The sequence below is a fragment of the Lolium perenne genome, chromosome 6 (genome assembly GCF_019359855.2).
Source record: "Lolium perenne isolate Kyuss_39 chromosome 6, Kyuss_2.0, whole genome shotgun sequence".
Lineage (NCBI taxonomy): Eukaryota > Viridiplantae > Streptophyta > Magnoliopsida > Poales > Poaceae > Lolium > Lolium perenne.
Genome location: NC_067249.2, coordinates 108,761,805 through 108,833,893, shown reverse-complemented (window position 1 = coordinate 108,833,893; position 72,089 = coordinate 108,761,805). Strand labels below are relative to the sequence as shown.

Sequence of the window (72,089 nt, the reverse complement as noted above, 5' to 3'; positions counted from 1 at the left end):
CTATGGGTCCATAGCAGTAGCTAGATGGTTGTCTTCTCCTCATTGTGCTTAATTGTCGGGTCTTGTGAGCTGCCGAGCATGATCAAGATCATCTATCGGTAATTCTATATGTTGTGTTTGTTGGGATCCGATGAATAGAGAATACAATGTTATGTTGATTATCAATTTATATCTATGTGTTGTTTATGATCTTGCATGCTCTCCGTTACTAGTAGATGCTCTGGCCAAGTAGATGCTTGTAACTCCAAGAGGGAGTATTTATGCTCGATAGTGGGTTCATGTCTCCGTGAATCTGGGGGAGTGACAAAAACCTCTAAGATTATGGATGTGCTGTTGCCACTAGGGATAAAACATTGGTGCTATGTTCGAGGATGTAGTTACTGATTACATTACGCGCAATACTTAATGCAATTGTCTGTTGTTAGCAACTTAATACTGGAGGGGGTTCGAATGATAACCTGAAGGTGGACTTTTTAGGCATAGATGCATGCTGGATAGCGGTCTATGTACTTTGTCGTAATGCCCAATTAAATCTCACTATACTCATCATAATATGTATGTGCATGGTCATGCCCTCTCTATTTGTCAATTGCCCAACTGTAATTTGTTCACCCAACATGCTGTTTATCTTATGGGAGAGACACCTCTAGTGAACTGTGGACCCCGGTCCAATTCTCTATACTGAAATACAATCTACTGCAATACTTGTTCTACTGTTTTCTGCAAACAATCATCATCCACACTATACATCTAATCCTTTGTTACATCAAGCCGGTGAGATTGACAACCTCGCTGTTACGTTGGGGCAAAGTACTTGGTTTGTGTTGTGCAGGTTCCACGTTGGCGCCGGAATCCCTGGTGTTGCGCCGCACTACATCTCGTCGCCATCAACCTTCAACGTGCTTCTTGGCTCCTACTGGTTCGATAAACCTTGGTTTCATACTGAGGGAAAACTTGCCGCTGTACGCATCACACCTTCCTCTTGGGGTTCCCAACGGACGTGTGCTGTACACGCCATCAAGCAATTTTTCTGGCGCCGTTGCCGGGGAGATCAAGACACGCTGCAAGGGGAGTCTCCACATCCCAATCTCTTTACTTTGTTTTTGTCTTGCTTTATTTTATTTACTACTTTGTTTGCTGCACTATATCAAAATACAAAAAAAATTAGTTGCTAGTTTTACTTTATTTACTGTCTTGCACTCTATATAAAAAACACAAAAAAATTAGTTACTTGTATTTACTTTACTTATTTCATCATGTTTCCTTTTACCGTAAAAAACATGCCGGTAGGACGCGGGTCTATAATTGGAAGAAATAATATAGAAGAATTTTTCAACCATGTTAGTACCATTGAAGATTTTGAAGATAGACACTTGGTAGATCTTGCTCCTACTTATGAAATTGCTGCTGCTTTAGTTCGTATGTTGGAAACTAAATTTGTTAATCTCAATCCTATAATCCAACACATGTTTCCTACTCTCGGTGATATGGAAGAAGGGGAAAAGAAAGATTTTGTTTTAGAGACCCTTCTTAGAGAATTTGGTGGTCTAGCAAGAGAGGCTAGAAAGGTCTTTGCTAAATACAATATGCTTGGTTCTTGCACCAATTTTGTTAGTCTCCTTGAAAAGATGGACATGGAGAGAATAAGGTACACTAATAATATTAATGATGGTGGGGAGATCAAAGCACCAATACCATGCAAGCTCCTAGCGATGAATGATGCACTAGAAAATAACTATGCTTGGCTTGTTCCTGAAAATTTGTTTGATGAGAGTAGCAAGCCCAAGACTAATGAAAAGGGAGACGCTAAAACTTATGTATCCAATATACTATGCTTGGTTAAGAAAACTCCACACCCCGCTGAGGATGCACCACCCTTTGACAATACTTGATACACACTTTCTGCGCCTAGCTAAAAGGCGTTAAAGAAAAGCGCTTATGGGAGACAACCCATGTTTTTACTACAGTACTTTGTTTTTATTTTGTGTCTTGGAAGTTGTTACTACTGTAGCAACCTCTCCTTATCTTAGTTTAGTGTTTTGTTGTGCCAAGTAAAGTCGTTGATAGTAAAGTTCATACTAGATTTGGATTACTGCGCAGAAACAGATTTCTTTGCTGTCACGAATCTGGGCAAAATTCTCTATAGGTAACTCAGAAAATTATGCCAATTTACGTGAGCGATCCTCAGATATGTACGCAACTTTCATTCAATTTGAGCATTTTCATTTGAGCAAGTCTGGTGCCTCAATAAAATTCGTCAATACGAACTGTTCTGTTTTTGACAGATTCTGCCTTTTATTTCGCATTGCCTGTTTTGATATGTTCGATGGATATTTTGATTCCATTGACTTTCAGTAGCTTTGTGCAATGTCCAGAAGTGTTAAGAATGATTATGTCACCTCTGAACATGTATATTTTGATTATGCACTAACCCTCTAATGAGTTGTTCTAAGTTTGTTGTGGAGGAAGTTTTCAAGGATCAAGAGAGGGAGATGATACAACATGATCAAGGAGAGTGAAAGCTCTAAGCTTGGGGATGCCCCGGTGGTTCACCCCTGCATATATCAAGAAGACTCAAGCGTCTAAGCTTGGGGATGCCCAAGGCATCCCCTTCTTCATCGACAACATTATCAGGTTCCTCCCCTGAAACTATATTTTTATTCCATCACATCTTATGTGCTTTGCTTGGAGCGTCGGTTTGTTTTTGTTTTTGTTTTGTTTGAATAAAATGGATCCTATCATTCTTTGTGTGGGAGAGAGACACGCTCCGCTGTTGCATATGGACAAGTATGTCCTTAGGCTTTACTCGTAGTATTCATGGCGAAGTTTCTTCTTCGTTAAATTGTTATATGGTTGGAATTGGAAAATGATACATGTAGTAATTGCTAAAATGTCTTGGATAATGTGATACTTGGCAATTGTTGTGCTCATGTTTAAGCTCTTGCATCATATACTTTGCACCCATTAATGAAGAAATACATAGAGCATGCTAAAATTTGGTTTGCATATTTGGTTTCTCTAAGGTCTAGATAATTTCTAGTATTGAGTTTGAACAACAAGGAAGACGGTGTAGAGTCTTATAATGTTTACAATGTGTCTTTTATGTAAGTTTTGCTGCACCGCTTCATCCTTGTGTTTGTTTCAAATAGCCTTGCTAGCCTAAACCTTGTATCGAGAGGGAATACTTCTCATGCATCCAAAATACTTGAGCCAACCACTATGCCATTTGTGTCCATCATACCTACCTACTACATGGTATTTCTTTGCCATTCCAAAGTAAATTGCTTGAGTGCTACCTTTAAATTTCCATTCTTCACCTTTACAATATATAGCTCATGGGACAAATAGCTTAAAAACTATTGTGGTACTGAATATGTACTTATGCACTTTATCTCTTATTAAGTTGCTCGTTGTGCGATAACCATGTTCCTGGGGACGCCATCAACTACCTTTTGTTGAATATCATGTGAGTTGCTATGCATGTTCGTCTTGTCTGAAGTAAGGGCGATCTACCACCTTATGGTTAGAGCGTGCATATTGTTAGACAAGAACATTGGGCCGCTAACTAAAGCCATGATCCATGGTGGAAGTTTCAGTTTTGGACATATATCCTCAATCTCATATGAGAAAATTAATTGTTGCTACATGCTTATGCATAAAAGAGGAGTCCATTATCTGTTGTCTATGTTGTCCCGGTATGGATGTCTAAGTTGAGAATAATAAATAGCGAGAAATCCAATGCGAGCTTTCTCCTTAGACCTTTGTACAGGCGGCATAGAGGTACCCCTTTGTGACACTTGGTTAAAACATGTGCATTGCGATAATCCTGGTAGTCCAAGCTAATTAGGACAAGGTGCGGGCACTATTAGTATACTATGCATGAGGCTTGCAACTTGTAAGATATAATTTACATGATACATATGCTTTATTACTACCGTTGACAAAATTGTTTCTTGTTTTCAAAATCAAAGCTCTAGCACAAATATAGCAATCGATGCTTTCCTCTTTGAAGGACCATTCTTTTACTTTTATTGTTGAGTCAGTTCACCTATTTCTCTCCACCTCAAGAAGCAAACACTTGTGTGAACTGTGCATTGATTCTTACATACTTGCTTATTGCACTTGTTATATTGCTTTGCATTGACAACTATCCATAAGATATACATGTCACAAGTTGAAAGCAACCGCTGAAACTTAATCTTCCATTGTGTTGCTTCAATGTCTCTACTGTGAATTTATTGCTTTATGAGTTAACTCTTATGCAAGACTTATTGATGCTTGTCTTGAAGTACTATTCATGAAAAGTCTTTGCTATATGATTCATTTGTTTACTCATGTCATGTACATTGTTTTGATCGCTGCATTCACTACATATGCTTACAAATAGTATGATCAAGGTTATGATGGCATGTCACTCCAGAAATTATCTTTGTTTATCGTTTACCTGCTCGGGACGAGCAGGAACTAAGCTTGGGGATGCTGATACGTCTCCGACGTATCGATAATTTCTTATGTTCCATGCCACATTATTGATGATATCTACATGTTTTATGCACACTTTATGTCATATTCGTGCATTTTCTGGAACTAACCTATTAACAAGATGCCGAAGTGCCGATTCTTTGTTTTCTGCTGTTTTGGTTTCAGAAATCCTAGTAAGGAAATATTCTCGGAATTGGACGAAATCAACGCCCAGGGTCCTATTTTGCCACGAAGCTTCCAGAAGACCGAAGAGTCAACGGAGTGGGGCCACGAGGAGGCCAGGAGGGCAGGCGGCGCGGCCCCACCCTTGGCCGCGCCGCCCTGTCTCCTGGGCCCCTCGCGTCGCCCCCTGACCTACCCTTCCGCCTACTTAAAGCCTTCGTTGCGAAACCCCCAGTACCAAGAGCCACGATACGGAAAACCTTCCAGAGACGCCGCCGCCGCCAATCCCATCTCGGGGATTCAGAGATCGCCCGGCACCTGCCGGAGAGGGGAATCATCTCCCGGAGGACTCTACGCCGCCATGGTCGCCTCCGGAGTGATGTGTGAGTAGTCTACCCCTGGACTATGGGTCCATAGCAGTAGCTAGATGGTTGTCTTCTCCTCATTGTGCTTAATTGTCGGGTCTTGTGAGCTGCCGAACATGATCAAGATCATCTATCTGTAATTCTATATGTTGTGTTTGTTGGGATCCGATGAATAGAGAATACCATGTTATGTTGATTATCAATTTATATCTATGTGTTGTTTATGATCTTGCATGCTCTCCGTTACTAGTAGATGCTCTGGCCAAGTAGATGCTTGTAACTCCAAGAGGGAGTATTTATGCTCGATAGTGGGTTCATGTCTCCGTGAATGCAGGGAGTGACAGAAACCTCTAAGATTATGGATGTGCTGTTGCCACTAGGGATAAAACATTGGTGCTATGTTCGAGGATGTAGTTACTGATTACATTACGCGCAATACTTAATGCAATTGTCTGTTGTTAGCAACTTAATACTGGAGGGGGTTCGGATGATAACCTGAAGGTGGACTTTTTAGGCATAGATGCATGCTGGATAGCGGTCTATGTACTTTGTCGTAATGCCCAATTAAATCTCACTATACTCATCATAATATGTATGTGCATGGTCATGCCCTCTCTATTTGTCAATTGCCCAACTGTAATTTGTTCACCCAACATGCTGTTTATCTTATGGGAGAGACACCTCTAGTGAACTGTGGACCCCGGTCCAATTCTCTATACTAAAATACAATCTACTGCAATACTTGTTCTACTGTTTTCTGCAAACAATCATCATCCACACTATACATCTAATCCTTTGTTACAGCAAGCCGGTGAGATTGACAACCTCGCTGTTACGTTGGGGCAAAGTACTTGGTTTGTGTTGTGCAGGTTCCACGTTGGCGCCGGAATCCCTGGTGTTGCGCCGCACTACATCTCGCCGCCATCAACCTTCAACGTGCTTCTTGGCTCCTACTGGTTCGATAAACCTTGGTTTCATACTGAGGGAAAACTTGCCGCTGTACGCATCACACCTTCCTCTTGGGGTTCCCAACGGACGTGTGCTGTACACGCCATCACAGACCTACCCTTTTGTAAGTATGTCCTCTCCTATATCTATGGGTAGACCGACCCAGGCCTTTGTTCCCACCTATACCATTAAGGTAGACCGTGCTGAACAACTCATGTGCCCTGTCCTATACACCATAGATAGACCGATCTGGACAACCCTTACAATCCTTCATGGACCAATAATAAGTCTACCCTCTCATGTATCTAATGGTAGACCGTGACGGACCACATGTCCCCACCTTTTTTTAAAGATAGACCGATACGGGCAACCCTTATCACCAGTTCGTTGGCATGCGAGAGGGAAAAGATACAGCTGGATTCCCTAGAGCCATTGTAGATCTTATGGTTAACATGATATGTACGGCGCTAAAATCACTGGACGGCATTGGTACTTAGTCCTAGATGAGTAGTACCCTTGCAATGGAACCTCCACCAATCAATACATACCATGGTTCCATTGCACACCACATAGTCATATTCATAATTGCAAAATAATACTTTGCTTTTCAATGCAAGAGTGATAAGTATAGTACTTTGCATATAGTTTGATAAAAATAATTAAATGACATGAGCAAGCGATGAACTTGCCTTTCTTGACTGCAAGATTATGCAGGCAAAAGCTTCGATACGTGAGAACTCCAAATGCTGAAATACCATCATCGTCCGGTAAGGACAATGTTTAAAGAACTAGCAAAGATGCTATAATGCATAGTATGAGATGCAATCGTCCCGAGCGTAACCTTACCTCGATGATTTAGGATGGATGAGTTGTAAAGATTTCTTTAGGGTGTGTTGCACTTTTAGGATGGTTCTCAAACAAGGTTCTTATTAGGGTTGATGATATGATAACATAAACAAGTGATATAATGCATCATAACAATCATACACACAAAGGATTAGTGGTTGCATAACAATAAAAAAATAGTTGTCAGTTTTAAGTTCTACAGGACATGGTTGATGATTACTTATCCTATACTTTAAAAGAATAACTTTTGAAGAACAGGTTAAATTAGAACATGTACTATTATAATTAGGAGCCATGGCTTCTAGGTTAATTTAGTTCACTATTAGGGACTACTTGAGTTCTTAAGTAGAATGGGTTTATATGTAGCAAGTTTTAGCAGGTTTATTACTATGGTTTCTTATAGACATCATACCAAAGGATGGTTCAAGGTGATACTATGAGTTAGGGTTTACTATAACTTCTCATTTGCTTCACTAAGCACTCGATCATGGTTGCTGAGCTAGGTGGTTTATTATTTCCCAAGTAGGGTCTAGTTGAATAGGAGCATGTGATGAATTACTACACAAGATTGGTATTAGGGTTCATCATTATGATTCTACTAGGGTATAATGCTTGATGTTGATTTGAATGGTGTGGTATATAGGAGTGGTGATCAATGATGCTAATCTTATTAACAGGCTAGGGTTTATACCTAGGTAGTAATAGTGGATCATATAGGTATTAATAAAAAATAAAGACATGAAATGATGATTTCATGTGGATTGTACCTAGTTTTATTTTAGTAGATCATGAACATGCATTCATTTGTTTCTTATTAAGATCCTATATGTAAAGGTGAGGTTTATATGATCTTATGGGCTAAACCCCTAGGGTTTTAGGATTGCAACTATTTGGGATGATCACATAAAATAACGTGATCAAGATTGTTACTTATAATTGAATTATGGTTTCTACTTATGATATAATCCTTAAAATCATAGTTGATACTAGAGTTAATGTGATTGAGTTAATTGGAAAAGGAAATTAATAATGGTTTAACATTTTATAAATTTTCACAAGATTTAATAATTAAGGTAATTCCTATTTAAGGTTTAATTTAGGAGTTAGGGTTTTATAATTGTTATTAAGTTTTAAAGTCATAACTTGTTCACTAAAAAGTTTAAGTAAATCAAAAACATTTGATTTCAAAATTAACATTGATCTTTATTATTTTGTTGTTTTGTTATTATTTTAAAGAAATAGTAAACGGTAAATTGCAAATTAGGGTTTATGGAATACTACTAATATTTTAGTTAAGGAAAAGATGATTAAGAAAATTAATCTTAACATTTTATTAACATACTAAATAGCTATTATTTAAGTTTGATACTTAACTAATTTATTGAATTCAAATTGTGTTTTAAATAAATGAAAAGACATAATTAATAAAGGTAAAAATAAGTGGATTTTTATTTTGACACATATTTTCATTTTATATTTTATTTGAATAAAGTTTATTTTTGTGAGCATTTTGATATATTATTTATATTTTTCTGAGCAACAATGAATTTTATTTATTTTTGCCAAGTTTCAGTGATTTACTGGTTTTTAAATAAAAGAGAAATACTATTTATACCGACCTGGATCTAACCCTAGTGATCGACAGGTGGGTCCTTTGACCAGGCCAAATGCCACGAGGGCAAAGACCAGTCAACTATACCCTTTGACCCCACCTGCCACGTCAACCTCACCGGAGACGCGCCGGTGAGCGACGGCGACGGCGTTCTGGCCATCCCGTGAGTGCGCGGAGACTACCAAATGAATCGTCTCGTCATACTGAGCATGATAGTGGTGACGCCGCCACGAAAAGGTCACCGGAGCTAGCTCCGGCGAGTGTCTCCGCGGCGGTGCACGCCGGTATGATCTCGAAATCGAGCTACAAGCGATGCTGAGAAGGATTGGATGGTGCTAGAGGTGCGCAATCTCACCAGGAAGCGATTGGAGTGGTCGATGGCGTCGATGGTGGAATAGATCTGGCCCTATTTCGCCATTCCCGGCGATGGTCGGAGAAAGGGAACACATAAATTGGCGTCCCTCTGAGCTCCCCTTCTCGATTCCCTCTGCCAGGAGGATCTACGGCGTCAGGCGCATCCAACGAGCTACTACACGGAGCTTGGGGTGGTCTCCTCCGTCGAATTCGTCCTCGACTCCGGCAGCAGCGCTGAGACGATGCTGAGGGTTTCGGAGAACTAGAGAGGGATTGGAAGGACGGCGAAGAACAAGGACTACACGACGATGCCACATGGGTGTTTATAGAGCTAGGGAAGCTCTCTAGCGTCGGCACGGCGATGGAGACGGCCGGGATGTGTCGGTGCGTGTGGTGCACGATTTGGGCATGAATCGGGACGCACTGAAGATAAGACGGACGCGAGATCGACAGGGTGCGGTTCTGGAGGGTTTGGCGACGTCCGGGGCGAGGTTATCCGCGACGAGGATGTGGCCAGGGCTCTTCTCTGCGATATCGTCCCCGGAGAGGAAGACGACGACGCTGAAGGAGATATGCCCTAGAGGCAATAATAAAGTAGTTATTATTTATATCTTTATGTTTATGATAAATGTTTATATATCATGCTATAATTGTATTAACCGAAACATTAGTACATGTGTGATATGTAGACAAACAAAGAGTCCCTAGTATGCCTCTTAACTAGCTTGTTGATTAATGGATGATTAGTTTCATAATCATGAACATTGGATGTTATTAATAACAAGGTTATATCATTGTATGAATGATGTAATGGACACACCCAATTAAGCGTAGCATAAGATCTCGTCATTAAGTTATTTGCTATAAGCTTTCGATACATAGTTACCTAGTCCTTATGACCATGAGATCATGTAAATCACTTATACCGGAAAGGTACTTTGATTACACCAAACGCCACTGCGTAAATGGGTGGTTATAAAGGTGGGATTAAGTATCCGGAAAGTATGAGTTGAGGCATATGGATCAACAGTGGGATTTGTCCATCCTGACGACGGATAGATATACTCTGGGCCCTGTCGGTGGAATGTCGTCTAATGTCTTGCAAGCATATGAATAAGTTCATAAGAGACCACATACCACGGTACGAGTAAAGAGTACTTGTCAGGAGACGAGGTTGAACAAGGTATAGAGTGATACCGAAGATCAAACCTCGGACAAGTAAAATATCGCGTGACAAAGGGAATTGGTATCGTATGTGAATGGTTCATTCGATCACTAAAGTCATCGTTGAATATGTGGGAGCCATTATGGATCTCCAGATCCCGCTATTGGTTATTGGTCGGAGTGAGTACTCAACCATGTCCGCATAGTTCGCGAACCGTAGGGTGACACACTTAAAGTTGGATGTTGAAATGGTAGAACTTGAATATGGAATGGAGTTCGAATATTTGTTCGGAGTCCCGGACATCACGAGGAGTTCCGGAATGGTCCGGAGAATAAGATTCATATATAGGATGTCATTTTATGTGATTTAAAATGATGCGGAAGGTTCTATGGAAGGTTCTAGAAGGTTCTAGAAAAGTCCGGAAGAAACCACCAAGGAAGGCGGAGTCCCGGTGGGACTCCACCTCCCATGGCCAGCCAACCCTAAGGGGGAGGAGTCCCAAGTGGACTCCCCAAGGGGGGCCGGCCACCCCCTCCCAAGGAAGGTGGAACTCCTACCTCTAGTGGGAGTCCTAGCTTGGGTAGGTTTCATGAGTTATGGAAGGTTTTGGTTTGGGGTCTTATTCGAAGACTTGTAGACCAACTCTTGGGTGTTCCACCTATATAATGAGGGCCAAGGGGAGGGGGGCGGCCACCCCAAGACCACAGCCTGGCCACCCCCCTCAAGTGGCCGGCCACCCCCTCCCAAACCCTAGCCGCCCCCCTCTCCTCCATAAGCTCCCGCACGCTTAGCGAAGCTCCGCCGGAGTTCTCCACCGCCACCGACATCACGCCGTCGTGCTGTCGGATTCAAGAGGAGCTACTACTTCCGCTGCCCGCTGGAACGGGAGGTGGACGTCGTCTTCATCAACAACCGAACGTGTGACCGAGTACGGAGGTGCTGCCCGTTCGTGGCGCCGGTGATCAAGATCTTCTACGCGCTTTTGCAAGCGGCAAGTGAACGTCTACCGCAGCAACAAGAGCCTCATCTTGTAGGCTTTGGAATCTCTTCAAGGGTGAGACTCGATAATCCCCTCGTTGCTACCGTCTTCTAGATTGCATCTTGGCTTGGACTGCGTGTTCGCGGTAGGAAAATTTTTGTTTTCTATGCAACATTATCCTACAGTGGTATCAGAGCCGTGTCTATGCATAGATGGTTGCACGAGTAGAACACAATGGTTTTGTGGGCGTTGATGCTCTTGTTATCTTTAGTTTGAGTACTTTGCATCTTTGTGGCATAGTGGGATGAAGCGGCTCGGACTAACTTTACATGACCGCGTTCATGAGACTTGTTCCTCGTTCGACATGCAACTTGTATTGCATAAGAGGCTTTGCGGGTGTCTGTCTCTCCTACTATAGTGAAGATTCAATTTACTCTTCTATTGAAAACATTAGTATCAACGTTGTGGTTCATGTTCGTAGGTAGATTAGATCTCTCTCGAAAACCCTAAACCACGTAAAATATGCAAACCAAATTAGAGACGTCTAACTTGTTTTTGCAGGGTTTGGTGATGTGATATGGCCATAATGTGATGATGAATATGTATGAGATGATCATTATTGTATTGTGGCAACCGGCAGGAGCCTTATGGTTGTCTTTAAATTTCATGTTGAGTAGTATTTCAAAGTAGTTGTAATAGTTGCTACATGGAGGACAATCATGAAGATGGCGCCATTGACCTTGACGCTACGCCGACGATGATGGAGATCATGCCCGAAGATGATGGAGATCATGTCCGTGCTTTGGAGATGAAGATCAAAGGCGCAAAGACAAAAGGGCCATATCATATCACATATGAACTGCATGTGATGTTAATCCTTTTACACATCTTATTTTGCTTAGATCGCGACGGTAGCATTATAAGATGATCCCTCACTAAAATCTCAAGATAATGAAGTGTTCATCCTTAGTAGCACCGTTGCCAAGACTTGTCGTTTCGAAGCATCTCGTGATGATCGGGTGTGATAGAATCAACAAGTGCATACAACGGGTGCAAGACAGTTTTGCACATGCGGATACTAAGGTGGCCTTGACGAGCCTAGCATGTACAGACATGGTCTCGGAACACGTGATACCGAAAGGTAGAGCATGAATCATATGGTTGATATGATGAACACTTTGAGTGTTCGCCATTAAAATCACACCTTGTCTCGTGATGATCGGACTTAGGTGCGGTGGATTTGGTTCGTGTGATCACTAAGACAATGCGAGGGATATTGTTTTGAGTGGGAGTTCACCTAGATTTTTAATTATGTTGAATTAAAATTTGAACTCAATTTGTCATAAACTTAGTCTAAACTTTTGCAAATATATGTTGTAGAGATGGCGTCCCCAATCAATTTTAACCAGTTCCTAGAGAAAGAAAAACTTAAGAGCAAAGGTAGCAACTTCACCGACTGGTTCCGTCATGTGAGGATCTTCCTCTCTGGCAGAAATCTGCAATATGTGCTTGATGCACCGCTAGGTGACCCTCCTGCAGAAACAGAAACCGATGAAGTAAAAGCTGTTTACGAGACTCGGAAAACTCGGTACTCTCAAGTTCAGTGTGCCATCCTGTGCAGTCTGGAATCCGATCTTCAAAAACGTTTTGAGCACCACGATCCTCATGAGTTGATGAATGAGCTGAAAGCTATATTTGAGACTCATGCGGCCGTGGAATGCTATGAAGCATCGAAACATTTCTTCAGCTGTATGATGGAAGAAGGCAGCTCCGTTAGTGAGCACATGCTCGCCATGACCGGGCATGCGAAGAAACTAAGTGACTTGGGAATAGTGATTCCTAACAGACTGGGGATTAATTGTGTCCTTCAATCACTGCCACCAAGTTACAAGAACTTTGTGATGAACTACAATATGCAGAACATGAACAAGGAGTTACCTGAACTCTTTGGCATGCTAAAAGCTGCTGAGATTGAGATCAAGAAAGAGCACCAAGTGTTGATGGTCAACAAGACCACCAGTTTCAAGAAACAGGGCCAGTCTAAGGGAAAATTCAAGAAGGGTGGCAAGAAAGCTGCCACGCCTCCTATGAAACCTAAGAACGGCCCTAAGCCTGATGCTGAGTGCTATTACTGCAAGGAGAAGGGACACTGGCAGCCTAATTGCTCCAAGTATCTGGCTGATCTGAAGAGCGGCCTTGTCAAGAAGAAGAAAGAAGGTATATCTGATATACATGTTATAGATGTTTATCTCACTGGTTCTCGTTCTAGTACCTGGGTATTTGATACTGGTTCGGTTGCTCATATTTGTAACTCAAAACAGGAACTAAAGAATAAACGAAGACTACTGAAAGATGAAGTGACAATGCGTGTTGGAAACGGATCCAAAGTCGATGTGATCGCTGTCGACACACTTCCTCTACATCTACCTTCAGGATTAGTTTTAAGCCTAAATAATTGTTATTTTGTACCCGCGTTGAGCATGAACATTATATCTGGATCTTGTTTAATGCAAGACGGTTATTCATTCAAGTCTGAGAATAATGGTTGTTCTATTTTTATGAATAATATCTTTTATGGTCGAGCACCAGAAAAGAATGGCTTATTTCTGTTAGATCTCGATAGTAGTGATACGCATATACATAACATTGATGCTAAGCGAATTAAATTGAATGATAATTCTACTTATATGTGGCAATCGCTGCCTTGGTCATATTGGAGTGAAACGCATGAAGAAACTCCATACTGATGGATTACTTGAATCACTTGACTTTGAGTCACTTGATAGATGCAAAGCATGTCTGATGGGAAAAATGACTAAGACTCCATTTTCTGGTATGATGGAGCGAGCTACTGACTTATTGGAAATCATACATACTGATGTGTGTGGACCAATGAGTGTAGCATCGCGCGGTGGTTATCGTTATGTTCTAACCTTCACAGATGATCTGAGTAGATATGGGTATATCTATTTCATGAAACATAAATTCGAAACTTTCGAGAAGTTTAAGGAATTCCAAAGTGAAGTAGAAAATCAACGTAACAAGAAGATTAAATTTCTACGATCTGATCGTGGAGGTGAATATCTAAGTTATGAGTTTGGCATGCATTTAAAGAAATGCGGAATACTTTCACAATTGACACCGCCGGGAACACCACAACGAAACGGTGTGTCCAAACGTCGTAATCGAACTCTCTTAGATATGGTTCGTTCTATGATGTCTCTTACTGATTTGCCGTTATCATTTTGGAGTTATGCATTAGAGACAGCCGCATTCACTTTAAATAGAGCACCATCAAAATCCGTAGAAACGACACCGTATGAATTATGGTTTAATAAGAAACCTAAGCTGTCGTTGCTGAAAGTTTGGGGTTGCGAAGCCTATGTAAAGAAGTTACAACCGGACAAGCTAGAACGCAAAGCGGAGAAATGCATCTTCATAGGATACCCTAAGGAAACTATAGGGTACACTTTCTATCACAAATACGAAGGCAAAATCTTTGTTGCTAAGAACGGAACCTTTCTTGAGAAAGAATTTCTCACTAAAGAAGTGACTGGAAGAAAAGTAGAACTCGATGAGATTGATGAATCTATACTCGTTGATCAGAGTAGCGCGATGGCGGAAGTTGTACTGCACCGCCTACACCGGCAACAGAGGAAGCTAATGATAATGATCATGAAACTTCGAACGAGGAAACTATCGAACCTCGCAGATCGACAAGGGAACGATGCCACTCCCGATTGGTATGATCCTTGTCTAAATGTCATGATTGTGGATAACAATGATGAGGACCCTGCGACGTATGAAGAAGCGATGATGAGCCCAGATTCCAACAAATGGCAAGAAGCCATGAAATCCGAAATGGGATCCATGTATGATAACAAAGTATGGACTTTGGTAGACTTACCTGATAGCCGAAAGGCTGTCGAGAATAAATGGATCTTCAAGAGAAAAACAGATGCTGATGGTAATATTACTGTCTATAAAGCTCGACTTGTCGCAAAGGGTTTCCGACAAATTCAAGGAGTTGACTACGATGAGACTTTCTCACCTGTAGCGAAGCTAAAATCTGTGAGGATTTTGTTAGCAATAGCTGCATTTTTCGATTATGAGATTTGGCAGATGGATGTCAAAACGGCGTTCCTTAATGGAGACATTGAGGAAGAGTTGTATATGGTACAACCCAAAGGTTTTGTCGATCCTAAAAATGCTAACAAAGTATGCAAACTTCAGCGTTCAATCTATGGACTGAAGCAAGCATCAAGAAGTTGGAACCGACGCTTTGATAAGGTGATCAAAGACTTCGGGTTTATACAGTGTCATGGAGAGGCCTATATTTACAAGAAAGTGAGTGGTAGCTCTGTAGCATTCCTGATATTATATGTAGATGACATATTATTGATCGGGAATGATATAGAACTATTAAGCAGTGTAAAAGGTTATTTGAATAATAGTTTTTCAATGAAAGACCTTGGTGAAGCATCGTATATATTAGGCATCAAGATTTATAGAGATAGATCAAGGCGCCTAATAGGGCTATCACAGAGTACATACTTGGACAAGATTCTAAAGAAGTTTAGAATGGACGAAAGTAAGAAAGGGTTCTTACCTATGTTACCAGGCAAGGTCTTGAGTAAGACTCAAGGACCGGCTACGGCAGAAGAAAGAGAAAGGATGAGTAACATCCCCTATGCCTCGGCAGTAGGATCTATCATGTATGCCATGCTATGTACTAGACCGGATATAGCACATGCTGTTAGTTTGACTAGCAGATATCAAAGTGATCCAGGAATGAAACACTGGACAGCGGTCAAGAATATCCTGAAGTACTTGAAAAGAACTAAGGATATGTTTCTTTGTTATGGAGGTGACCAAGAGCTCGTTGTAAGTGGTTACACCGATGCAAGTTGGAACACTGATCCTGATGACTCTAAGTCACGGTGCGGGTACGTGTTTATATTGAATGGTGCTGCGATGGTGGGCAAGGTCGAAGCAGTGCACGGTGGCGAAGTCTTCAACAGAATCAGAGTACATAGCGGCTTCAGAGGCTTCATCAGAAGTGGTATGGATGAAGAGGTTCATTGTAGAGCTCGGTGTGGTTCCTAGTGCATTGGACCCATTAATCATTTACTGTGATAACATGGGTGCCATCGCCAATGCACAAGAGCCAAGGTCACACAAGAGGCTGAAGCATATCAAGCTGCGTTACCACTCGATTCGCGAGTACATCGAAGATGGAGAAGTAAAGATTTGCAAAGTACACACTGATCTGAATGTAGCAGATCCGTTGACTAAAGCTCTCCCTAGGGCAAAGCATGACCAACACCAGAATGCCATGGGTGTTAGGTATATTACAATGTAATCTAGATTATTGACTCTAGTGCAAGTGGGAGACTGAAGGAGATATGCCCTAGAGGCAATAATAAAGTGGTTATTATTTATATCTTTATGTTTATGATAAATGTTTATATGTCATGCTATAATTGTATTAACCGAAACATTAGTACATGTGTGATATGTAGACAAACAAAGAGTCCCTAGTATGCCTCTTAACTAGCTTGTTGATTAATGGATGATTAGTTTCATAATCATGAACATTGGATGTTATTAATAACAAGGTTATATCATTGTATGAATGATGTAATGGACACACCCAATTAAGCGTAGCATAAGATCTCGTCATTAAGTTATTTGCTATAAGCTTTCGATACATAGTTACCTAGTCCTTATGACCATGAGATCATGTAAATCACTTATACCGGAAAGGTACTTTGATTACACCAAACGCCACTGCGTAAATGGGTGGTTATAAAGGTGGGATTAAGTATCCGGAAAGTATGAGTTGAGGCATATGGATCAACAGTGGGATTTGTCCATCCTGACGACGGATAGATATACTCTGGGCCCTGTCGGTGGAATGTCGTCTAATGTCTTGCAAGCATATGAATAAGTTCATAAGAGACCACATACCACGGTACGAGTAAAGAGTACTTGTCAGGAGACGAGGTTGAACAAGGTATAGAGTGATACCGAAGATCAAACCTCGGACAAGTAAAATATCGCGTGACAAAGGGAATTGATATCGTATGTGAATGGTTCATTCGATCACTAAAGTCATCGTTGAATATGTGGGAGCCATTATGGATCTCCAGATCCCGCTATTGGTTATTGGTCGGAGTGAGTACTCAACCATGTCCGCATAGTTCGCGAACCGTAGGGTGACACACTTAAAGTTGGATGTTGAAATGGTAGAACTTGAATATGGAATGGAGTTCGAATATTTGTTCGGAGTCCCGGATGAGATCCCGGACATCACGAGGAGTTCCGGAATGGTCCGGAGAATAAGATTCATATATAGGATGTCATTTTATGTGATTTAAAATGATGCGGAAGGTTCTATGGAAGGTTCTAGAAGGTTCTAGAAAAGTCCGGAAGAAACCACCAAGGAAGGCGGAGTCCCGGTGGGACTCCACCTCCCATGGCCGGCCAACCCTAAGGGGGAGGAGTCCCAAGTGGACTCCCCAAGGGGGGCCGGCCACCCCCTCCCAAGGAAGGTGGAACTCCCACCTCTAGTGGGAGTCCTAGCTTGGGTAGGTTTCATGAGTTATGGAAGGTTTTGGTTTGGGGTCTTATTCGAAGACTTGTAGACCAACTCTTGGGTGTTCCACCTATATAATGAGGGCCAAGGGGAGGGGGCCGGCCACCCCAAGACCACAGCCTGGCCGCCCCCCTCAAGTGGCCGGCCACCCCCTCCCAAACCCTAGCCGCCCCCTCTCCTCCATAAGCTCCCGCACGCTTAGCGAAGCTCCGCCGGAGTTCTCCACCACCACCGACATCACGCCGTCGTGCTGTCGGATTCAAGAGGAGCTACTACTTCCGCTGCCCGCTGGAACGGGAGGTGGACGTCGTCTTCATCAACAACCGAACGTGTGACCGAGTACGGAGGTGCTGCCCGTTCGTGGCGCCGATGATCAAGATCTTCTACGCGCTTTTGCAAGCGGCAAGTGAACGTCTACCGCAGCAACAAGAGCCTCATCTTGTAGGCTTTGGAATCTCTTCAAGGGTGAGACTCGATAATCCCCTCGTTGCTACCGTCTTCTAGATTGCATCTTGGCTTGGATTGTGTGTTCGCGGTAGGAAATTTTTTGTTTTCTATGCAACGTTATCCTACAGACGCCTCCCTTCTTTCTTTAACGCGAAGCGTTACAGTGGGTTCGGCTGGCTTCCTTCGTGGGCTGGGCTGGCAACGTGGGCTGCGGTGGCCTGCTTCGGCTGCTAAGCAAGGTAAGGCTTTCTCTCTCTTTTCTCTTTTAAATTTCTGTTTTGAATTTTGTTATTTAAATTCAAATCTGGTTTCTATTTTGTTCTGCAGGTTCCAAATTATTTGAATCATAAGTATAACTTGATGATCATACTTATTGCATAGTTTTGTTGTTTACACTATTATTTAATACTTAATTCAATTGGTTTTTTAGTGGGATTTAATTAAAATAGACATGGTTTAAATATTTATCTCAATCCTATGTAATTTAGGAACTAGATCTATTTGATTGGTTTGAAAGTTTATAACCTCTACATGGTAAACACATGATTAGGTTGTGCTAGTACTTAGCAATATTGATGGTTCACATATATTTTACTCATGGCTAGAGTTTAAATTAAATGGTAAATAGTATGGGGTTGGATTATTATTTTATGTGGAGAACTAGGAAAAGTGCCCGTGCGTTGCACCGGGAGAAAACTAATCATCGCTGCGATTAGTTTTATATCACCGCAGACGTGGTCACCGATGCTGTCGCAGGTGTAGTCTTTGGATCTTTTGGCACCATAACTACGGCGGCCGAGTGTGCGGCGGCGGTGAGGTTAGGATGGAAAAGAGTAGAGACGCATGGGAGAAATGAAATGTAGATGAGAATTTTCAGGAATATGTACGCCATTGTGTTAATTACATGGTTGGCCCGCCACTCGCCATGTCACTGGGACACCCTCTGTGTGACGACAACAGAAGATGTTGCAACTTCATCCAAATTGGATTTCGAATCCAAATTGGATTTCGATGTATCTATACACTAAATTGCGTCTGGATCAATTATATCACACATTATATGCTTCATATCATGTTGAGATGATGACACACTTCACCCTTTTTGTACCGACTTGAGATAAAAAAAATTATTTGCTAGTACAGAAGAGATAATATTATTTGTTGTCAGTGTCCAGCACTACTTACTTTTATATCATACACCTAAAACAGCAGAATTGAGTTCAAACTTTAAAAGTACAATTTTTTAGTATACTCACATACATAAGTTGAATCAAGACATAAGTAAGTAGACAAATCAATTTGACGAAAATCGGCCATACCGATATGCCCTTAAGTGCAGCAAGGGCACTCTTAGATTACTTGAAGATGCATTAATGCCTTAATTTATGTATACGGACTGTATTTCTAGTTGATCCTCTGTTCCATCTGAGCGCCTGGTGCCCTTCTTACTCTAGTATATTGCCAGACGTCTACTCTCAGCTCAGCTGAAGCAATGAGCAACAACTCATCCAATTACCAGATACAACCACCAAGCATCCAAATCCCGCACTCATGTTTCGGTAATGCATATTTTATCTGAAACTAACATGCTGTGCGTCTGGACTATACCGCTGTGTGCTGAACACAACAACCTGAGAGAAATAAAGGATCGAGCTATGTTTCTCACAGGAGGTCGACCCTCTCACAGGCGAACCACGATGTCTGTTCCTTGGCGGCCGCTCGGGGCTACCCTCCGCCTCACACGAAGACAACCAGAGCCATTACGCATCGTATTATTTGACGGCAGCGAGAACCAGGTAAAGGATCTGGCCTTCGACCGTCACCAATGGCAGGTGGTGCGGATCGTAGAGGACTGCCGTCAGGTGGAGATAGTTCTAGGTCGTGGGATCCCGACCCCGGCGGAGTAAAGGGCCGGCGCAGGGAGGTTGGGGGCTCCCGGTTCTGAGGAGGATGGGGCAAGCACGGGGAGGGCTTTAGCCTGGCAGCGGCGGAGGATGTATTCCGCGGGGTGAAGTTGTGCGTTCCGTCACCGGCGCCTGGGAAGCGTCCGGTGGACCAGTCCAGGCAGGGGACGGAGGCGGCGTGTGTGGCCTCCCCACTTGTCCCGTCCAGCGGAGGAGAGGCAGCACTCGATGCGTTGGATTGGGCGTGGTTCGTTCGGTAGATAAAAGAATAAGAAAAAACAAGACGAAACGGTACGGTGGCCATTGTGTGTAGTATAAGAATTAGTGGAAGGGTAAATTGGTCTATAAAAATGTTGGACCGCAAGAAACCTTACCCGTGCGTTGCACCGGGAGAGAAACATAAAATTAACACCATAATTGTAACCTCACAACTATAATTCAGCTAAAAATTGAAAAACATAAATATGCCCGAGCGCAATTGACGAGTGTTCTCAACGGGGACAAAGGTAGCGTTAAGATAAACATGTACACGTTGTCCTTTACGAAGGTAAAAAAGCATAACCAATATTGGTTCACTTATAACCGAAAGAAACCAAAATCATGAAAAGAACTATAACTAAAGTGAGAACATTAGTCTAAGAAAATTTAACTAATAAGTTCATTTAGTTTCTTGTCTCTTTCCTTTTTTCTTAGGTGAATGTATAATATATTTTTTAGTGCAAAGAAATATTGATGTGCATCATGTAAGCAGCACATAGGAACATTACCATAATTTGTTGATCCTTGCGTTGAGAATTTGATATCATATACCGGGTGTGCATCCTGTAGCTTAGCAAATCTGCCGCAAGAGCATTACGAGTGACCTGCACTCATGAATGTCCTCTGAAACAGTCATGCATCTTTCTTACCCAGAGGAACTGTTCTGGACAAATATGTCCAGCTGCACCTCTCTCCGACTTTGTTTTCGTACCTGCTTGTCGTCCGCTTCGGTAGCCTTCCAATTAGCAGTTTACATGCTGGTTCTTCCGATGTAGCAAAAGCTTAACCCATATTTATCCCTCATCGAAGCGGCCTGTGGAACGCCAGGTACAAGCTGTTTGGACGGTTAGTGGTGGCGCCGGCGAACATAACCTGCACGCGGCCTGCACACGACCGAAGTTCGTCGTGGCGCCGGTGGCCATGACCTGCGCACGGCAGGAGGTCCATGAGCGTGAGCAGCTTGACATGTTAACTTCCCATACGACAACAACAACGTGATGTGACATGTCAATGTCATGTATAAATACATGTCCAAGACGGCCACATCCTACTTCGTGAGAACCAGCGCGATGTCTCCCTTTGCTGGCCTCGCCGTGGCCGGCAGAACAAGAGTTGGGATAGCATCAGACTCCTCCCAAGCGAGCACCGCCGTACCTCCCTCCAGGTGCAGACATCATCGCCAGTGATGCTATGGTATGGCCTTTGCGGTGCTGTCCGCCGCCAGGAGTACGTTGCTGAAGCTCGGCTGTTCCGGCTAGCTAGCTAGCAATGGCGTTTTTCAGATAATAAGCGAATCAAAATCATGGAAGTACTGTATACGTATCTCATCTTTCGGCGTCCCCGCATGCATCTTCCGCCGGAGCAAGGCGCCCTCCAAGTTCGATTCCTCACCGCGGGTATTGATTAAAGGTTATTATATTATAGGACCGCTAGCTAGTTCCACTTCATATTCATCAGGAAACAGGCACCTTGTCGTGACCGACGCGGAAACAACCATGGGCGACGACGCGTTTTTGACGTACGAAGGACGAAAGTGTTTTTAACGTACAACGGACGAAACGGACGAAGCAAAGGAAACCTTATTTTCTTTATTAATAGGTATAGGTTGTTTCTAAGGTTTAAGAAAACTGATGAGATTAAACTCTCTAATCATCAATCTTAACTAATAAGCTTTAACTTAAATTATGTAGGATAGATCCTATCTTCATCATGGTTAAATCAACTACTTATATGATGATTCTATTTTATAAACTTTACCTTATGTGGTCAACTAAACAATTTTACTTGGAAGGCAAAATATATTTGGTTATGGGTTTAAATCAAATTACTCAAATGATACTTAAGCTTAAGGTACTTCTAGCTTAGGTGTATACTTGTGATCCATGATACATAAGTTAGGACATAATATTTTATGTGGATTGGATCCTATGTGAAAGGTTTAGGGTTTTGCATACTCTTCATTAAATTGCAATATAAATAGGCATGAGGCATGGCATGGTTCTTTTCATGATCCCAAGTGGTACTTGGATTCAAATGTGGTCTAGGGTTTTAGTTGGGATTACCCATGTGATACACAACTAGTATTTGGATATGGGCATAAGCTAGGGTTATGCTAAATTGGCTAGGGTTACTCCTCACTTAATTAGGACTCATGCATAAAGGCAATGCTAGGATTGTCTCTAATGTTGGATAAACAAGGTTTAGGTTTATTAATGCCCTTATTCCTCCATACAAGGCATGAGAATTGGTTTGGGGTGAACTACTAGTGATATACTTATTATTTTATGTGATAGATGAGATCTATTAATCATGTGGGGTTAACTTATCACCTATATCTACAAGGTATAATCATGCATTAGACAAGATCCACTCATTCATCACAAATCCCTCTTTAATATTCCTCTGATCACACTCATCCTAGATTCTTAGGGTTTATAATTAATACCATGTTGTGATGATTATGGAATTGGTTTCCTAAGGTATTGCTAATGGAATAGGGTTCTCACCTCCAAGATCAAATGTTGTCTTGAACAACTAAGTTTAGTACTATTCTAGTATTCTTGTATGGACATGGCTATGGTTAATATTATATCTTCTCTCACTTCTCAATATCTTGGAATAGCCTAAGGTCCTACTTAAGAGATGATGATATGATCCTCTAAATATATGGTCTGCCTAGGAATTCTACCTTGGTATCTTCTGTAGCTTGTTCTTCAGGAAATATGATAAACCTACATCTTGTGGTATGCCTCCACCTCCTAGCTTCTTCATCTTGATCCTAGCTAATGTATGGAGTGGCTCTATGTTTGTGTTTCCTTGTATCATGCTACAAGATGACCAAAGGGATGGAGGGTGTGGCTCTATTTATAGGCTTGGGCAAGCTCTAGCATCATGACACATAGGTGGTGACTCTTGTGTTGGTTTGATTAGTAAGGTGCTTGGTTGCCATGCCCTCATCCATAGCAATCCTTTGAGCATGAGGTGGCAAAGCTTGGGATGCAAGTCATGTAGATATTTTTATCCTATGTGGCAAGATCAATATCCTCTCATATGATTTATTTTTGGATAGCCAAGTGGCATTTTCTACTAATATCTTGTGGATGGTTTTATTATTGTGGATGAGTCATCATACCATCTTTGATTGGATTTACATTATAATATTGGTCAAAAGGGTCAGGTTTAAGGTTATTCCTCAATTTTGGATAGTTGGGTTTGATTTCACCAAGGCATGATCATATGAGTTTCAAAATACTCATAGTTAATTTGATACAAATAGTTTGGACGATAATTCGTAATGTAAACGGATTTAGTTTTATGATATTCCACGTATTTAATAAGTTATGATTTAAATAAGAATGTGTGGTTTTTATGCACTTTAAACCCTGTGGTTTACCTTATTTAGAAGTGAATTAATTTACACACAAAGGTAGTTGCTAACTTTTAAGTATTATTAAGTTGGGGTTTGATTCTTAAAGAATGTGTTATTGTAAGGAATACCATGTTATGATCCTTTATATGATCTGGTATTTAGTCCTCACTTAAGGTGTTGTTTGTTGTAAAACTAATTCCATTTGATCTAGCCCATAGATCAAATCATCTGTACCCAAAACAAGGTTTTAGCAAAGATCACAGTGAAGTTTATAGCGCTTGACTTGATGATCTACTTCAATTCCAGCAAGTCAAGTGAAACTTCAGTTACTGTGGTAAGTTTTATTTGAAAGCGCGAAAATCCCCCGGATTTTCTATGCATGAATGCAATGCACACTTTGGTGTTCTCTCATTTTATTGCCTCTAAAGCTGGGATATTACACGATTCGGCACGAATTTGTCTTTTTCACGAGGGGTGGACGGAAAGGTTCCAGATACACCGGTTGGGAAATTATCCATCTTAGGTGGTCTAGTATTTTTGAAAAATGTGTTGGTACCAATGTGAAACTTTAATTTGGTGGTTGCTTCACAAAAACACCCCCTTTTCGGCACCTCGAAAATGGGAAATGGATTTTTCGTGCGATGAAAAGGAAAACTTCCTCCTGCAACATCGGAAGAAATCCCAAGATGCACATATGTGCCCAATATGGGTACAATATCACAAACTATGTCGTGATTCTATCAGTAACTCCTTGCTTGCGGGAAGAGTTCTTGGGCGGAGCTTCCGAAGATGTCTAAGACTGTTGGAGATATGCCCAAGAGGCAATAATAAATGGTTATTATATATCTTTGTGTTTATGATAATGTTTACATACCATGCTATAATTGTATTAACCGAAACATTGATACATGAGTGTTATGTAAACAACAAGGAGTCCTTAGTAAGCCTCTTGTATAACTAGCTTGTTGATTAATAGATGATCATAGTTTCATGATCATGAACATTGGATGTTATTAATAACAAGGTTATGTCATTATGTGAATGATGTAATTGACACACCCATTTAAGCGTAGCATAAGATCACGTCATTAAGTTATTTGCTATAAGCTTTCGATACATAGTTACCTAGTCCTTTCGACCATGAGATCATGTAAATCACTTACACCGGAAAGGTACTTTGATTACATCAAACGCCACTGCGTAAATGGGTGGTTATAAAGGTGGGATTAAGTATCCGGAAAGTATGAGTTGAGGCATATGGATTAACAGTGGGATTTGTCCATCCCGATGACGGATAGATATACTCTGGGCCCTCTCGGTGGAATGTCGTCTAATAGCTTGCAAGCATATGAATGGTTGATACGTCTCCGACGTATCGATAATTTCTTATGTTCCATGCCACATTATTGATGATATCTACATGTTTTATGCATACTTTATGTCATATTTATGCATTTTCTGGGACTAACCTATTAACAAGATGCCGAAGAGCCAGTTGCTGTTTTCTGCTGTTTTTGGTTTCAGAAATCCTAGTAAGAAAATATTCTCGGAATTGGACGAAATCAACACCCAGGGGCCTATTTTCACACGAAGCTTCCAGAAGACCGAAGAGTCAACGAAGTGGGGCCACGAGGCGGCCAGATGGTAGGGCGGCGCGGCCCAGGTCTTGGCCGCGCGGCCCTGTCATCTGGGCCCCTCGTGACGCCCCTTGACCTGCCCTTCCGCCTACAAATAGACTTCGTCGCGAAACCCCCAGTACCGAGAGCCACGATACGGAAAACCTTCCAGAGACGCCGCCGCCGCCAATCCCATCTCGGGGGATTAAGGAGATCGCCTCCGGCACCCTGCCGGAGAGGGGATTCATCTCCCGGAGGACTCTTCACCGCCATGGTCGCCTCCGGAGTGATGAGTGAGTAGTCTACCCCTGGACTATGGGTCCATAGCAGTAGCTAGATGGTTGTCTTCTCCTTATGTGCTTCATTGTCAGATCTTGTGAGCTGCCGAACATGATCAAAATCATCTATCTGTAATACTATATGTTGTGTTTGTTGGGATCCGATGAATAGAGAATACCATGTTATGTTGATTATCAATTTATATCTATGTGTTGTTTATGATCTTGCATGCTCTCCGTTATTAGTAGAGGCTCTGGCCAAGTTGATGCTAGTAACTCCAAGAGGGAGTATTTATGCTCGATAGTGGGTTCATGTCTCCGTGAATCTGGGGGAGTGAGAGAAACCTCTAAGATTATGGATGTGCTGTTGCCACTAGGGATAAAACATTGATGCTATGTCCGAGGATGTAGTTATTGATTACATTACGCGCAATACTTAATGCAATTGTCTGTTGTTAGCAACTTAATACTGGAAGGGGTTCGGATGATAACCTGAAGGTGGACTTTTTAGGCATAGATGCATGCTGGATAGCGGTCTATGTACTTTGTCGTAATGCCCAATTAAATCTCACTATACTCATCATAATATGTATGTGCATGGTCATGCCCTCTCTATTTGTCAATTGCCCAACTGTAATTTGTTCACCCAACATGCTATTTATCTTATGGGAGAGACACCTCTAGTGAACTGTGGACCCCGGTCCAATTCTTTACATCTGAAATACAATCTACTGCAATTGTTCTACTGTTCTCTGCAAACAATCATCATCCACACTATACATCTAATCCTTTGTTACAGCAAGCCGGTGAGATTGACAACCTCACTGTTTCGTTGGGGCAAAGTACTTGGTTTGTGTTGTGCAGGTTCCACGTTGGCGCCGGAATCCCTGGTGTTGCGCCGCACTACATCTCGCCGCCATCAACCGTCAACGTGTTTCTTGGCTCCTACTGGTTCGATAAACCTTGGTTTCATACTGAGGGAAAACTTGCCGCTGTACGCATCACACCTTCCTCTTGGGGTTCCCAACGGACGCGTGCTGTACGCGTATCAAGCTCTTTTTCTGGCGCCGTTGCCGGGGAGATCAAGACACGCTGCAAGGGGAGTCTCCACATCGCAATCTCTTTACTTTGTTTTTTTGTCTTGCTTTATTTTATTTACTACTTTGTTTGCTGCACTAAATCAAAACACAAAAAAATTAGTTGCTAGTTTTACTTTATTTGCTATCTTGTTTGCTATATCAAAAACACAAAACAATTAGTTACTTATATTTGCTTTACTTATTTCAACATGTTTCCTTTTAATTTTACCGTAAAAGACATACCGGTAGGACGTGGGTCTATAATTGGGAGAAATAATATAGAAGAATTTTTCAATCATGTTAGTACCGTTGAAGATTTTGAAGATAGACACTTGGTAGAACTTGCTCCTACTTATGAAATTGCTGCTGCTTCTTTAGTTCGCATGTTGGAAACTAAATTTGTTAATCTCAATCCTATAATCCAACACATGTTTCTTACACTCGGTGATATGGAAGAAGGGGAAAAGAAAGATTTTGTTTTAGAAACCCTTCTTAGAGAATTTGGTGGTATAACAAGAGAGGCTAGAAAGGTCTTTATTAAATATAAGATGCTTGGTTCTTATACCAATTTTGTTAGTATCCTTGAAAAGATGGATATGGATAGAATTAAGTATACTAATAATGTTAATAATGGTGGGGAGATCAAAGCACCAATACCATGTAAGCTCCTAGCAATGCATGAAGCACTAGAAAATAACTATGCTTGGCTTGTTCCTGAAAATTTGTTTGATGAAAGTAGCAAGCCCAAGACTAATGAAAAGGGAGCCGCTGAAACTTATGTATCCAATATACTATGCATGGTTGAGAAAACTCCACACCCCGCTGTAGATGCACCATCTTTTGATAATACTTGATATACACTTTCTGCGCCTAGCTGAAAGGCGTTAAAGAAAAGCGCTTATGGGAGACAACCCATGTTTTTACTACAGTACCTCTATTTTTATTTTGAGTCTTGGAAGTTGTTTACTACTGTAGCAACCTCTCCTTATCTTAGTTTTGTGCTTTGTTGTGCCAAGTAAAGTCGTTGATAGTAAGGTTCATACAAGATTTGGATTACTGCGCAGAAACAGATTTCTTTGCTGTCACGAATCTAAGCCTAATTCTCTGTAGGTAACTCAGAAAATTATGCCAATATACGTGAGTGATCCTCAGATATGTACGCAACTTTCATTCAATTTGAGCATTTTCATTTGAGCAAGTCTGGTGCCTCAATAAAATTCGTCTTTACGAACTGTTCTGTTTTGACAGATTTTGCCTTTTATTTCACATTGCCTGTTTTGATATGCTTGATGGATTTTTCGATTCCATTGACTTTCAGTAGCTTTGTGCAATGTCCAGAAGTGTTAAGAATGATTATGTCACCTCTGAACATGTATATTTTGATAGTGCACTAACCCTCTAATGAGTTGTTTTGAGTTTGGTGTGGAGGAAGTTTTCAAGGATCAAGAGAGGGAGATGATACAACATGATCAAGGAGAGTGAAAGCTCTAAGCTTGGGGATGCCCCGGTGGTTCACCCCTGCATATATCAAGAAGACTCAAGCGTCTAAGCTTGGGGATGCCCAAGGCATCCCCTTCTTCATCGACAACATTATCAGGTTCCTCCCCTGAAACTATATTTTTATTCCATCACATCTTATGTGCTTTGCTTGGAGCGTCGGTTTGTTTTTGTTTTTTGTTTTGTTTGAATAAAATGGATCCTAGCATTCATTGTGTGGGAGAGAGACACGCTGCGCTGTTGCATATGGACAAGTATGTTCTTAGGCTTTACTCATAGTATTCATGGCGAAGTTTCTTCTTCGTTAAATTGTTATATGGTTGGAATTGGAAAATGATACATGTAGTAATTTGCTAAAATGTCTTGGATAATGTGATACTTGGCAATTGTTGTGCTCATGTTTAAGCTCTTGCATCATATACTTTGCACCTATTAATGAAGAAATACATAGAGCATGCTAAAATTTGGTTTGCATAATTGGTCTCTCTAAAGTCTAGATAATTTGTAGTATTGAGTTTGAACAACAAGGAAGACGGTGTAGAGTCTTATAATGTTTACAATATGTCTTTTATGTGAGTTTTGCTGCACCGCTTCATCCTTGTGTTTGTTTCAAATAACCTTGCTAGCCTAAACCTTGTATCGAGAGGGAATACTTCTCATGCATCCAAAATACTTGAGCCAACCACTATGCAATTTGTGTCCACCATACCTACCTACTACATGGTATTTCTCCGCCATTCCAAAGTAAATTGCTTGAGTGCTACCTTTAAATTTCTATCCTCTACCTTTACAATATATAGCTCATGGGACAAATAGCTTAAAAACTATTGTGGTATTGAATATGTACTTATGCACTTTATCTCTTATTAAGTTGCTTGTTGTGCGATAACCATGTTCCTGGGGACGCCATCAACTACTCTTTGTTGAATATCATGTGAGTTGCTATGCATGTCCGTCTTGTCTGAAGTATGGGAGATTTACCACCCATTTAATGATTAGAGCATGCATATTGTTAGAGAAGAATATTGGGCCGCTAACTAAAGCCATGAATCATGGTGGAAGTTTCAGTTTTGGACAAATATCCTCAATCTCATATGAGAAAATTAATTGTTGCTACATGCTTATGCATTAAAGAGGAGTCCATTATCTGTTGTCTATGTTGTCCCGGTATGGATGTCTAAGTTGAGAATAATCAATAGCGAGAAATCCAATGTGAGCTTTCTCCTTAGACCTTTGTACAGGCGGCATAGAGGTACCCCTTTGTGACACTTGGTTAAAACATGTGCATTGCGATAATCCCGGTAATCCGAGCTAATTAGGACAAGGTGCGGGCACTATTAGTATACTATGCATGAGGCTTGCAACTTGTAAGATATAATTTACATAACACATATGCTTTATTACTACCGTTGACAAAGTTGTTTCTTGTTTTCAAAACCAAAGCTCTAGCACAAATATAGCAATCGATGCTTTCCTCTTTGAAGGACCTTTCTTTTACTTTTATTGTTGAGTCAGTTCACCTATCTCTCTCCACCTCAAGAAGCAAACACTTGTGTGAACTGTGCATTGATTCCTACATACTTGCATATTGCACTTATTATATTACTTTACATTGACAATATCCATGAGATATACATGTTATAAGTTGAAAGCAACCGCTGAAACTTCAATCTTCCTTTGTGTTGCTTCAATGCCTTTACTTTGAATTATTGCTTTATGAGTTAACTCTTATGCAAGACTTATTGATGCTTGTCTTGAAGTGCTATTCATGAAAAGTCTTTGCTATATGATTCAGTTGTTTACTCATGTCATTTACATTGTTTTGATCGCTGCATTCATTACACATGCTTACAATAGTATGATCAAGGTTATGATGGCATGTCACTCCAGAAATTATCTTTGTTATCGTTTACACCTCTGGACGAGCAGAAACTAAGCTTGGGGATGCTGATACGTCTCCGACGTATCGATAATTTCTTATGTTCCATGCCACATTATTGATGATATCTACATGTTTTATGCATACTTTATGTCATATTTATGCATTTTCTGGGACTAACCTATTAACAAGATGCCGAAGAGCCGATTCTTTGTTTTCTGCTATTTTTGGTTTCAGAAATCCTAGTAAGGAAATATTCTCGGAATTGGACGAAATCAACGCCCAGGGGCCTATTTTCACACGAAGCTTCCAGAAGACCGAAGAGTCAACGAAGTGGGGCCACGAGGCGGCCAGATGGTAGGGCGGCGCGGCCCAGGTCTTGGCCGCGCGGCCCTGTCATCTGGGCCCCTCGTGACGCCCCTTGACCTGCCCTTCCGCCTACAAATAGCCTTCGTCGCGAAACCCCCGATGCGAGAGCCACGATACGGAAAACCTTCCAGAGACGCCGCCGCCGCCAATCCCATCTCGGGGGATTCAGGAGATCGCCTCCGGCACCCTGCCGGAGAGGGGATTCATCTCCCGGAGGACTCTTCACCGCCATGGTCGCCTCCGGAGTGATGAGTGAGTAGTCTACCCCTGGACTATGGGTCCATAGCAGTAGCTAGATGGTTGTCTTCTCCTTATGTGCTTCATTGTCGGATCTTGTGAGCTGCCGAACATGATCAAGATCATATATCTGTAATACTATATGTTGTGTTTGTTGGGATCCGATGAATAGAGAATACCATGTTATGTTGATTATCAATTTATATCTATGTGTTGTTTATGATCTTGCATGCTCTCCGTTATTAGTAGAGGCTCTGGACAAGTTGATGCTAGTAACTCCAAGAGGGAGTATTTATGCTCGATAGTGGGTTCATGTCTCCGTGAATCTGGGGGAGTGAGAGAAACCTCTAAGATTATGGATGTGCTGTTGCCACTAGGGATAAAACATTGATGCTATGTCCGAGGATGTAGTTATTGATTACATTACGCGCAATACTTAATGCAATTGTCTGTTGTTAGCAACTTAATACTGGAAGGGGTTCGGATGATAACCTGAAGGTGGACTTTTTAGGCATAGATGCATGCTGGATAGCGGTCTATGTACTTTGTCGTAATGCCCAATTAAATCTCACTATACTCATCATAATATGTATGTGCATGGTCATGCCCTCTCTATTTGTCAATTGCCCAACTGTAATTTGTTCACCCAACATGCTATTTATCTTATGGGAGAGACACCTCTAGTGAACTGTGGATCCCGGTCCAATTCTTTACATCTGAAATACAATCTACTGCAATTGTTCTACTGTTCTCTGCAAACAATCATCATCCACACTATACATCTAATCCTTTGTTACAGCAAGCCGGTGAGATTGACAACCTCACTGTTTCGTTGGGGCAAAGTACTTGGTTTGTGTTGCGCAGGTTCCACGTTGGCGCCAGAATCCCTGGTGTTGCGCCGCACTACATCTCGCCGCCATCAACCGTCAACGTGCTTCTTGGCTCCTACTAGTTCGATAAACCTTGGTTTCATACTGAGGGAAAACTTGCCGCTGTACGCATCACACCTTCCTCTTGGGGTTCCCAACGGACGCGTGCTGTACGCGTATCAATGGTTCATAAGAGACCACATACCACGGTACGAGTAAAGAGTACTTGTCATGAGACGAGGTTGAACGAGGTATAGAGATACCGATGATCAAACCTCGGACAAGTAAAATATCGCGTGACAAAGGGAATCGGTATCGTATGTAAATGGTTCAGTCGATCACTAAAGTCATCGTTGAATATGTGGGAGCCATTATGGATCTCCAGATCCCGCTATTGGTTATTGGTCGGAGAGAGGTCTCAACCATGTCTACATAGTTCGCGAACCGTAGGGTGACACACTTAAGGTTTGATGTCGTTTAAGTAGATATGGAATATGGAATGGAGTTCGAAGTTTTGTTCGGAGTCTTGGATGGGATCCAGGACATCACGAGGAGATCCAGAATGGTCCGGAGAATAAGATTCATATATAGGAAGTCATATTCCAAGTTTGGAAATGATCCGGTGCATTTATGGCAGGTTCTAGAAAGTTCTAGAAAAGTCCGGAAGAAATCACCATGGAAAGTGGAGTCCCGGAGGGACTCCACCTTGCATGGCTAGCCAAACCCTAAGGGGGGAATCCCAGGTGGACTCCACCATAGGTGGCCGGCCACCCCACCTAAGGGAAAGGTGGGAGTCCGACCTTGGGTAGGACTCCCCCCTTGAGTAGGTTTCCCACCTATGGGAGGTTTTGTTGTTGGGGTCTTATTCGAAGACTTGGACTACAACTCTTGGGGATTTCCACCTATATAATGAGGAGGAGAGGGAGGGGGCAGCCACTCTTGGCCGCACCACCTAGGGCTGCCCATGGCCGGCGCCCTAGCCACCCCCTCTCCCCAAACCCTAGCCTCTCCTCCTCCACATAATACTCCCGCAGTGCATAGGCGAAGCCCTACCGGAGTTCTCCACCACCACCGCCACCACGCCGTCGTGCTGCCGGGATTCCGAGGATGATCTACTACTTCCGCTGCCCGCTGGAACGGGGAGAAGGACATCGTCATCAACACCGAACATGTGACCGAGTACGGAGGTGCTGGCTGATTGTGGCACCGTCAAGATCCTCTACGCGCTTTTGAAAGCGGCGAGTGATCGTCTACCGTAGCAACGAGAGCCTCCTCTTGTAGGCTTTGGAAATCTTCAAGGGTTAGTCTCGTTCATCCCCTCGTTGCTCCCATCTTCTAGATTGCATCTTGGCTTGGATTGCGTTCTCACGGTAGGAATTTTTTGTTTTCTATGCTACGAATCCCATCAGTGGTATCAGAGCCGTGTCTATGCATAGATGGTTGCACGAGTAGAACACAATTGTTTTGTGGGCGTTGATGCTTTGTTGTCTTTAGTTCGAGTACTTTGCATCTTTGTGGCATGGTGGGATGAAGCGGCTCGGGCTAACTTTACATGACCGCGTTCATGAGACTTGCTCCACGTTCGACATGCAAGTTGTATTGCATAAGTGGCTTTGCGGGTGTCTGTCTCTCCCACCATAGTGAAGATTCAATTTACTCTTTCTATTGACAACATTAGTATCACCGGTGTGGTTCATGTTCGTAGGTAGATTGGATCTTACTCGAAAACCCTAAACCACGTAAAATATGCAAACCAAATTAGAGATGTCTAACTTGTTTTTGCAGGGTTTGGTGATGTGATATGGCCATAATGTGATGTTGAATATGTATGATATGATCATTATTGTATTGTGGCAACCGGAAGGAGCCTTATGGTTGTCTTTAAATTTCATGTTGAGTAGTATTTCAAAGTAGTTGTAATAGTTGCTGCTTGAGGTGAACAACCATGAAGACGACGCCATGGACCTTGACGCTACGCCGACGATGATGGAGATCATGCCCGTTGATGATGGAGATCATGTCCGTGCTTTGGAGATGAAGATCGAAGGCGCAAAGACTAAAGGGACATATCATATCACATATGAATTGCATGTGATGTTAATCCTTTATGCATCTTATTTTGCTTAGAACGCGACGGTAGCATTATAAGATGATCCCTCACATTAATATCAAGATAATAAAGTGTTCTCCCCTCGTATGCACCGTTGCACAGTTCGTCGTTTCGAAGCATCTCGTGATGATCGGATGTGATAGACTCAACGTTCACATACAACGGGTGTAAGCCATGTTGCACACGCGTAATACTTGGGTTTGCTTGACGAGCCTAGCATGTACAGACATGGCCTCGGGACAACGGAAACCGAAAGGTTGAACACGAGTCATATGGATGATATGATCAACATGTTGATGTTCACTATTGAAGCTACATCATCTCACGTGATGATCGGTTTTGGTGTAGTGGATTTGGATCGTGTACCACTTAACAACTATGAGCGATGTTGTATTAAGTGGGAGTTCATTAGTAATTAGATTAAAACATGAACTAATTATCATGAAATAGTCTGAGTAGTATTTTGAATTAATTTTGTAGTATTGGCATCCGTTTTCTACCATGCGCTAGTCTTGTAATTGAGATAGAAATACTGTTAAGTCTGACAAGAAACTTTACGGACTGGTACCGTATTGTTAAAGAATCAAGAAATGATTAAGTCCTATTGCAAACTTTTAGTAAACCTCACATTGTTGATTCAAAGAGCTATGGTTTCAATTAGTACCTAAAGTCATCTTGTCTCCGTGAAACTTGAAGTTCAAATCTGTTTGAATAGTAAGGAGCTGAAATTTGTTTTTTCAGAAATAAACAAGGTATGAGATATATGTGATATCTAAGACCTTATTGCAAGATGGAAGAATATAATTTGGTGAGACTACATAAACTCATAAGTTTTATGGGAATGTACGAAGGTTGAAAACGCCAGGCATCCCAATCCTCCAACTATTGGGGCACTAACGATATTCGCATATCCATGAAGTGATCGTCCTTAGTATGCACTGATACGTCTCCGACGTATCGATAATTTCTTATGTTCCATGCCACATTATTGATGTTATCTACATGTTTTATGCACACTTTATGTCATATTCGTGCATTTTCTGGAACTAACCTATTAACAAGATGCCGAAGAGCCAGTTGCTGTTTTCTGCTGTTTTTGGTTTCAGAAATCCTAGTAACGAAATATTCTCGGAATCGGACGAAATCAACGCCCAGGTTCCTATTTTGCCCGGAAGCATCCAGAACACCCGAGAGCCGCCAGAGGGAAGCCCTGGGGGCCCCACACTACACCCTGGCGCGGCAGAGGGGGGGCCGCGCCGCCCTATGGTGTGGTGGCCCCAGGCCCCCTCCGAGGCTGCCCTTCCGCCTATTTAAAGCCTCCGTCGCGAAAACCCTATCACGTTCGATGAAACCCACAGAAACCTTCCAGAGCCGCCGCCATCGCGAAGCCAAGATCTGGGGGACAGGAGTCTCTGTTCCGGCACGCCGCCGGAACGGGGAAGTGCCCCCGGAAGGCTTCTCCATCGACACCGCTGCCATCTCCACCGCCATCTTCATCACCGCTGCTGCTCCCATGAGGAGGGAGTAGTTCTCCATCGAGGCTCGGGGCTGTACCGGTAGCTATGTGGTTCATCTCTCTCCTATGTACTTCAATACAATAATCTCATGAGCTGCCTTACATGATTGAGATTCATATGATGATACTTGTAATCTAGATGTCGTTATGCTAGTCAAGTGAATTTTACTTATGTGATCTCCGGAGACTCCTTGTCCCACGTGTGTAAAGGTGACAGTGTGTGCACCGTGTGGGTCTCTTAGGCTATATTTCACAGAATACTTATTCACTGTCATGAATGGCATAGTGAAGTGCTTATTTATATCTCTTTATGATTGCAATGTATTTTGTATCACAATTTATCTATGTGCTACTCTAGTGATGTTATTAAAGTAGTTCTATTCCTCCTGCACGGTGTAATGGTGACAGTGTGTGCATCCGTGTTAGTACTTGGCGTAGGCTATGATTATGATCTCTTGTAGATTATGAAGTTAACTATTGCTATGATAGTATTGATGTGATCTATTCCTCCTTTCTTAGCATGAAGGTGACAGTGTGCATGCTATGTTAGTACTTGGTTTAGTCTTATTGATCTTTCATGCACTCTAAGGTTATTTAAATATGAACATTGAATTGTGGAGCTTGTTAACTCCGGCATTGAGGATTCTTGTAATCCTACGCAATGTGTTCATCATCCAACAAGAGTGTAGAGTATGCATTTATCTATTCTGTTATGTGATCAATGTTGAGAGTGTCCACTAGTGAAAGTCTAATCCCTAGGCCTTGTTCCTAAATACTGCTATCGCTACTTGTTTACTACTGCTGCGTTACTACTGCTGCGTTACTACTGCTTGTTTACTGTCCTGGGCAAAGCACTTTTCTGGTGCCGTTGCTACTACTTATTCATACCACCTGTATTTCACTATCTCTTCGCCGAACTAGTACACCTACTAGGTGTGTTGGGGACACAAGAGACTTCTTGCTTTGTGGTTGCAGGGTTGCATGAGAGGGATATCTTTGACCTCTTCCTCCCTGAGTTCGATAAACCTTGGGTGATCCACTTAAGGGAAACTTGCTGCTGTTCTACAAACCTCTGCTCTTGGAGGCCCAACACTGTCTACAGGAAAAGGAGGGGGCGTAGACATCAAGCTATTTTCTGGCGCCGTTGCCGGGGAGGAAAGGTACTCACACTCCGGATCTCGGCTACCAAGCTATTTTCCGGCGCATTGTAAGTACTCAAAGCTATTTCCTTTAGATCCTGCAATTGCATCTTTTTGTTTCTTGTTTACACTAGTTTGGCATAATGGACAAAAATGAGCTTCTTATGCTATTTCCTGATTTAAAACATGGATTGTTTGATGCGAAAATTAAAAAACCTATGGAATCTTATTTGCATGCTGGTAGTAATATTAGTATGAACGCTTTGAACACCATTGTTGATAATGATATAGAAAGTTCTAAGCTTGGGGAAGCTGGTTTTCATGATCTTTTTAGTCCCCCAAGCATTGAGGAGAAAATTTTCTTTGATGATACTTTACCTCCTATTTATGATGATTATAATGATAGTGGTCTTTTGGTTCCACCTACTATGGAGAGTGAATTTGATTATGATTACAATATGCCTCCTATATTTGATGATAGCTACTTTGTTGAATTTGCTCCCACTACAACTACTAATAAAGTTGATTATGCTTATGTGGAGAGTAATAATTTTATGCATGAGACTCATGATAAGAATGCTTTATGTGATAGTTATATTGTTGAGTTTGCTCATGATGCTACTGAAAGTTATTATGAGAGAGGAAAATATGGTTGTAGAAATTTTCATGTAACTAAAATACCTCTCTATGTGCTGAAATTTTTGAAGCTATACTTGTTTTATCTTCCTATGCTTGTTACTTTGCTCTTCATGAACTTGTTTATTTACAAGATTCCTTTTCATAGGAAGCATGTTAGACTTAAGTGTGTTTTGAATTTGCCTCTTGATGCTCTCTTTCGCTTCAAATACAATTTCTTGCGAGTGCATCATTAAAACTGCTGAGCCCATCTTAATGGCTATAAAGAAAAGAACTTCTTGGGAGATAACCCATGTGTTATTTTGCTACAGTACTTTGTTTTATATTTGTGTCTTGGAAGTTGTTTACTACTGTAGCAACCTCTCCTTATCTTAGTTTTGTGTTTTGTTGTGCCAAGTGAAGCCTCTAATCGAAGGTTGATACTAGATTTGGATTTCTGCGCAGAAACAGATTTCTTTTCTGTCACGAATCTGGGCTGTTTTCTCTGTAGGAAAATCAGAAAAATAGGCCAATTTACGTGCATGTTCCTCAGATATGTACGCAACTTTCATTAGTTTTGAGTTTTCTGATCTGAGCAACGGAAGTATTTATTAAAAATTCGTCTTTACGGACTGTTCTGTTTTGACAGATTCTGCCTTTTATTTCGCATTGCTTCTTTCGCTGTGTTGGGTGGATTTCTTTGTTCCATTACCTTCCAGTAGCTTTGAGCAATGTCCAGAAGTATTAAGAATGATTGTGTCACCTCTGAACATGTGATTTTTTGATTATGTACTAACCCCTCTAATGAAGTTTATGAGAAGTTTGGTGTGAAGGAAGTTTTCAAGGGTCAAGAGAGGAGGATGATATACTATGATCAAGAAGAGTGAAAGCTCTAAGCTTGGGGATGCCCCGGTGGTTCACCCCTGCATATATCAAGAAGACTCAAGCGTCTAAGCTTGGGGATGCCCAAGGCATCCCCTTCTTCATCGACAAATTATCAGGTTCCTTCTCTTGAAACTATATTTTTATTCGGTCACATCTTATGTGCTTTGCTTGGAGCGTCTGTATGTTTCTTATTTTTGTTTGTGTTTGAATAAATTGGATTACATCATGCTTGTGTGGGAGAGAGACACGCTCCGCTGTTGCATATGAACACATGTGTTCTTAGCTTTTAATATTCATGGCGAAGTTTCTTCTTCGTTAAATTGTTATATGGTTGGAATTGGAAAATGATACATGTAGTAATTGCTATAAATGTCTTGGGTAATGTGATACTTGGCAATTGTTGTGCTCAGGTTTAAGCTCTTGCATCATATGCTTTGCACCCATTAATGAAGAAATACATAGAGCATGCTAAAATTTGGTTTGCATATTTGGTCTCTCTAAGGTCTAGATAATTTCTAGTATTGAGTTTGAACAACAAGGAAGACGGTGTAGAGTCTTATAATGTTTTCAATATGTCTTTTATGTGAGTTTTGCTGCACCGGTTCATCCTTGTGTTTGTTTCAAACAACCTTGCCAGCCTAAGCCTTGTATCGAGAGGGAATACTTCTCATGCATCCAAATACTTGAGCCAACCACTATGCCATTTGTGTCCACCATACCTACCTACTACATGGTATTTCTCCGCCATTCCAAAGTAAATTGCTTGAGTGCTACCTTTAAAATTCCATCATTCACCTTTGCAATATATAGCTCATGGGACAAATAGCCTAAAAACTATTGTGGTATTGAATATGTACTTATGCACTTTATCTCTTATTAAGTTGCTCGTTGTGCGATAACCATGTTCCTGGGGACGCCATCAACTACTCTTTGTTGAATTTCATGTGAGTTGCTATGCATGTTCGTCTTGTCTGAAGTAAGAGAGATCTACCACCTTATGGTTAAGCATGCATATTGTTAGAGAAGAACACTGGGCCGCTAACTAAAGCCATGATCCATGGTGGAAGTTTCAGTTTTGGACATATATCCTCAATCTCATATGAGAAATTATTGATTGTTGTTACATGCTTATGCATAAAAGAGGAGTCCATTATCTGTTGTCTATGTTGTCCCGGTATAGATGTCTAAGTTGAGAATAATCAATAGCGAGAAATCCAATGCGAGCTTTCTCCTTAGACCTTTGTACAAAGTGCATAGAGGTACCCCTTTGTGACACTTGGTTAAAACATGTGCATTGCGATGATCCGGTAGTCCAAGCTAATTAGGACAAGGTGCGGGCACTATTAGTATACTATACATGAGGCTTGCAACTTGTAAGATATAATTTACATGATACATATGCTTTATTACTACCGTTGACAAAATTGTTTCATGTTTTCAAAATCAAAGCTCTAGCACAAATATAGCAATCGATGCTTTTCCTCTATGGAGGACCATTCTTTTACTTTTATGTTGAGTCAGTTCACCTATTTCTCTCCACCTCAAGAAGCAAACACTTGTGTGAACTGTGCATTGATTCCTACATACTTGCATATTGCACTTATTATATTACTCTATGTTGACAATATCCATGAGATATACATGTTACAAGTTGAAAGCAACCGCTGAAACTTAATCTTCCTTTGTGTTGCTTCAATGCTTTTACTTTGAATTATTGATTTATGAGTTAACTCTTATGCAAGACTTATTGATGCTTGTCTTGAAGTACTATTCATGAAAAGCCTTTGCTATATGATTCACTTGTTTACTCATGTCATATACATTGTTTTGATCGCTGCATTCACTACATATGCTTTACAAATAGTATGATCAAGGTTATGATGGCATGTCACTCCAGAAATTATCTTTGTTATCGTTTTACCTGCTCGGGACGAGCAGAACTAAGCTTGGGGATGCTGATACGTCTCCGACGTATCGATAATTTCTTATGTTCCATGCCACATTATTGATGTTATCTACATGTTTTATGCACACTTTATGTCATATTCGTGCATTTTCTGGAACTAACCTATTAACAAGATGCCGAAGAGCCGATTCTTTGTTTCTGCTGTTTTTGGTTTCAGAAATCCTAGTAACGAAATATTCTCGGAATCGGACGAAATCAACGCCTGTGTTCCTATTTTGCCCGGAAGCATCCGTAACACCCGAGAGCCGCTGCCAGAGGGAAGCTCCTGGGGCCCCACACTACACCGGCGTGGCCAGAGGGGGCCGCGCCGCCCTATGGTGTGGTGGCCCTGTGCCCCTCCGAGGCTGCCCTTCCGCCTATTTAAAGCCTCCGTCGAAAACCCTATCACGTTCGACGAAACCCACGTAAACCTTCCAGAGCCGCCGCCATCGCGAAGCCAAGATCCTGGGACAGAGTCTCTCTGTTCCGGCACGCCGCCGGAACGGGGAAGTGCCCCCGGAAGGCTTCTCCATCGACACCGCTGCCATCTCCACCGCCATCTTCATCACCGCTGCTGCTCCCATGAGGAGGGAGTAGTTCTCCATCGAGGCTCGGGGCTGTACCGGTAGCTATGTGGTTCATCTCTCTCCTATGTACTTCAATACAATAATCTCATGAGCTGCCTTACATGATTGAGATTCATATGATGATACTTGTAATCTAGATGTCGTTATGCTAGTCAAGTGAATTTTACTTATGTGATCTCCGGAGACTCCTTGTCCCACGTGTGTAAAGGTGACAGTGTGTGCACCGTGTGGGTCTCTTAGGCTATATTTCACAGAATACTTATTCACTGTTATGAATGGCATAGTGAAGTGCTTATTTATATCTCTTTATGATTGCAATGTATTTTGTATCACAATTTATCTATGTGCTACTCTAGTGATGTTATTAAAGTAGTTCTATTCCTTTTGCACGGTGTAATGGTGACAGTGTGTGCATCCGTGTTAGTACTTGGCGTAGGCTATGATTATGATCTCTTGTAGATTATGAAGTTAACTATTGCTATGATAGTATTGATGTGATCTATTCCTCCTTTCTTAGCATGAAGGTGACAGTGTGCATGCTATGTTAGTACTTGGTTTAGTCTTATTGATCTTTCATGCACTCTAAGGTTATTTAAATATGAACATTGAATTGTGGAGCTTGTTAACTCCGGCATTGAGGATTCGTGTAATCCTACGCAATGTGTTCATCATCCAACAAGAGTGTAGAGTATGCATTTATCTATTCTGTTATATGATCAATGTTGAGAGTGTCCACTAGTGAAAGTCTAATTCCTAGGCCTTGTTCCTAAATACTGCTATCGCTACTTGTTTACTACTGCTGCGTTACTACTGCTTGTTTACTGTCCTGGGCAAAGCACTTTTCTGGTGCCGTTGCTACTACTTATTCATACCACCTGTATTTCACTATCTCTTCGCCGAACTAGTACACCTACTAGGTGTGTTGGGGACACAAGAGACTTCTTGCTTTGTGGTTGCAGGGTTGCATGAGAGGGATATCTTTGACCTCTTCCTCCCTGAGTTCGATAAACCTTGGGTGATCCACTTAAGGGAAACTTGCTGCTGTTCTACAAACCTCTGCTCTTGGAGGCCCAACACTGTCTACAGGAAAAGGAGGGGGCGTAGACATCATGCACCGTTGCTAAGACTCGTCGTTTCGAAGCATCTCGTGATGACCGGGTGTTATAGATTCTACGTGTGCATACAACGGGTGCAAGTCAGATTTGCACATGCGAATACTGAGGTTAAACTTTACGAGCCTAGCATGTACAGACACGGTCTCGGAAAGTCATCATGATGAAATTAATAAAATTATGAGTGAAATTGTTCATCATATTACAAAGTTACTAATAGTGAAATCTAGAACACTTGTCATATGATGATCAAACTTCAAAGTTATTGGTATTTGACCAATGGACCTAGAATTTATTAAATATGAAGTATTTTCTGAATAATGAGGAAAGCTAAAAGAGAAACTACAAAAGATATTTTGGCAGAAAGAAAATAAAAGACTAGAAAGTCTAGCCCAGGTGTATATAAATGATATACATGTTATGGTTGTATTCCTAGTTAGGTCACACAATGAAATTCTTGGGTATTAGTACCATATTGGTTGGTATGAAGTGTCATACAAAACAACGCAATACAAGAATACAATTGCCTAAGTGACTGACAAGGAATATGATAGGAATGCTCGTCTGGAACAAAAATAAAGTGTTATTATGTTCGTCGTTGGCATTCTATCTATGTAGCGACCTCACCTTTTAAGGTGCCGATCTCTGTGTATATCTGTGCTAGTCCCTGGATCAATCGCTAGCACACACAATACAAGATGTAATACCAAGAAACAAAGGTCTTTATTACATCGTATGATCCAGAAATTACATAATGGATTACAAATTGCATAGCACAAGGTTAGCATAACATCAAAGTTTCACAACGAATAAACATAGACAGCATGGAGTCCTTCGTCTTCATGTGCCACAGGCGAGCATGTTGAGGATAGACTCGTAACCCTATTCATCGTAACTCACTCGTCTATCAAAATATCTGCAACAGGTAGAGTTACAGCCGAAAACATTTGGTCAATACTTTGAATGTATTGGCAAGATGACACTATAGTGGACTCAAATGGCAACCTAACACTTAAGTGTACATTTGGCTGGTAGAGCTCAGGCATAATTTGCATAAAGCCAAATTTTCCCTATCATTTATCAAAACATTTTCTTTCAAGCTAATTAGCAGTAACATTGGTAAAACCCCAATGTACCAAATTAACAGTAGCATTGGTAAAGCCCCAATGTACCTTCCTACCCTTGTTCACCCATCAAATTTTATTTTAAGAAATTGGGATGAGGAGACTTTCGAACAAGATCCTTGTCAGTTCGCTCAAAATGTCCGTAACCGGGTACACGGCTAAGTACTTAGATTTAACACTCTGCAGAGGTTGTACAAATTTACCCACATGACCTAGTCTGTTCTTCTTCCATGATGCACATTTTGCTCAAATGGACAGATGTCGACTAGGACGAGACTTTTCCGAAGTGATCACCCAGACCATCCTCTACGGACCCGCTCCAACATACATTCCCCTACATCATCATGTCGCGTAGGGCCCAGGTTCACACAACATACTCCGTCGAGCCAGAGCCCATATAGCATGTGGTTGTACGGTAAGCTAATGAGCAAGGTTGTCTATTATCTCTTTGTTCCTGGGTGGCCGTCCACAAGTGCGATGCACACGGCGGTTCATAGACATGACCCCGTTGCAACCACTCAACATAAACCAAGCAAAGCCACATTCCACCCAGGTAGTTCATTGAATTTAGTTGTTTTTCCATAACCACTACTAAAACATTTTCATAGCATAGCTAAGCATCAACTAAATTCAATGGCGACAAAAATATGGTCAGGTGGAAGTAGCTATCTACTAGGATTACAAAAGCAAAGCATATCCCTAGACTTACTACAAAAATCACTACGGAGCATGAATAAAATCTAGGACATTTGTGAGGGTCTGTCACTTGCCTTTTTGGTAGTTGAAGAACGTTCACTTCTCTTAATCAAAACACGCAGCTCTCCGTACAAACTATAAGATAACATATATCACAACATAAACACACATTCCAACAACAACAAAATCAAGGAAGGCAAATAACAAGTTGTTATTTATTTTTATTTTAGTCCTTAGATATGGAAGATATGGCATGAGAGCATGGCTTGCAAGATATGACTTTAAGAGATTGAATGGATAAAGTAGAATACTTAGAAATGGACCATCTGAGGTATATTGGAAAGAATTAATTGGTAGGATACTTAAGCATAGATGGAATTTGAATGCGCCCCATAGATGGGATCCACACTAGTCTGAAATGGTGCAACTATAATACTTTTGTATATAGTGTGACAACACATACAAAAATAGTACAAGTTTCTCATAGGTTTGGGTATGGGCAAATGATATGTTGAATTGCTCAAATAACGCATTTGTCATTTGAATAATTTAAACTCTACAAATATGATAGATAGGCTTCATAATGAAATAAGGTGGAAGTGGATAGGTACGATCAAGCGATTCACTTTAGCAAAAAGGAATCACGCCGGAAACATATACTCAAATTCTCATTTTTGAATTTGAATATTTGCAAATGGGTTCAACTATTTTGGTAGTGTCTCTACTGGATAGATAATTGAAATATGAACTCAACGCTAAAAGAATCAATTGGATCGGGTTTATGGACCTCTAGATATGACTAGAATACGTTCAAATTCAAAATTTTAACTCTAGATCCGAAAATTTGGTAATTGGAAAATCTAGTGCCACTAGATAGGAAATTTAATCACGAGTCCAACGCAAAAAGAATGATTCAAAACTGAGCTCTAAAACTAAAGATATGGAATTTGAAAGTTTATTTATTTGAACTAGCTAGACAGTTTTGTGAACAGATCGATCGATTGCATTGGACGTGGCCGATTTTTTTGTGTGTGGCCGATGCGGTGATACCCTACGTTTGACTAAGAGGAGAAGGAAAACAGCTCACCATATGGAGTCCACTGCTATGGCGTACGAGGCAGCCCTCGGCTCGCTGTGTCGTTGGCCTCGTTCGAGGGGTCTTCGGTGCTTGCCGGGATTATACCAGCGATCGCGTACGCAGTCCATGTTGATGTCCGGAACGACGGCACTGACACGGAAATCGTCGGGAGCTTTGAAGAAGGGGCTGCGGGAGTTTAGCAAGTAGCAGAAAATGTAGTGCGCGCTGTGGTGCAGTTCATGGGCGGCATGCACTTCTTGGCGTCGTACGGACAAGCGAAAATCAGCATCGGATCATCGTCGCGGAAAGACCTCTAGCTGTGAACCGAGAGGAAAGAAGGCATTACGACATGCATACGGTTTAAAGGAAAATGAAGAAGGGAGAGAACCAGGGCCTGAGTCCCTTGATACGGACAGAAACGATGGCGTCGTCACTGTGGCCGGCGGAACAACGGCGACGCGACAAACAGTCACGACAAGGTGCACCACCATGTCCTGGAGGTAGGCCTTGATGAGGAGCATCTTCTTGTGCGAAAAATCCGCGAGGTGGTGACTGAGGAAGACGGGATCTTGCGATGAACTCGAGTTTTAGGCTATGGATGGCATGGTTAGAAAGGAATGTACAGGGTTTCTCCAGGGATACTTTGTGAATCAAAATGGTGGAGAAGAACAGGGAACACACGGTGCTCCTCATGGTTTGGATTGATATGGACTGAGGTGGGAGATCGGGAGAGGTATGCCACCGATTGGTATTCGGTGCACCTGGTCCGTTTGGGAGTTTAAGGCAGTAAAACGGAGAGCTAATTCCCTGAACGGATTCTCCACTAAAATTTTAGTAACTTTCGTGTTTAAGTCGAAAAGAAACGGTCGCGGAAATTGATGGGGAGAGCAGGCCCGGTCCTGAGGCAGTGCAACCAGTGCGGTTGCACTGGGCCCCAAAAATTCAGAGGCCCCATCGAAGCATTCACAACATATATATATATGGGCTATAAGCAGAAAGAGCTATCAAGCAGTAATCGGAAAAAATAAGGGAATAAAAGGCCCAAGGGTTAATCTCAATTCTCACCACGGCTCATGCGCAGCAGCTGCATGCGAGCATTAATAAACGATGGCTCGATCGCCCCTCCTTTCTGCATGCAAGTACTAGTATCTACTAGTACTCCGTATCTAAACCATAAATGGAGAGGTCATTGCATGAGTACAACTTGCTAGGCCGTTACAGATACATTTTATCTGCCACTAACCCCTCGCAAATACCCAACTGAGCAATCCAAACAGATCCAAATTTTGGTCAATAACTTATGTTCTTCCATGCTTGCTTAATGCATGAAAATATCTTCTACACTATCCACCATTTATTTTTGTACTTAATTAACAAATTTCCATTGCAAATTATGCTATTATAATTTTCATGATCAGATAAGAGGGCACACCATTTCGAAAAAAAAGATAAGAGGGCACAATAATTTTGAACTGAACTTCTCATCTATCTCTTTTTGCTGGACAACATTAATTCCTGGCAACTTTCTGTGAGAAAAAGAAAATCCACCAATAATCACCTATCCACTATCCGTGACACTCACACATTATTTTACGCATTTTGTTATAGCTTGTTTCCCGGTATTTTTTGTTTCGCACCGGGCCCCTGAATTCCTAGGCCCGGCCCTGGGGGAGAGGAAGGCAAGGTAACGGCCATGGACGACATGAGTTCGTGCTCAAGTACGTGGGGGGGTGCTTTACACCGACCTGGTCGGTGGCCAGCGAGGTGCCGCACACCCCCCGGCCATTGTTGGGCCCGGCCCACGATCCTGACCGGCTATTTCAGTTCGCTGTCCTTTCTGAATATACGAAGCAGTCACGCTCGAGCTCCCGCCCTGTTTCAGTTCGCTCTTTCTGAATATACTGAATATACGAAGCGGTCACGCTCGAGCTCTCGCTCGAGCTTTCTTTTTCTGAATACACGAAGCAGTTCAGCTTCCTGCTACAAAGTTTCGGCTTGCTCACGGAAACACAGTCAGTTGTTTTCCTTCCGGTTAAAATTGAGCATTCTTTCAGTCTATTTTGGTTAGGTATCTATCATACATGATTTTTCTTTCAGATAATGTTTCTTAAAGATGGGTGCATGAGTTTATTCAAAAAGAGGACAGGTTGTGCACAAAGAAAAAAATCATGAAACTTTTAGTAATTTAGTATTACAATTCTTTTAAAAAACAATAAGAAGTATGAGAAAGTGATTTCATTAGTAAAAAAAATGAAAAGACAGTAAGAAGTACAAAAGTGATTCTCTGCCAGAGAAAGTTGAAGTAACTTGTCAATCAGCTGTCACGACATCAAAGTACAGGGAATCAAAAAATGCCCCATCAGGAAACATAAAACATAAGGTCAAAATGCCAGAGAACGTGTTCCTTCCGGCTAAAACATGTGGTGCATACTTATGTAGGTCACCCACAAATCACTAAAAATAAATAATCCCACTAGAAAGGAACTATGACAAAAGACTTTGTTCAACAAAGTATAAGATCTCATTTTTCAAGTATCTTTTTCTCTTCTTTCTTGATCCTGAAATCTCTGAAAAAAATGCAATAGAGGAAATACATAAACATTTTGAAAAATCATATATTTATAATGATCTTATATATAAAATTCAATTGGAAAAAATGGTACCTTGAAGGGACTTACATTTTTTATACATCATCTGTCTCCTTGAATAAATGGTAACTTAATCAATGGAGAAGATGCGGAGCCTGTGATAAAATAAATACAATTTACAGAAATGTGTAAGTTAAACCTGTTTAGTGTTGTGGGTATGTCTTTTATGTCAGTGCATAGAAAAGGATAGCTAACTAAAAATTAACTATACTTACATGCTTCGAAATGAATTCTCGTGCTATTGGGACCTGTTGCTCGTTAAATTTGTTTATCACTAGCTGGCATGAGACTTTCTCGCGATTGCTTGCAAGTCAACCTTTATTGAAACATATATGCAGACTAGAAATTATAAAAAAAGATAGACAATTAATAATTCCAGATTTTCTATTGTATTTTAGAAACATCAAATATGTATTTTTTTTAAATACCAAAAATGGAACAGGAAGTAGAAATTTCTAATGGAAGAATAACTTACATTTGAGAATTGTTTTACTTCAACTCCATTGTAGCATCTCATGTATTGGATAACAAAACCAGAGTCATATCTGCGCTCAAGGAAAAAATGGCAATGCCCTGATAAGCTTATGTATAAGAAAAATATAAGCAATAGTGTTTAAGATAAGATGGCAGGAATGGTAATCACCTAAAGTTTTGTTTAGGCACATGAACATACTTAACACTAAAACATTATGCTAGTTTCTCCTGAAATAACTATAATGTACTTTATATGGAATTATAGAGTTGGTTAAAACAATGGAGGATTGTTTTTTAGAAACTATACCAGTCCTGCATTCTGTAGCCTACATATTCTAGGGAGAAAATCCTAGAATATAGTAAGAAATAGCAATCAGTCATTTCTTACATAGAAAACAGTGAGTATTTGAATGGAAATATATCATGTTAAAGTCATATGTTACAAACCGTGATATCTTTAGAAAAGGATGAACGGCTTCTTCCATGAACATTTAAAAAATCATGAACGGATTCTTGTCATGAACTGTTTCGTTCCATGAAAATTTTAAAACGTATGACCGGATTCTTGTCATTAACGGAATACTTCCATGAACATTTAAAAATAAGAATGAAGGATTCTTAGCATGCACGGTTTCCTTCCATGAACATTTAAAAGAGCATGAACGGATTCTTGGCATGCACGGTTTCTTTCCTTCGACATTTATAAGAAAGCATCAACGGAATCTTGTCATGAACGGCTTCCTTCCTTGGAAATTTTAAAAAGCATGAACGGATTTTTTTCATGAACGATTCCCTTCGTTAAACAACTAAAAAAGCATGAACGAATTATTGGCACGAACGGTTTTCTTCCATGATCAACTAAAAAAGCATGAACGAAAACTTGGCACGGACGGTTTCCTTCCATTAACAATTTAAAAAGGATGAACGGATTCTTGTCATGAACGGTTTCATTCCATGAACATTTTAAAAAGAATGAATGTATTCTTGGCATGAACGGTTTCCTTGCATGAATATTTTAAAAAGGATGAACGTATTCTTGGCATGAACGGTTTCCTTGCATGAAAATTTTAAAAAGGATGAACGGATTCTTGGCATGAACGGTTTTCTTCCATGAACTTTAAAAAAAGGATGAACTTATTCTTGTCATGAACGATTTCCTTCCATGAACATTTTAGAAAGCATGAATGCATTCTTGACATGAACATCTTCCTTCCATGACATTTTAAAAAGCATGAACGAATTCTTGTAATGAATGGTTTCCATCCATGAACATTTAGAAAAGCATGAACGGATTCTTGGCATGAACGGTTTCCTTCCTTGGACAATTAACAAAAGAATGAACGGATTTTTGGCATGAATGGTTTCCGTTCTTGGACATTTAAAAAAACATGAACGGATTCTTGGCATGAGCGATTTCATTCCTTGGAATTAAAAAAGCATGAATGGATTCTTGGCATGAGCGGTTTCATTCCTTGGAATTAAAACAACGTCAACGAAATCTTGGCATGAACGACTTCCTTCCTTGGACATTTTAAAAAGCATGAACGGATTCTTGTCATGAACGGTTCCCTTACTTGGACAATTAAAAAAGCATGAACGAATTTTGGCACGAACGATTTTCTTCCATGAACAATTAAAAAAGCATGAACGAATATGGCACGAACGGTTTCCTTCCATGAACATTTTAAGAAGGATGAACGGATTGTTGTCATGAACGATTTCATTCCATGAACATTTTAAAAAGAATGAACAGATTCTTGGCATGAACGGTTTCCTTGCATGAACATTTAAAAAAGGATGAACGGATTATTGGATGAACGGTTTCCTTGCATGAACATTTTAAAAAGGATGAAAGGATTCTTGTCATGAACAGGTTCCTTCCTTGAACATTAAAAAAATCATGAACGGATTCTTGGCATGAACGGTTTCTATCCTTGGACATTTATAAACGGTTTCTATCCTTGAACATTTATAAAAGCATGAACGGATCCTTTTCATGAACGGTATCCTTCCATGCACATTTTAAAAAGCATGAACGGATTCTTGGCATGAACGGTTTACTTACATTACCATTTAAAAAATCATGAACGGATTCTTGTCATGAACGGTTTCCTTCCATGAACATTTAAGAAACCATGAACGGATTCTTGGGATGAACGGCTTCCTTTCTTGAACATTTTAAAAAACATGAACGGATACTTGTCATGAACGGTTTACTTCAATGATTTTTTTAAATACATGTAGTTATGATAAAAGACCTCTCTATATATTTATTTACAATACATCATCCAAAAAAGTTTCAATAAAAAAATACTAACAATTATTTTGGCATTTCAAACATGTATAAATGCGATGGAGCAAGCATTATGGAAAAAGAAGAAAAGGAAGTAATCTTGAAATTACATGTCATTTTTAAAAACAATATTCATACTTGGCCAAATCAGGGAGATTTTACTTACTGGTTTGGTTTCTTGAATCTGTTGATCTTGAGATGCTTATTGTTGAATGCTTCAATGAAATGATCTATAACCAACTCTGGCATGTTCCTCTCATGTGTTGTTGCTTTTGCAGCGCGCTTATTGATGTTCCTCTTTTCAAAACTATTCTGATCAGATATAGTTCCACACATTACAATCACATCATTGTTCACCATTCGTACGACAAAAAAAAGAACAACATACATCCGAATTAAATGTCAGAGAACCAGTGGAAAGTAACAGCTTGTAGAACATGACAATAATTTTTTAAAGTTATAAAAATTACCTGCATCTGTTCCTGTTGTATTGGTTCCTGTTGTATTGGTCACAGGAGACCCATCATAAGACATACCAATTGGTATTCCATCACCAATGTATTTCATGGTATTCTCTGTGTGTAATGATAATAAAATCAGGTGAATATATGTCCTCATTTATGGGGAAAAACTGCAAGCATAACTGAAAAAATACACAAAAAATTACTTGACACCAACCTTGAATGGATACTATGTTACGGTTTCTTTCCTTACTGAAGTTGATATTCTTTTCTTTGTGCAGAAAAACTTTTTCTTCACCATGTGAAGTCCACTGCAGGAGATTCATAGGGACCATAAGGTGATCAGGGAGCTTCAATAGATTATCCAAATCATGCTTGGATATGAAAGACCTCTGGATAGTATTAATTTTTTTTACTACTTTCATGTATCTGAGTATCGAAAACCTAGATTGTATGCTCGGTTTGCATTGCGGAACAATGTCCATGACGTTGACTACAGAAAGAACACAAAAGGAAATACATGAGACATGTAAAAAAATTAAGATGAATGTACCTTCATGTGAAAAACGACAGAACCTAGATTGATACTAGGCTTACATGGTGGAACAATATCAAGAACATTGACTACAAAAAAAATAAAAGAAGCAACAAAATATTAGCTCAATATAGAAAAGCAGGTATGAACAATCAGAAAAACTGTCCTGGAATTACCAAAAAATAGTTGCATAAGATTTTACATGTATTAGAGAAATTATTAAAAAGCAAAGTGTAATTGTCTGTACTATAAGAGTATATATATGAACCATGCATTATAGGATTAGAAAGATATCTAGCAGTATTACCCGAAAAAATCCTACTCTGAAACAATTGTTTCATGAATACAATCTTAAAAAAGGTTGCGTGTCTAGGTATAATCTGGGTGCTTTATCTAAACTGAATCAGTACGGCCGTATCTTCGCCATGTTTCAGATATATTTTGCAAATGTTTGATGAGAACCAGAAGACAGGTATCGAGACAGGGAAGAGCACTTTAGGGTCTTTAGTCCGGACAAGTCATCGGCGTACGCCATCCGGTTCTAACTGCATTTGCTATGTACATACGTAGGTTGCAAGTGTAAAAAAAGTGCAACTACTGTGGCAGTACTGAAGTGTAACAACCAGCTGGATATGTACATCGATCCATGGAGGAGCAAGTTCATGGAGGAGGCCAGTGGTAGTACGTCACTATGAATAAAAGAGAAGGAACAGAAAACAGTTACGAGGCAGCAATCCATGCTTCTGAATAATGCAAATAATATTATGATGACGGTTTTTTAAAACAGTATTTTCTACCTTTAGACAGTAAAGGACATTTTATTTCCGAAAACACACAGGGAATTAACTGAATCTAATCACCATATATTCATGAAAAAAAAACTCTTAGGCCCCAACTGCTTACATAAACCATCCAAAAGAGCACAATTCTCACTCAACTCGGGGGGCCATTCACGTCAAAATGAAAATCCGCCTTCATCTGGTAATAAAAATAAAATCAACTGCGAAAAAAAGAGCGAGGTCTCCAAGTATTCCTATTCATCAGGTTACTCCTGCTACTCCCAACTACACTTCTCACATCACATCCTTGGTCTTTAGAACGATCTACAGCTGGTGTATATGATAGACAAAAATAAAATTTGTGCAAAATCCCAACAAAAAATCCTATCAACCAATTCCCTGTTTGATTTTGCTAGCCTACTGCTAGATAACAACGATGGAGACAGTTGTACTAGATCAGAGGATGCATAGCTGAAGAGCTACCGGTAGAATTTCAGTGAAAAAAGAAAAAGAGAAGGCGGAGTAGATATATATGAGGGCAACAAAAATGGTAGACGCATGGAACGATGTAATTCGTTAACAGTAGCTGCAGGACTATATCATAGATCAAAGGAACAATAGAGTGATGGTCCTAAACAGTGTGTGCGCGTCTTTGTTCTGCATTTGAGTATGGGGCTATTGACGACGTCGTAGAAGAAGAAAGAAAGAAGGCCGAGCTAAAAGTATTGTTACACATTTCCCTGGTCCTTTTGAACATTTATGATAACAAGAGTGTCATGCCAAAGCTGAAGTACATGGAATTGAAAAAAATGCATCATCATGAAAACATAAAAACACATAAGGTCAAATGCCACAGAAAGCTAGAAGATCTTCTTAACAGTAACGGTGGTGGGTGAAACTAATGAACCATTGGAGCCCCAACAACAGTATTCTTTTAAGTGATAGTAGTACAAACAACAACCTTAATGTCTATAAAATCATAAGCAAATAACAATGACAGAAACACAAAGTAAAGATAACTTGGAGGCGAAATAAGGGGTCAGATTCTGAAGAAGTTGCATAACTTTACATCACAGGCAAACGAAACTGTTGGCTTTGGATGGAACAAGTTCCTAGAGCTCTACGGAGGACTAGTTTTCTGGTGTTTAAGCAGTTGAGCAAAAGGTAAAATGCAGTGACATGAACAAAATAGCAAGCGGGCTGAACTCTCGGGCTGAATATTAATGTGAAGCATGATAAACATCGGGGATAAGCTGCTAGCAAAAGCAGAAGAAATGAGATGTTGCCCAGGACCAACTGTACATGGAACAAAAAAGCTAGAAGATCCTCTTAATAGTACGAATCGAAGCAAAAATTAAACTGAAGAAACCCTAACTAGAGTGAATCAAAGTAGTTCCCCGTACGAGCAAACGAAGCAAGCGATACTGACCTTCCGCCGCCATCGACGGAGACGAAGAAACCCAGTACTCGAGCGAAGAAGTGGCGGAGGCGGAGGCGAACGGCAGAACTCGAGCGAAGCAGTGGGCGGACGCGGAGGCGCAAGACGAGGACTGGGTCGGGGGGCGGCGCTGGACGGAACGAAGTCGAAGAAGAAACAGCGAGCCGAAAAGGAGAAGAAACAGTCGACCACCAAATATGGGCCGGCCCAAAAGGAACGCAGGGGTGTGCGGCGCTCCGTATACACCGACCTGGTCGGTGTATAGGATTTCCCAAGTACGTGAGCTGAAGGAAGAAGAGGAGCCAGGCTCCGCTCATGTCCGTAGGCTGGCCAGATGGGCCCCAATAAATTCGGCCCATGAAGTTAATGAAAGGAAACGAAAAAAAATAAGAAGGAAAGGTGAGATCGGGTGGGCTGGCCGGTTGGGCTGGGTCGATCACTTGGGCCGGTTGGGCTGGGTCGATCACTTGGGTCGATCACTTTTTTTTTCTAAACAGAAATTGGAAATTCACTTTGAGGTTTCAAATAAAATTCGGAAACATGCAAATAAGGTATCGTTGGATTCGTCATGAAAAATCTTTTAATATGAGATCAAATTTGAGATAAAAATATAAACTTTATAAAACCAAAATTTGACATACATGTCTATGTGGCTATAGTGCCTTTTTAGGGTTTAAACCGTTTCTCAAAATAATTATTCTATATTTTTAAAGTCTCCGAACAAAATAGGGTATCATTGGAAAATATTTTGAAAACCAAGGTTTATGAAAACTCCATTTTTGGAAATACCTTTTCAACACAAATTTTTTAATTCCTTGTGAAATTTCAACTATGACAAACAAACAAACAAACACTTGCTTTATTTTATTTTCACATTCCAAAATTTTGGGATGTGACAATCTAGCCCTTAGAATATATAATAAAGAACTTAATAAATTGTTAATTTGCTCTGGTCAAATAAAACAATGAGTTGTTCAAATTATGACATTACTCCATGTACGATGGATAAGTTATTATAAATCTTAATGGTGAAACACACACACATAATACTGACGCTGAAATGCCATAAGGCAAATGATTTGAATTCCACTTATTTGTGGAACCGCCATTTAGGTCATGTTAGAAAGGAACGCATGAAGGAACTCCATGCAAATGGATTTTTGGAGTCATTTGATTTTTTGAATCGTTTGGCGCTTGCAAATCTTTTCTAAAGAGAATGACTAAAATACCGTTCATAGGCCTAGAGTTGAACATGCAACTAACTTAGTGAAAACATACATGATGATATATGTGGTTCACTGGGCATAGTTGTGTGCGGGAGATTCTTCTACTTCATGAAAACTTCCAACAATGAATTGAGTATATATATGTGGATATATTCGATAAGGAAGAAGTTTGAATCATTTGAATGGATTCAAATAAATTTCAGCATGAAGTGGAAATCATCGTAATAGAAAAGTCAAATATCTATGATTGGATCATGGTGGAAATATTTGAATTACGAGTTTTTAGCGAACATCTAAGAGAGTCATGAAATTGTTCTACAACTCACATTTCTTGGAGTATCATAATGATGATATAGTATCTGAGAGATGTATCTAAACCTTGTTGGATTAATGATGAGATAAAATATTATGACGCCCTTATATTTTTGTGGATTATGCTTTAGTGACTACCGCGTTTTACACTGAATAGAGCATCATCATGATCCGTTGAAATGACACCATACGAGTTATGGCATGGGTATGAACCCTGATAGTCTTTTCTTAAATTTTGGTAGGCATAGCATAAGTAAATAAGTTTACAACCAAAATCGGATAAATGTCTTTGTTGGTTATCCCAGAGATTTGATTGGGAATTCTTCCCACAAGACAAAGACAAAAGTGTTTGTCAATGTTTCTTATTTCCGAGAAATTGTTTCTAGCGAAGTATTTGAGTGGGAGGACAATAGAACTTGATAAGGTTTATGAACCTGATCATAATGATCAGAGTAGCGCAGCATCGGAATTGGTTCCGGAAGCGGCCACGACGATCATGGCTCCCATGACTACAAAGTGTTTTAGCCATGGAGATCGAAGTACATATTGAACCTTGTAGGTATGGTTTACTTTGTGATCAAATAAATGCTTTGTGGACAAAGGATTGATTTTGAACAATGATAAACCAACTACAAACAAAGAAGTTATGATGGGCCCTGACTCCGTTAAAATGGCTATACGCCATGAAATCCAAGATAGATGAATACTTTTTGAAAGTAAATGGATCTATAAAATTGATGGACTTGGATGAAATATCCTTGAAGAAGCTCAACTTGTTGAAAAATTGTTTACGACAAAGTTCAAAGAGTTGACTACGATAAGATTAGATCTTCCGTAGCAATGCTTATAGTCTATGTGGATTATTCTAGTAATCACTACATATTTCTTTTATGAGATATGCTAGTAGGATGGAAAAATACATTACTTATCAGAAGTATGTATTAAAGGTGTATACAAGATATAACCAAGAGTTTTGCTGGTCCGTGGAATACTAGATAGGTATACAAACTTCAATTGGATGAAGTGAGTATCACGGAGTTGGAATCTTCACCAGATGAAATAGTCAAAGAGTTTTTGATTTCATCAGAGACGATGAAGAGGCTTGCATTTGCAAGAAATTAAGTGGGAGCGCTGAGACACATTTATAATACTTATGTAGATGACATATAGTTGGTTATAAATGATGTAATTATATACTTGATTAAAAAGATTTCATTGAGAAATTAACTTAAATGAAAGGATATGGACTGAAACATATTTAGTGTCAAGATCTATGAAGATAGATTGAAACACATAATAAGTTTAAGTCAAAGTACATAGAATGGATATTGAAGTAGTTCAATATAGAATTATTAAGAAAATGTTCTTGTCATGTGAAGGTTTAACAAGACTTGAGTGTATCTGACACTCAATAAGTAAAAACACATGAGTGATTATAGATCACGAATAATATGTACACAATCAGATGTCCAGTGCTCTAAAAGTGTTATGAGCATGTACCAGAATGATTCATGTGATGATCATTGAAAAACAGTAAGAATATTCTTGAGTACTTGAGAAGAACCAAGGATATATATATATATAGTTTTGTATGGAGAAATGACAAACAAATCGCTGTAAGGTGTTGCACCAATATTTGTTTTGTCACATATAAAAATAAAATTCCAATCTCAAATTAGACTAAGTGTTGTTTAAAAGGTAGCACAATGAGCTAGAAGTTGTCTATGCTAGATTTAGAAGAGTTCTAAATATTGTGACGGATTCTACAAACGAAGGCAGAGTATGTCATTGTTTTGACAATGACTGAGGATGTTAAGTCAAGAGGTTCTTTGAGAACTTGGTGTAGTTTCGATAGTGTCACAACTATAAAGCTATATTGTGTATGACAATATTAGTGACATATTTCAGACCGCAGAATTAAGGTTCCACCAGAAGACCAACCATATTTAATGCCGACTCATTTGGAAAATGAGTGATGCGTTTAGACGCAAATGAATTGCAAAATACATACGTTTCTAAGCATGTCAGATCCGTTGACTAAAACTTCTCCCGTGAGCAAAACATGATAAAGCACCGGAAGGCCAAGGTGTTATATCTTTACAAATGTAAACTAGATTATTGACTCTAGTGCAAGTGAGAGACTGTTGGAGATATGCCCAAGAGGCAATAATAAATGGTTATTATATATCTTTGTGTTTATGATAATGTTTACATACCATGCTATAATTGTATTAACCGAAACATTGATACATGTGTGTTATGTAAACAACAAGGAGTCCCTAGTAAGCCTCTTGTATAACACGTTGTTGATTAATAGATGATCATAGTTTCATGATCATGAACATTGGATGTTATTAATAACAAGGTTATGTCATTATGTGAATGATGTAATGGACACACCCATTTAAGCGTAGCATAAGATCACATCATTAAGTTATTTGCTATAAGCTTTCGATACATAGTTAGCTAGTCCTTTCGACCATGAGATCATGTAAATCACTTATACCGGAAAGGTACTTTGATTACATCAAACGCCACTACGTAAATGGGTGGTTATAAATGTGGGATTAAGTATCCGGAAAGTATGAGTTGAGGCATATGGATCAACAGTGGGATTTGTCCATCCCGATGACGGATAGATATACTCTGGACCCTCTCGGTGGAATGTCGTCTAATAGCTTGCAAGCATATGAATGGTTCATAAGAGACCACATACCACGGTACGAGTAAAGAGTACTTGTCATGAGACGAGGTTGAACGAGGTATAGAGATACCGATGATCAAACCTCGGACAAGTAAAATATCACGTGATAAAGGGAATCGATATCGTATGTAAATGGTTCAGTCGATCACTAAAGTCATCGTTGAATATGTGGGAGCCATTATGGATCTCCAGATCCCGCTATTGATTATTGGTCGGAGAGAGGTCTCAACCATGTCTACATAGTTCGCGAACCGTAGGGTGACACACTTAAGGTTTGATGTCGTTTAAGTAGATATGGAATATGGAATGGAGTTCGAAGTTTTGTTCGGAGTCTCGGATGGGATCCAGGACATCACGAGGAGATCCGGAATGGTCCGGAGAATAAGATTCATATATAGGAAGTCATATTCCAAGTTTGGAAATGATCCGGTGCATTTATGGTAGGTTCTAGAAAGTTCTAGAAAAGTCCGGAAGAAATCACCATGGAAAGTGGAGTCTCGGAGGGACTCCACCTTGCATGGCTAGCCAAACCCTAAGGGGTGGAGTCCCAGGTGGACTCCACCATAGGTGGCCGGCCACCCCACCTAAGGGAAAGGTGGGAGTCCGACCTTGGGTAGGACTCCCCCCTTGAGTAGGTTTCCCACCTATGGGAGGTTTTGTTGTTGGGGTCTTATTCGAAGACTTGGACTACAACTCTTTGGGATTTCCACCTATATAATGAGGAGGAGAGGGAGGGGGCAGCCACTCTTGGCCACACCACCTAGGGCTGCCCATGGCCGGCGCCCTAGCCACCCCCTCTCCCCAAACCCTAGCCTCTCCTCCTCCACATAATACTCCCGCAGTGCATAGGCAAAGCCCTACCGGAGTTCTCCACCACCACGCCGTCGTGCTGCCGGGATTTCGAGGAGGATCTACTACTTCCGCTGCCCGCTGGAACAGGGAGAAGGACGTCGTCATCAACACCGAACGTGTGACCGAGTACGGAGGTGCTGCCTGATTGTGGCACCGTCAAGATCTTCTACGCGCTTTTGAAAGCGGCAAGTGATCGTCTACCGCAGCAACGAGAGCCTCCTCTTGTAGGCTTTGGAAATCTTCAAGGGTTAGTCTCGTTCATCCCCTCGTTGCTCCCATCTTCTAGATTGCATCTTGGCTTGGATTGCGTTCTCACGATAGGAATTTTTTTGTTTTCTATGCTACGAATCCCATCAAAGACGGCCAGCCATCTAAGACATCTTCAAGAAGCTCCGCCGGAGAGGCTCTTTCCTTCGAGGTCATCGTCGCCGGGTTATATACCAGCTCCCGGGAAGCTCTCTATGCTCTCCCCTCCTTACCCTGAGCTACTGGTTGTTGGGTGTATACTAGCAGCTTCTGAGCGGGACTCCTAGCTTTCTTGCGGGAAGAGTTACTCGGGCGAAGCTTCTGAAGATGTCTAAGATGGCCGACCATCTAAGACATCTTCGAGAAGCTTCGCCGGAGAGGCTCTTTCATTCCTGGTCGTTGCCTCTCCTCTCTCTGCTCTCGGGCTGCTCTCTCTACTCTCCCCGGAGTGGCTATATATAGCGGTGTGCCTCCAGATAATCCCCTCCCCCAAGATGAGGCCACCCCAGATAAGGCAAACACTAGATAAGCCTCCCCCAGATTAAGCCACCCATCTTTAGCACCGGTTCCAGCCAGGAACCAGGATAAAAGGGGTATATAAACTAACCCACCATCTCAGATTTAATTAAATTTAAATTAAAACAATGACAACGACTTTATTGAAACTTAACAAGATACATTAACTATATTTAAACTAAAATAACAACTTCTACTAGCTAGTTCTTCCGCGCATCCGCTGCTGCCCTCATGGCTGCCGCCTCCTATCGCAGCTACTGCTGCAGCTCCTCCTCACGAAGACGCTTATGCATCTTCTCACTATCCAGATCCGCCACACGTGGCCGGTTATGCAGCTCCTGGAGACTCTGCCTCTCAAATGCTTCTATGGTAACGGCTAGCGCCTCCTCCTACCACTCATCTATCTCTGCGAGCTGCAGGTTCACCTCGTCCGCTGCTACCCTCCTGGCTGCCGCCTCCTGACATAGGCATCCCCAATGGGCCTGCCGAAGATAGTACCCAGGGTTTATTGAAGGCCCACGACTCGGAGAATAAGAAGATTCGGAAGCCCAAGTTGATATTAAGGAAAGTTAGAATTGTATTAGAGATGATGTTTGTAATCTTGCGGGATGAGTTGTAAACCCTCTCGGACTCTGTAACTTGTACAACACGAATCCCTCGACTCCACCTCCTATATAAGGGGGAGTCAAGGGACAAAGAAAGCATCGAATCATTGTCTCTCAAACCCTAGTTTTCATAATCATCGAGTACTTTTCGGCTGAAACCTTCGAGATCTACTTGCCCTCTACTTCCAACTAAACCCTAGTCTACAACCCATAGGCATTGACAAGTTAATCCCTTGTCAATTGGCGCCGTCTGTGGGAATTAGAGGCGTCAAGGATTTGATCTCGATGGCACGTTCAAGATCGTCGACTTCATCAACAGCAAGCAACACGATGGATCGAGGTAAACAGATCGCAACTGGTCCTGTCAATTTTGTTCCTCACCCGCCCTCCCGTAAAGAGTACTCCCGAGGAGATGATGAACGGGCCGTGTCAGATGCACTTCTATCTCGACAATAACGGGAAAAGATAGTCAGGACATCTGCAGAAGGATTGTCGAAATTTCCAGGCAATGTTAAGGTGGGCAGGGCATGCTAATGCCCAGGCAGCACACAGAAATCCTCACGGACCCAGGAGTGAGATTCACTTGCCACCTCCTCCCGCGATTACGGACGAAAATCGACATCAACTCAGAATAGCGGCATCACCTGCACCACCGCCTTATGTTGATCCTAACTCTAACGGAGCGGTCTCGATGATTCAGAAAGGAAGGCCATCCAATAGAGCTCAGAAAGTAATCTCGCGACAGGTGTTCATGGCAGAAAAGATGCCTCCGCCAACAGTCGAGTATCTTAATTGGTCAGGGCAAGATATTGGCTTCACCATAGCGGACCATCCACAGCAAGTTCCTCGACCAGGACAGTCAGCACTCATCTTACCAGCAGTCATCGCAGGGTTCGACGTATCTCGTGTGTTCATAGATGGCGGCAGCAGCTTAAACCTTATGTATGCAGATACATTAAGGAAGATGAACATATCCCTAGCAAACCTGAAACCAACTGACACGCGATTCCACGGTATCACACCGGAGAAGCCAAGTTATCCGCTGGGGAAGATTAACCTCGACGTTCAGTTTGGGACCCGAGAAAACTACAGAATCGAGAGGCTGGAGTTTGAAGTTGTAGATTTCCCATCACAGTACCACGCTTTGTTGGGACGACCAGCATATGCTAGGTTTATGGCGGTACCACATTACACGTACCTGTTGTGGAGGATGCCTGGACCTAAGGGACCAATCACAGTCAAAGGAAGCTTTGCCCTAGCCGATAAGTGTGATAAGGATTTTCATCGACTATCAGAAACTTTCGGGATGCAAGCAGAGTACATGGCGTCAAGGCTCACGACTGACTATGACGTGTTGCCAGATGTAGGAAGGCCCAATAAAGAATCAACTTTTAACACTGAGAAAAATTCTAAGGAGGTGCAGATTCACCCGACAGACCCGAAAAAGACGACGTCCATCGCAAAAGACATGGACCTCGCATAGGAAAGCGTGCTCGTCGAGTTCCTGCGTGAGAACTGGAAAATCTTCGCATGGTGTCCAGCTGACATGCCAGGAGTACCCAGGGAACTTGCCGAGCACCACCTAAACTTGGATCCACTAGCGAGACCAATCAAACAACCTTTGCGGCGGTTTTCGGAACCAAACCGCAAGGCTATGCTTTCAGAAATTGATCGACTAAGAGAAGCTGGTTTTATAAAGGAGCTGCATACAGAGGCCACATGGGTAGCAAATCCAGTGTTGGTGCCGAAGAAAAACACTAAAGTCCTTCACATGTGCGTCGATTTTACGTGTCTCAATAAACATTGTCCAAAGGATCACTTTCCCCTCCCGAGGATCGATCAAATTATCGACTCCACGACAGGATGCGAACGTCTTTCCTTCCTGGACGCATATTCTGGTTATAACCAGATCAGATTGAAAGAAGAAGATGAGGTCAAAACAGCGTTCATCACACCTTATGGCGTGTTTTGCTACAGAACAATGCCTTTTGGTTTGAAAAACGCGGGAGCAACATACCAGAGGATGATGCAGAAGTGTTTGGCGACACAGATTGGGAAAAACGTACAAGTGTACATCGACGATGTCGTCATAACATCAAAGAAGGGGACGACGCTAATCGAGGATCTAAAGGAAACCTTCGACAACCTCGACAAGTTCTGCCTCAAGCTGAACCCGACGAAGTGTTCCTTTGGCGTCCCTGCAGGAGAACTTCTTGGGTTTCTTGTTTCAGCAAGGGGGATTGAAGCAAATCCCGAAAAAATCCAAGCTATCGTAACAATGAGGAAGCCAACAAAGTTGAAAGAAATACAGCAGCTAACTGGGCGAGTCGCAGCTTTAAGCAGATTCGTCGCCAGGTTGGGAGAAAAAGCGCTACCGTTCTACGCTTTAATAAAGCAAGGAGAGAACTTCTAGTGGAACGAAGAAGCTGAGAGAGCCTTTGAGGATTTGAAACGCACAATTTCGACACCACCAATCTTGGTGGCGCCGAAAGAGAAGGAACCTCTCCTGTTATACATCGCAGCCACACCTCAGGTGGTTAGCACGGTGCTAGTCGTCGAAAGAGAAGAAGAAGGAAAACTCCATGGAGTGCAAAGGCCGGTATATTTCATCAGTGAAGTTTATCGCTGTTATCACCAGAATTTGACCGAGTCAGAGGTGGGCCGCGATCAAGATGGGCTTGAAGAATATACATGGAAGAATATATGTGAATCGGCCTTATATGCAAAGTTTGGGCTAGTTTGCCTGTGTATCTGTAATATAGTAGGATACGTGTCGGTTAGTTAGAGTTTGTCTCGTGCACGGTTGGGATTATTCCCACGTTAGAAAGTCTACGGACTATAAATATGTATCTAGGGTTTATGAAATAAACAACAATCACATTCACCACAAACCAATCTAGGCGCATCGCCAACTCCCTTGTCTCGAGGGTTTCTTCCGGGTAAGCATCATGCTGCCTAGATCGCATGTTGCGATCTAGGCAGTACAAGTTTATTCGTCGTTCATGCGTTGCTCGTACTGAAGCCTTTTTGATGGCGAGCAGCGTAGTTATCTTAGATGTGTTAGGGTTAGCATTGTTCTTCGTATCATATGCTATCGTCGTGCAACCCTTAGACATCTAGCCGCCCCTACGTCTATCTTAGGCGTAGGGGCGGCACCCCGCTTGATCATTATTTAGTAGATCCGATCCGTTATGGTTGCTCCTTGTTCTTCAAGGATTAGTTTAATATCTGCATAGTTAGGCCTTACAAAGGGTTGAAGGATCCAGCGGCGCGTAGGGTGTAGTTTGCTAGCCCTAGACAGGATGTTCTGGGGATCAACCTCGTGTTGGTTTTTAGGCCCTGTCTAGGATCGGCTTACGATCACCGTGCGCGGCCGCGAGGCTCAATCATGAGTAGGACGTTCCGATTATGCGGTGAAAACCCTAAATCGTCGTAGATCATTTTAGCTTTATCTTGATCAAGCAGGACCACCATATATTCGTACACCTCGTGCGAATCATGGGTGGATCGGCTCTTTGAGCCGATTCACAGGACAACCTGAGAGCCGATCGAGGCTCGTATTTAATGTTTACGTGTATGCCATGCATGAAACTAAGCGAGGCATCTCCATCACCTTCCTGACCAGGTATAGGTCAGGTGGCACGCCCTTGCACCAGCATCGGACGTGCGTGCCGGAGTCTTTGCGGGCCGTCGCTCGGAGGGACCAGGGCCAGCCGCAGCCCTAAGTTGCTCCCGGCTCTCTGTGTTGCCCGTCGTTGCTCGCCGGTGGGTTTCGACCGCAACACATTTCAGCACGCCCGGTGGGACAATCTTCGGCATCCACCACATCGGCATCTACAGGTGAGATGGCGGACGTCACCCCAAATCACGTACGAGGATCCGACCGAGGAGCTCAAGAAGAAGTATGACGAGGTCAAAGCGATCCTCGAAGCCGACCTCATCGGCTCCTTTCACGTAACCCGCTCACATGGCATCGTGGAAAGGGCTCTCACCCGAAGGCGCGCTCGATGGAGTGGACCTGTCCGCCCGTCCGAAGAACGCACCAGGTCCCCGCGTCAGAGATTAACTTCATGGTGGCTCATTCGCTACACCGCCACTCTGAGAACCTGGTGAACACTTTGGAGCGTGTTGCTCTTCGGGTGATCCAGGAAATCATGAGGCACCAGTACTCTCCGTCAGGACCAGCTCTCGGGACATACCAAGGAGAGATGACACTCCAGTCCCGTCCACCGCTGCCATTCGCGTTGGCAGCACCAGAAGTGCCGAATTCACCGGCATTCATCGTCTACAAGATCGGTGGTGACCCTAGTGACTACCAGTTCTTGCACGAGGCACCTAAGGAGATCCCTCACGGGTACACGTGCACATACGTGCTGCATCGCGGTAATCGGGCGCTCACAAACCAGGCCGCAACAGCAGGGACTTCTGGAACAACAGAGGAACTTCGGAACGGATCTTGAGAAGCGTACGTGGCTAGCTAAGTATGCCACTCCGACAAACCTCCGAGCTCAGCTCCCGCAGCTTGGCTCGTAGCTGGAAAAGCAAGCATGGCTGGCTAAGTATGCCACCCCGGCGAATCTTCGTAGTTCGACTCGCTGCAGCCAAGACCGCTGGATCAAATCGCACTATACTCGAGAGACCAGTTCGGCATGGTGCCGAAAAGGAGGACAATCGGCTATTCCAAGCCGTACCCCAACGAGTACGAGTTGATCCCGCTACCACCCAAATATCGGCTCCCTGATTTCTCCAAATTTAATGGATCAGATGGTTCCAGCTCCATCGAGCATGTGAGCCGATATTTGGCACAACTAGGAACGGTCTCAGCATCGGATCCACTACGCGTGAGGTTCTTCGCACAGTCCCTCATAGGATCGGCTTTCGGGTGGTACACTTCGTTGCCACCAGACTCGATCCGGACTTGGAAGCAGTTGGAAGAACAGTTCCACATGCAGTATCACTCAGAGGCTTCCGAGTCTGGCCTTGCCGATCTAGCACAAATACGTCGAAGCGTGGAGAAACCGTGCGTAGTACGTCCAGCGCTTCGTAAATCTTAGGAACCGATGTTATTCGGCTCGTGTGACTGAAAAGGAAGCGCCGAGTTGGCAAGTGGTGGGCCTTGCATCACCAATCAAGGATATGGCCTCCCAAGCAGACTACCCTTCACCGGCGCACATGGTTCGGGAACCTGTCGTTATATGAACAGCGCCACTCCGGACTTGTACCAGGACAAATTCAAGCGTGCGGTAGTCCTGGTTGAGGCAGATGAAGACGAAGGCTCATGCGGGAGATCAAGAAGTAGCAAGGCTGAATGGACTCGGGGGCAACCCCGTGTCCTCGCAAATGGGTTAAGCCACCAGGTCCGCCTGCAGGGTTTGATTTTGACGTGACTAAAATCGAGCAAATCTTCGACCTCTTACTCAAGGAGAAGCGATTGAAGTTACCCGAAGGCCTCAAAATCCCCACGGTACAGAGCTGAACGGAAAGCCATACCGCAAATGGCATAACTCGTTCTCCCATACCACCAACGACCGCAGGTGTGGCGTCGCAGATCCAAATGGCGATAGAACAAGGACGTCTAATTTTCAACCAAGACGCCATGAAGGTCGACACCCACCCTTCCCCGCCGTTAACATGGTGGAGTGCACTTACCCCGAAGGGTGCCAACCAGATTCTCGTTCAACAACAACCTGGTGGGACCTGGACACCACTCTGGTAAGGACGGAGACGAGGGCAGCTGCTCTCGTAGCAAGGACACAGAGGAGGCCACTCCACGCGATCGGCTCCGTCACGATGGCAAGCGCTACATCACAGAGGGAGAAGTGAAGAATGTAAGATATCAGCGACCTCTCTCCGATCACCTCCTCAACAAGTACGTGAGTCAATATAGCCAACGCCGACGATCCAGCTATGATGATGATAGAGACCGTCTGGCTAGGGACGCCAGGAGACATCGTCGGCATGACCGCGATGAGGAGGAGTACGAGCGCCGTGCCAAGGAAGAATCGAGGGAGCAAGACGACGAGGATAGGCACTGGACCGCCCTTCTTCGTACACCGCTGGGATTCAGAATGAGCCGATTGCCTACAATCGGCAATCGCCCGTAATGTAGACAGAAGAGGAAGGATGCAGCTAACGTGTCCGTGTTCAAACGTCTAGGGCCTCTCCCACCTCGGAGCAAGCACGCTGAGTCCCCTCGGGTGGAAGATCTCGAGGATTTGGAAGACGATGATGATGAAGAAGAAGACAGGTACCACCGGCCAAGGTGGTGCCCTGATGGACTCAGCCGTTCCCAAAAGCGTAGGGTTCAGCGACTGCGCGGCTTGGAGGAAGCCGAAAGGTTATACCTGCACAAGCTAAGGAAGGCGCGGCCTGATCTGGCCGCGAAGATCCAGCGAACCCTGGATGAAGAGGGTCGACCACAAAAAATGGAGTGGCGCCCCAAGCAAAAGAAAGCCGATGATGAGACATCGGCTGGCACAAACATGGTGTTTATCCTTCCGACGGAGTTTAGCGCTCCAGGATTAGATGAGGCACCTGTAGCACAACTTGACTGCGGCCCACGTCCGGTTATCTTTGAGAAGCCACGAGAAAGAAGCTACAGACATCTGAAGGCCCTGTACTTGCGAGGTTATATCGATGGGAGGCCTGTCAACAAGATGCTGGTGGACACCGGAGCGGCAGTCAACATTATGCCATACTCTATGCTATGTCGGTTGGGACGCTCTAGCTCGGATCTGATCAAGACCAACGTGACATTGAGCGACTTCAACGGCCAAGCGTCTGACGCACAGGGTGTTCTGAACGTGGATCTGACCGTAGGAAGGAAAACCATCCCTACGACGTTCTTCATCGTCGATAGCAAGAGCACCTATGCTGTTCTGCTAGGAAGAGATTGGATCCACGCCAACTGTTGCATTCCCTCCACAATGCACCAATGCGTAATACAAAGGATGGAGATGAGGTAGAGGTCGTCCAGGCCGATGACTCACCCGAGATTTCAACGGCTGGCATGAACGCTTGGGAAACAAAGCAGGCCAAGAGCCACTCTCGTGTATCAATTTGGACGATCATGAGCGCATCGACGTGACGAAGAACGGGGTTAGGCTGGTCCTATCCACCGGCCTGACCGTGTAGCAAGAACCAACCTATGGACAAACGTGGCAAGGCCGATCCTTGGGATCGGCCCCAAAGATATATGGAGGGACATTGCAAAACCTTCATTGAGCGCTTCGATCAATATGGAGGCCGATTCCAGCAATCGGCCAAAATTATCCTCACCACATGTTCTGCTTGTGTTCAACATCGATCTACTGGGCAGCGGTTTTACGTCGGCTGATGAGTTAGGAAAAATCAACATTGGTCCTACCGGAGCCGACGTGCAAATACAGTGCCTTGGCTAACTACAGAGCCGATATCTCAAGCATCCGATTACGTATTCGCCTCGGGGGCACCTAATCGGATGAACATGTGCGATGAACATGTGTGCAAAGTGAAATGTTGGGGCCGATAGAAAAATCGGCCAAGAAAAAAATCAGCATCACGATATATAGCCGATGCACGGACATCGACTTCTGTAACTAAGACACAAAGCCGATGCACACCATCGACTCTAGTACAATTACATAGGATCTACCTGCTGCGTGTTCAAGACGCGGATTTTCACCAAGTCCAGTTCATCTGTGAGTCCCTCTACTTCCTCGAGGGGGCAAACAATGAGAGCTTCCTCAGCTGCAATGAGCCGATTGCAGCAGTACTGTCAGAAGTCAGTTTTGGCGTGCAAGGCGGCCTTTTGCTCGTTAAGCCGTTGGTGTTTCGTCTACAATATCGGCTTTCAACGGAGGAAGAGGCAATCGATGGGGGCAAGTTTGGCTGGTTCGGCATGGTGGCTGTCTCAGAGTTACCTGAGTTCAAAGCCCTTGGTCTGATCTGTGCATCCTCACCAATATTCTCGCCATGACTGAGGCTCGGGGGCAGCTAGCCTGGTAGATGCTCTGTTTTTTAGAAGCCGATTGGAGTGTCATCGGCTGATCCTTCGTCGCAACCTTCTTCACAAAATGATGAGTGCTCGCAGAAGAGGATCGCTGGAGCTGGTGGGAGAAATTTAAGGGCTCTCTTGAAAACTCTACATTATCCACCAGATCTCAAGGACATCAGCTGAAGAATTGAAGGATGGTTTGTGAAGGACCGATGCGTTGCTATCGGCTCATTAAGCATTGGCTAAGGGGACAAATCGGTAAAATCAGTATGAAGGGAGATCGGCTAAATTAGCTTGAAGGAAATCAGCAAAATCAAATTGGGGGAAATTCTTCATTGATAAGCAGGGTTTCTTACATGAAGAGCTGATTGCTCTCAAAAGGAAGTACTAGGGGGTACATTGCCCCATCTACTACTACTGATCCTATGCTAAAAGGTCCTATCTATGGGCCGTCGCTGCCCTCGTCGTCGCCGTCGTCGCCGCTGTCGGCGCTACTCCCGGCGGGCTCGTCGTCGCTGCTCCAGCGACCGCCGGCCGGGCCTTCATTGTCCTCATCCTCCTCGTCAGCGTCGCTGTCGCCGCCGTCGGGTCACTGAGGTTCCCCGGCCAGGGACAGAAGTGCTTGGCCGGCGGCTCGTCGGAGGAGGTGTCATCCTCCTCCTCCTCCTTCTCCTCCTCCTCCTCCTCGGGAGAGGTGAAGTCATCACAGGAGAAGCGATCGTTATCGCTCTCCTCCTCCATTTCCCCGTCGGCGAGGAAGCGGAGGTCACTTTCCCCGTCGGTCGAGGACTTGTCGTCCTCAGACCAGATGGAGAAATCATGGCTGGATTCCTCCCCGGCCTCGATGGCGCGGCGGATGTTGGCCGCATGGGCCTCCTCTGGGTTCCACTCCGGCGTCGGCTCGCGGGAGGAGGAGGATTGGGTCGAAAGATCCGATGAGGCAGAGGAGGAAGAAGACATGGTGGCGCAGGAGGGCTTTTGGAGTGCTAATGCGAAGGGGATGCGGAAGCGAACTGTTTGGAGCGGTTAAATAAAAGGGGATATAGTGGAAATTCAATGCCACAGCAGTTTCCGAGGAAGTGAATGCTCAACAAAAAAAAAACTGCCAGGTCACGCGGAGAAGTTGAGAAGGCAAGGTATCATGATGAAGGATACTGCGACGGTTCTGCCACGACATGACCTGACGAAGAAAAAGCAGAGTGATTTTGGAATTATCAATTCCAAAACCAGGGGGGCATGTGTTATCACCAGAATTTGACCGAGTCAGAGGTGGGCCGCGATCAAGATGGGCTTGAAGAATATACATGGAAGAATATACGTGAATCGGCCTTATATGCAAAGTTTGGGCTAGTTTGCCTGTGTATCTGTAATATAGTAGGATACGTGTCGGTTAGTTAGAGTTTGTCTCGTGCACGGTTGGAATTATTCCCACGTTAGAAAGTCTACGGACTATAAATATGTATCTAGGGTTTATGAAATAAACAACAATCACGTTCACCACAAACCAATCTAGGCGCATCGCCAACTCCCTTGTCTCGAGGGTTTCTTCCGGGTAAGCATCATGCTGCCATCTTGCGATCTAGGCAGTACAAGTTTATTCGTCGTTCATGCGTTGCTCGTACTGAAGCCTTTTTGATGGCGAGCAGCGTAGTTATCTTAGATGTGTTAGGGTTAGCATTGTTCTTCGTATCATATGCTATCGTCGTGCAACCCTTAGACATCTAGCCGCCCCTACGTCTATCTTAGGCGTAGGGGCGGCACCCCGCTTGATCATTATTTAGTAGATCCGATCCGTTATGGTTGCTCCTTGTTCTTCAAGGATTAGTTTAATATCTGCATAGTTAGGCCTTACAAAGGGTTGAAGGATCCAGCGGCGCGTAGGGTGTAGTTTGCTAGCCCTAGACAGGATGTTCCGGGGATCAACCTCGTGTTGGTTTTTAGGCCCTGTCTAGGATCGGCTTACGATCACTGTGCGCGGCCGCGAGGCTCAATCACGAGTAGGACGTTCCGATTATGCGGTGAAAACCCTAAATCGTCGTAGATCGTTTTAGCTTTATCTTGATCAAGCAGGACCACCATATATTCGTACACCTCGTGCGAATCATGGGTGGATCGGCCCTTTGAGCCGATTCACAGGACAACCTGAGAGCTGATCGAGGCTCGTATTTAATGTTTACGTGTATGCCATGCAGGAAACTAAGCGAGGCATCTCCATCACCTTCCTGACCAGGTATAGGTCAGGTGGCACGCCCTTGCACCAGCATCGGACGTGCGTGCCGGAGTCTTTGCGGGCCGTCGCTCGGAGGGACCAGGGCCAACCGCAGCCCTAAGTTGCTCCCGGCTCTCCTGTGTTGCCCGTCGTTGCTCGCCGGTGGGTTTCTGACCGCAACAATCGCCTTCCAAACAGCGGTACCCGCAGTACCAAAAGTTAGCATATGGAGTGATTACGACAGCAAGAAAATTGCGCCACTATTTTTCGGCACACCCGATAATAGTGGTCAATGAAGCACCTCTATCAAATATACTGAACAATCCAGAAGCTACAGGGCGTGTCTCCCTTTGGGGAATAGAACTTTCCCCTCGGGACATCACGTATGAAAAAAGAAAGGCAATCAAGTCGCAAGTTCTACCAGATTTTATTGCAGAGTGGATGGAGCTGCAAAATACAGGACCCCCAGATTTATCGAGAACTTGGACCATGAACTTCGATGGATCCAAGAGAGTAGAAGGAGCTGGCGCAGGGGTGATACTCATATCACCTGAAGGCGACAAATTGAAGTATGTCCTACGGATGACGTTCCCAAACGCATCTAACAATGAACCAGAATATGAAGCCCTTATACACGGGATGAAGATGGCGAAAGCTTGCGGCGCAACTCGACTAAAAATCTTTGGCGACTCACAATTGGTAGCTCAGCAGGTTATGAACCAATGTGGTGCAGTCAATGACAGCATGATAGCATATAAGGAGGTGTACAACGAGCTTGAGAAGCTGTTTGATGGATGCGAAGTAAATCACATCAGTAGGCTGAGCAGTGATGAAGCCGACGTTCTCGCAAACATCGGGTCGCAATGCCTTCCAATCCCGCCAGGTGTATTTTGGGAAGAAATAGCGGAGAGATCCACAAAGCCAAAGAAGGCGCAGAAGAAAACGAAGGAGGAGAAAACTTCGGCGCCCCTCAAAGAAGCTCCAGATGAAGAAGAGGACCAGGAACTGGTGATGATGGTAGAAGTTCCATGGATGCAAACTTACATATCATATATCCTAAGGAAAGAAATACCCGATGATCCAGTCGAAGCAAGGCGGGTTATTCGACGATCCAAAGCCTTTACAGTGGTCAAAGGGGAGTTATACAAACGAAGTATTTCGGGTGTCTTGCAGAGGTGCGTTACACCAGAAGAAGGAAGGACAATCCTAAAGGACGTGCACGAGGGAATATGTGGTCACCACGCGAGCAGTCGAGCTATTGCCGCCAAGGTTTTTCAGGCAGGATTTTACTGGTTGACAGCAATCGAGGATGCAAAAGAGATAGTACGAACCTGCGACGCGTGCCAAAGATTCGCCGCAAAACCTCACTCTCCGGCAGCAGAGCTGATGCCAATACCATTGTCTTGGCCCTTTGCCCAATGGGGACTCGATATGGTGGGAAAATTGCACAAGGCTTCGCCAGGAGGATATGAGTACATGTTGGTTGCTATCGACAAATTCACCAAGTGGATAGAAGCAAAGCCGATAAACTCACCAGATGCAGCGTCGGCAATAAAGTTTGTGAAGGGCATAGTTTTTCGGTTTGGAGTACCTCATAGCATCGTCACAGACAACGGCAGCAACTTTACGTCTAAGGAGTTCAAGGCATACTGCGCAGAAGTAGGCATCAAGTTGCACTTCGCATCAGTTGGGCGCCCGCAAACCAACGGCCAAGTCGAGAAAGCCAATGGTATCATCTGCAACGGCATTAAAAAGCGCCTGCTAGGACCGCTTGAAAAGGCTCGACATACCTGGCCAGAAGAATTGCCAAGTGTTTTGTGGAGTATTCGAACAACACCAAATACGGCGACACAAGAAACTCCGTTTTTTCTCGTCCACAGAGCTGAGGCCGTATTACCAATCGAAATAGAGCATGATTCCCCAAGAGTGGCAGAGTATGACGAGGAAACCTCAAGAAAAGCTTTGGAGGATGATGCGGACGCACTCGATGAAGCTCGAGATGAAGTACTATCACAAGCCACCAAGTACCAGCAGGACTTGAAAAACTACCACAGTCGACGATTGCGGCCAAGATCTTTCCAGGTCGGCGATTTGGTCCTACGACTCAACCAGCAGAGTACTGAAAAGCTCGAGTCACCATGGTTGGGCCCTAACGTCGTCACGGAAGTAATCGAAGGAGGAGCATACAGGATCAAGGACAAGAAGACGGGGGTTCCCGAGAAAAACCCTTGGAACGTGGTGCAGCTCAGGCGGTTCTACGCTTAGAGTCGAAATATAGTCATCCTTTGTAAAAATACAATGTACTGAAACACCCGCGAGTTTTCGGACACACTCTTTTCCTTTTCAGGGCACCGAGTGGGGCTGGAAGGTTTTTAATGAGGCGGGCTCGCGGTGCTGCAATATAGTAAAAGATAGTGATGAGATACATCTTTTTTCTTCGACAGGCTCGGGGGCTCATAACCCATCGACAGCAAAATATATATATTCTCGCAAAAAAGAAAAATCTTCGAGATAACAAAATAGTATAAGTTCCAGCCAATGGCTCGGGGGCTTCACAATATAGACTACACTTTACAATATAAACAACTTCATCAATACAAAATAGTTCGACAAAAAAATATAGACATAACTTTTCGCAATATAGTACAACTCAGTCAAGGCCTAATATACTATCTATGGATAAACCTTTGGTTGT

General features: G+C 42.6%; 1 protein-coding gene and 1 long non-coding RNA gene across 3 annotated transcripts; both read right to left on the bottom strand.

Annotated features, from left to right (window-relative positions):
* Positions 1–46,390: 46,390 nt before the first annotated feature.
* On the bottom strand, positions 46,391–49,892 carry LOC139832002 (uncharacterized). 2 transcript variants are annotated; one of them, XR_011746430.1, is made up of 5 exons: positions 49,703–49,892; positions 47,245–47,314; positions 46,985–47,108; positions 46,800–46,864; positions 46,391–46,688 (listed from the first exon to the last, which is right to left on the bottom strand). It is a non-coding gene; the product is annotated as an uncharacterized lncRNA (long non-coding RNA). The 2 variants fall into 2 exon arrangements; XR_011746431.1 differs by having other exon boundaries at positions 46,985–47,085.
* Positions 49,893–49,931: 39 nt separating this feature from the next.
* On the bottom strand, positions 49,932–52,893 carry LOC127325955 (uncharacterized). Its single transcript, XM_071822247.1, has 5 exons — positions 52,741–52,893; positions 50,551–50,621; positions 50,215–50,308; positions 50,007–50,111; positions 49,932–49,963 (listed from the first exon to the last, which is right to left on the bottom strand). Exons 1-5 carry the CDS (start codon positions 52,751–52,753, stop codon positions 49,932–49,934), a joined length of 315 nt encoding a protein of 104 aa, XP_071678348.1. The 5' UTR covers positions 52,754–52,893.
* Between the last annotated feature and the right edge of the window lie 19,196 nt (positions 52,894–72,089).

Bases quoted from the DNA above. Each gene is read 5' to 3' on its own strand.
- LOC127325955 (XM_071822247.1), bottom strand. The intron at 50,309-50,550 runs GTACATTCATCT...AATCTCCTGCAG, and splicing joins CTGTCGTTTTTCACATGAAG to TGGACTTCACATGGTGAAGA. The intron at 49,964-50,006 runs GTAATTTTTATA...ATGTTCTACAAG, and splicing joins TACAACAGGAACAGATGCAG to CTGTTACTTTCCACTGGTTC.